At 41.6% G+C, this 72,089-nt stretch overlaps 2 protein-coding genes across 13 annotated transcripts in view; one reads left to right on the top strand and one right to left on the bottom strand.

The window, feature by feature from the left end:
• LOC119021333 (glutamate receptor-interacting protein 2-like) overlaps positions 1 to 12,812 on the top strand; it is a 264,095-nt gene extending 251,283 nt beyond the window's left edge. For 8 of the 12 annotated variants that reach the window (XM_037101558.1, XM_037101555.1, XM_037101565.1 and 5 more), the window contains exons 19-25: positions 252 to 461; positions 680 to 860; positions 2,631 to 2,745; positions 3,518 to 3,731; positions 3,855 to 4,063; positions 5,582 to 5,728; positions 6,997 to 12,812. In XM_037101558.1, the coding sequence (XP_036957453.1) occupies positions 252 to 461; positions 680 to 860; positions 2,631 to 2,745; positions 3,518 to 3,731; positions 3,855 to 4,063; positions 5,582 to 5,728; positions 6,997 to 7,155 (1,235 nt within the window). In that variant the 3' untranslated portion in view covers positions 7,156 to 12,812. Of the gene's footprint in view, positions 1 to 251; positions 462 to 679; positions 861 to 2,630; positions 2,746 to 3,517; positions 3,732 to 3,854; positions 4,064 to 5,581; positions 5,729 to 6,971 lie in introns of all 12 variants that reach the window. The other 4 variants (XM_037101554.1, XM_037101559.1, XR_005075526.1 and 1 more) reach the window with 3 other exon arrangements.
• Positions 12,813 to 20,425: 7,613 nt separating this feature from the next.
• Positions 20,426 to 55,278, bottom strand: LOC119021958 (sodium- and chloride-dependent taurine transporter-like). Its single transcript, XM_037102568.1, has 15 exons — positions 55,049 to 55,278; positions 45,884 to 46,113; positions 45,613 to 45,747; positions 39,540 to 39,628; positions 38,388 to 38,539; positions 37,871 to 38,003; positions 35,822 to 35,956; positions 35,165 to 35,268; positions 34,941 to 35,065; positions 31,918 to 32,030; positions 30,757 to 30,894; positions 28,637 to 28,739; positions 27,874 to 27,974; positions 27,355 to 27,525; positions 20,426 to 26,727 (listed from the first exon to the last, which is right to left on the bottom strand). The coding sequence occupies exons 2-15, from the start codon at positions 46,110 to 46,112 to the stop codon at positions 26,569 to 26,571; spliced, it is 1,887 nt and encodes a 628-aa protein (XP_036958463.1). The 5' UTR covers position 46,113; positions 55,049 to 55,278; the 3' UTR covers positions 20,426 to 26,568.
• Positions 55,279 to 72,089: the final 16,811 nt, after the last annotated feature.

Genomic DNA, 72,089 nt, shown 5'->3' with positions numbered 1-72,089 from the left:
TTGCCTTCTGGAGCATTTTATTCTTAAATACCACTGAGACTTTTCCTTGATGCCTGTAATCTGTTTAGAAATTGAAAACTCAAAAGATTCATGATCTTGTTACCAACATTTGCCTCTGGTGATTACTTGCAATATCTGTATTCAATAAGTTGTCACTCCAGAGAAAATCAACCTTGGCTTATTGTCTCATGATTTCTTTCTTTTTTTTTTTTTCATTTGATGATCGCCTCATTGGACAAACCCAATTCCAGCCTTTTCTCTTCAAGACTTAGAGGAGCGGAAGGCGGCGGAGGTCGAGGACACGACAGAGAATGAGATCAGCGACACTGAGGAGGACGACTTGACGGACAGCCAACAGACAAATAAGCTGTCGGAGCTTTACTCCACAACCATACCCAGCGTCGACTCTGCCATGGAGTCATGGGACGGCTCAGGGATGGACGCCGGCTATGGCAGCCAGGGTAAGATTTGGATTAACACATGTAAGTTGGTGAAAGTCCAGCGTGGCCACACATTGCAGAACACGTTTAAAGGAACTCTTACTTTTGATGAAACCCAATAAATGCAAAACTCTTTTGATTTCAGTTCCAATCTGCAGTACACAGTGATTATATGTCTACTACACAGCAGCTATAAAGAGATTTGAGCATGTCATTCAGTTCCATCACTCCTCCTGCAGGGACATACAGCCACCAGGCAGCTGGTATCGCCCTCCACCCACATGAATGGCGTAGTGCCAAGCAGCAGCAGCAGCAGCAGCAGCAGCAGCAGCGCAGCAACACCCCTCCTCCTGGACGCAGGAAGAACTACCCTTTCAGCGACGGAGGCTTCAGTGAGGATGACTGGGACAAACCACCAGGGTAGGACTGAACGTAGTTTCATCTCTACAATATATCTGCTGAGCATTTCCACAACTGTCAGCTGAGATGTTAAAGATACAACATACCAAACATCTGGTTTAGTCCATGAAGGAGCTACTTTGATTTCAAGTGAAAAATGGCGTGACTGACATGATTCTCTTGACATTTAAGGAAAAAAAAATACATATATATATATATTCAAAAAGCATTAACAGCATTACCATTTATTTAAGGGTGGTCACATTCATATTGAACAAAAGCTTAAATTGGGTTGCCATACTTTCCTGGGCAATGTCCCCACTTTAAACGCAATTTGCTGAAAATAAGACAAATAGATCTCAGTTGTTTCATTAGATTTTTTTAATTTATGTCACATAAGTCCATCTAAAGGATTGAGCATAGCAATACAAAACAATGAAACGTTATCCTATAATGACTGAAATAACTGTATCGTGGTTATAATTTACATATTCAAATAATGTGTTGATCTTTTCTCTTATGAACTCTCATAATTAGTCATAAAAAAAGGTTAACTTCATAAGGCCATGTCTTGTTTTTTGCATGTGCATTTGCAATTGCATATTTTTGTCTGACCAATAGTCCAAAAACAAAGTCATTCACTTTAATAATAAGCACCTACTTATCTTGCACACTGCACCCCATCCTGTACAATTATTCTGTTTAATAACACTATTTTTTTTTTACATATTTATACTCTAACACTGAGTCTGTTTTATTTATTTCAATTTATTTATTTCAATGTATTTACTTAAATGTGTACATTTCTATATTGTATCTTTTCTCTCTTATCTAAACCTTTGTTAGTATTTTTAAGTCGAGTACTAATTATGTCTACATGCTACTGTCACAAGTGAATTTCCCCGATGTGGGATGAATAAAAGTCTAAATAATTCAGGAACTGAATTTATATTAGAGAGGCTAAAATAATTAAATGACGTAGTGTCCACGATTACGTATCCACATTGTTGTAAATTAATCTTCTATTACTCTTAATGACTGACTGATAACTCTGGTGTTGAAACAGGTATTAGCTGGTTGCTGTTGGTTGGCCGTCTGTGCCAGTATCAACACCAAAAGCTTTTGGTGAAGTGGAAATTTTAGTGTGAAGATTGAGGGGTGTCTGTGTGTGTGTGTGTGTGTGTGTGTGTGTGTGTGTGTGTTTTTGTGTCTGTGTGTGCAGCGATGAGTCAGGAGGTTAAGCCTTATGAGGATAGCAACTTTCACTGGGGTTATATAACACTAATGGGGGTGGAGAGCGAGCGAGTAAGGGTGGTGAGAAAAAAATCAGCTGCGCAGTGAAAGTGAATTAATCTTGTCAGTCAGGGACATTCAGTGGTGAAAGATTACTCGTGTTGGATTTAACCAGAGCAAATAGCCTTGCCCTGTTACTGACACTGCTGTGACTTCACATGGGCTTTGTGGGTGATGTGACGCCATCGCTAATGCTTTTATAAAAGAGCACAGGGGAATTTCTGCATTGATGTGCAGACTCAGTTCTGCAGCGGACATTTTACTGACTCTTGACTGGTCAGGTTATCGTTTTAAAGTACAGACAATGTTATAGAAAAAAGCACAGTTAAGATTTATAAATATTTACAAAGATTCAGATAAAAAGACAGTTCAAATGTTGACTCTTTGTCTTGTTTGGTGGCTTAATAAATGATTTTCCTCTTGTAACCAGACGCAGTGCCACTCCATGTGTTTCCAAAGCATCTTAATGTGATTTTAATGTGTGTTTGTGTGTGACAGATTTATTGGCCAACAACCAGACGGTATTCTGTTGGATCCAGACGACAGCTTCTGGTGTCAGGCTCTCGAGGATCTGGAGACCTGTGGCCAATCAGAACTTCTCAGAGAGATTGAGGTAAATAAGCGTGTCAGCCTGTAACCTTAAACCATCATTAGCATTCTTCAACATAACCAGAAACCAATAACCTGTTATTTACAATGGCAAGCTAACATCAGTGTCAAACCTTCCCCAAAGAGTTAACTGCACTTGGGTTTGATTCATAATTCAATGAGGGATTTCATCTGTTGATAAAACCCCCGCAGCTAAAGATGGATCTATTTTGTTTTTTCTCTTTTTAATTTAATAGCACATTACTCCGGGGGAAATACCCATTGTTCAGAAAGCCAAGTGTTTCAAAACCCCAACAGTTCGAAAAATGTCCCATTTGAGCCCGAGCCCTTTGGTCCGACAGCCCATCATCCTGAAAACAAAAGCAGTCTGTTCCGATGGCTATTGTTCTGAAAATACACACTCTCCCTGGGGTTTTAGGGTTTAGGGTATGCTGTTTAGTGTAAGGCAAAGAGTGTATTTTCTGATCAGTGGCTGCTGTTAGGATTGCTTCACAGACAAATGGACTCTTGGTCCAATGAGACATTTTTTTCTGACTATTAGAGTTTTGGAGTAATGGGGCTGTCAGACCAGTGGCGTGGCACGACTACATACCGTACAGCAAATCTATAACAGCTACGTGTGAGGGCTCAGTGGCTACGGCGTAACCTTATAACTGAACACCACATTCACAACAAAAGTATTGTTCATTATTCAGCCAGCATACAGACCAAATCCAGATATACTGTTAGCCTTCGCTGAAGTTTAAGAGTAGGTGTGTGTGTTTTGGTTTGTGCAGGCTTCCATCATGACAGGAACAGCCATCAGTCTGGGTGTCGATGGTGTCAACAAGCCTCAAGCTGAGCCCATGCTGAGCCACAACAGGATGAGCCCGTTGCGGAGAAATTCTCTCCTGCACCAGGGGAACCTGCTCCATCAGGCTGCACACCTCCACCAGGGTGCCCATCTGCACGAGGAGGCCCACCTGCACGAAGAGGCCCAACTCCACCAAGGTAATTCAGTGCCAAATGTGAAAAATGCTAAGGTAGTCTCTTGAAGCTCGTGAAAAATTTAACAGAAGAGCCTCTCACTAAATCTTTGTTGAGATACTGTTTTATTCTCATTTCAAAACCCAGATGCTCACCTGCACCAGGAGGCCCACTTCAACCACGAGGCCCACATGCACCCAGGAGCCCAGTTCCACCAGGACAATCAGTCCCCTCTCCTGCACCACGACCCCAAGCCCAAGGCCTCGTTGAGAGTGTCAGAGAGGACGTGGGAGTCTCGTCGGATCAAAGAGGAGATGCAGGGGATTCTGTCGCCGACGCCTTTGGAGCTGCACAAAGTGAGTTCACACCTCTGTCTGAAGGTGACATGCTGAGAGACTGAGTGAAGGGTAAACAGTTAGTGAGAGTATTATTTTTACATCATCGAGTTCATCCAGGTTTCAGTGCAGGGCCTCAGCTCAGCTTGAAGACCGGTCCTAGTTTGATGTATCTGTGGCAATTATGTAGCTGGAGCCGGAAGGAGATTTACTTTGCTCAGCATGTAGAGTGGAAGCACGGAGCTACACCAATCCCTTCCCGCTGCTAAATCCATACATAATGCACAAATATGAAAAATGGTTCTAATCTTTTCATCTACCTCCCTGCAAGACGGTGAATAACTGAATTTCCAATGATTTCAATGTGTTTCTTTGAGCTCAGTTCACTGTCCAGTTCTCTCTCAAGAGTTTAGTGTCAGCGTTCCCTGATATCATTCTTACACCAAAGTTAGGATGCGGATTTGTATAATAAGGACAACATGCTAAAAACAGGCAAATTAATCCTTTTCTATTGCCATCGAATGAATGTGTGTTGTATTCTTTTCTACTGCAGACAAAAAAAAAAAAAAAACTAAGTGATTCAAAATGGAATCCAGCCAACATTCATTTGTTATGATTTGGAGGTTTTCATGTCTAAAATGTCCTCTGTGAAAAGGCATCTCTACTTGTCAACAAGTTTGAGCTGGTTCAAAGACATTAAGGTGACCTTTTTATGAGTCTGAGAACGTTTACAGTGCAGGGTGTTATGTAAGACGGTATAGAATGTACAGTATAGCAGCACAACTCCCTCGGGCAACTATTATGTTGGCGGTTAGATGTCTCTCCCCCCCCTCCAGTAAATTTACAGTAATGACTTCATGCAGGGGTCTGCTCAGACATGTACAGCCCAGGGCCAGGATGGGAACGCCATTCATCATCCACAGGGCGAAAAATATGTTAAAGTCTGATGGGCTCGTTGGTCATGAGCCAGAATTTTACAGCCTCTAAATGGTGTCTCATTAAAAGACCATGCAATATTCATATATCATCGAATACTGCCTTTTCAGATATATATATATATATTTTTTTAAACCTACAGTTCTCAGCAAAACATCTGGCGTACATTACCAGTTGTAAAATCTTCCATCTTGCATTTATCCTGTGTTCAATCATGCTTCAGTGAAGCATGCAGCACGGGTACAGTATGTCCTGCTGTGTACAGTAGAAGCAGGGGCCTCGAAACAACAAGCCGACATTCATCACCTGCGGTATCTGTGATGAATAGGTGGACGTTGTTGTTTTCGTGGTCTGTTCAACTGCAACCTCATACAGCAACCGTTAGATAACGTGACACCGTCAATAGAGTTAACTGTTTGTGTTCGGCTTGTTGCCTTACAGCCCTTGAAGACACCCTGAACTGACTATTTTGAAGCATTTTGGGGTTTTTAGATTAATACAGGTTTAAATTTTGATTAAACTACACAGAGTTTGCCTGACATCAAACAGAATTATCAACTTATGTCACCAAATCAACAACACATCTGTTGTCATCTTCCGTAGGTGACGGTGATCAAGGACCCAGAGATCGACGACTTTGGCTTCAGTGTGTCGGACGGCTTCTTAGAGAAGGGAGTTTACGTCAACATGATCAGACCAGACGGGCCAGCTGACCGAGCCGGTCTCAGACCCTACGACAGGATCCTGCAGGTAATAATAAGGGTTTTAACATCCATATCTAGGTAACAGTAAAGTTAGCGATCTGATCTCGATCCAACAAAAAGCCCCAAAAACTAGTAAGAGGTGAGACGGCTGGAGTAAAGATTTCTCAAAGTATCACCAGGAAAGATAACGTGTGTCTGTTGGTCTGACACTTGACATTTAGTCACCACAAAGGATCTGGTGCCAAATAATAAATTAGTTTGCTTTTTTCTAGATTTCTTAAAAATTCTGACCCTTGAATTCAGACTGCTGTGTATATAAAGGCCTACAGTTACTGCGTGGTTAACATACTGTGGATGTGAACACCCTCACACTAAAGCTCAGATTTATCACAGTGCTGTCATGATTTCTGGATTTCCACTGATTTGCTTACAAATCTTTCAAATGTATTTTTTGGGGCTTTGCCACAAGTCAAGTTGCATATAATCAAGAGAAGGAAGAAGCCCTGAGGGACAAGTAAGGGGTTTTATTTCTGGGGATCCACTTAGTAAGTCTGATCTAAATTGTTTTCTCTCCCTGTGTGTATGACTTGAACTGGTGGGGGGGAAACGTTTTGCCAAGAAAATCTTTCTAAGTTCCTTCATTTTTCTTTTTACCACTTCTAAAAACATTTTTGGTTTCACGCGACATGGAAAAAATAAATTAATTCTACATTTTTTCTTCATCATATGTTTTCACAGATGGAAACAAACATTTTTTTTTCCACCAGTTATCAAACACAGGAGAGAAAACGATTTACATCAGACTTAGAAAATGGATCGGGTATGGATTTATTTTCAGGGGATCCACTTTCTAAATCTGATCTGAAGCATTTTGTCTACTATGTTCATGACTTGACAACTTGTGGGGGAAAAACATCTTGCCAGGAAACTCTTTCTAAGTTCCTTAATTGTTTTCCTCTCAACTTTCAAGTGTTTTTTTTGTAATACTGGTCCAACTTAACTTGGTGTCACACCAAGACAAATCTTTTTTTTTTTTTTTTTTTGCCACTAGTTCTTGAGTCATAAACACAGGAGAGAAAACAATCTACATCAGACTTAGAAAATGGATCATCAGCCAAAAAAAAAAAAAAAAAATGGTCTCACTTTCTACTCTGTGAGTTTCTCAGAAACTCAGCAACTTACATCAATACAGTCTTTGAATTTTTGGGGTGAAGTGTCCCTTTAGGCAAAAGCCAGTCTCAGTCAATCTTAACTAGCTAATGAACCAACAATACCATTTACTGGAACAGCCACTGTCTGCGTCTCTCTATCCAGGTGAACCACGTGAGGACGCGGGACTTTGACTGCTGCCTGGCGGTGCCTCTGATCACAGAGGCTGGAGACAGACTGGAGCTGGTCATCAGCCGCAACCCGCTGGCCAACGATGACACGGAGGACAATAACAACACTTTGGACCATCCACTAGACCTGTAACACACACACACACACACACACACAAAAAGACAGACTGATGAATCTTCTAGACGTACACATTAGCATTCACTGTCACACTCAGGCAGGAGACATAGAACTGGTGATGAAATGTAAAGTTATATCTACAGAAACTGGCCCAAACACACACACACACACTCCACCGGCGTGCAATAATTCTACTTAAACGGAGACTCCTACATATATACACACACCTGCATGCTCACACAATCGCCCCCCCTCCCATTCACACCAGGTGGAACTGCTGTCATACAGTATATTCCTCTCTGGAAGCACAGCACAGTGCTGAGAAACCACCAGAGACGCACTCCTGATGGCTGACTTGAGTTCTCAGTGTTACTCCAACAAAAACAACCACTAACTTGGCCATTTAACCAGCCATTTAAAATTATTCTGACTCTCTTCATCATGTTTTCACTTCAAACAAATGAATAAAAACCTGCAATTTGGGTTGAGGTAATTTCAGCTGTTTTTAACGCCAGACCGCAGGTTTATAGAAGTTTCTAGTGCCAATGGTACCAGAGGGATCTGCCTTATTATACAATATTGTTATTTTAGGAAATTTCAAATGAAACTGTGTCGATGAAAGAGAGAAACAGCCTCGCTCAGTTTTGAAGATTGAATTTGTTGTAAGAAAGGTAAAGAAGAAAGTGTAGGCAGATGATGGTGATCAAGAAGATGATCTCTATTGATGTAGCCGCTGTAGAAGTCCACATTGCTGCTAAACGTCTGCTGAAACACTGCTGCTCCACTGCAATTTTGAAAAAGTTTCGGCTTCTATTCTGGATATTTCTGCACACTATGAGGTCAGCACAGTGATAAAACTAAATTTGTGCCATCATAACAAGACAATGATCACATCACGACTGCCAAACTGTTTTAGTTAATCTAGTCATCAAAGGGACAAGAAAGAACGGAAGGAACTTTCTTTCCCCTACAGATGAAACATCTTGAAATGGAATTAAATAACACAGGCAACTTTTGCTGCAACACGTTTGGGAAGCTGTGAGATGCCCCGGAAGAAACTGTGTTGCCAACAGAAGAACATCGTCCTGCAACATTACTGGAGATCTTTGAATCTTTTCTGTTTCTTTCTTTCTTTTTTTTCTCTTTTGTTTTTTTTTTGCCAGCTGTTTGGGAGAATTGCCCATCTACATTTCCCAATCGGTCACTGCAGTTGTCTGAGAGCACTGGGTTCATCTCACCTCAGCTCATTGCTGGGTTACAAAGTCAAATAGCAGTCGCTGCTGTGCATGCATTTTAAACAGCAGAAGTCGCGTTTAGGGTCGAGGAGAAGCAAAATCGAAAACGGCACACACTTATGCTATTAAAGGTGCTTTGTGTAGCACTTCTGAAAAATTCATTTCCACTTAAATGTTGAAACATTAGTATAAATCCGATAAACAAAAGAACCTGTCAGCTTTTAGCAGCATCAAGCCACACAGTGTTCTTCTACTTTCTATATCTAGTTTTATACCTCTTCTCTCTACTTGTAAGCTGCTGGAAATCCAATTTCCTTGCGGGAGTCTAAGTCTAAGTCTTCAACGACAAACAGAGCCCAAGTTTATTGGCTGGCAGCAAAACCCTGCAGTGTAACTACTGTAAGCACATAAGAGAAAGTTGGCTGGCTCAACCAGTGACTATGTCAGGAATGAGTACATCAGTGTCAACAGTAGTTCCAACAGAAATGTCACAATCTCTTTTGCTGTAGGAAGAGCCGTGATTCATGGGCAATACGACAAACCTCCAAACATGAACAGCACCACTGTTTTAAAACTCCAGTAATCATCACCACCACAGTCTCATCATCAACAACCATGGCGCCTACTTTGATAACTGATGTTTAAAATGCTCCACATAGCACCTACAGACAGTGAAATGTAACTGCTCTCTGGCTTTGTAGAGAGAACCACTTTGAGGCTCAAAGATCTCAAACAAATCTAACAGCATCATCTGCAAACATGGACATCGAGCTGATCGGGATGCTGAAAACAAATGCCAAGCTGTTCAGACCAGGAACAAGTCGCACACATTCAGACATTGTTACAGGACGGGGGCCAGCATGCAAAGACAACGTAAGGACATGAAACAAAGGGGTTTATATGTGCGTGTCATTATGTGTTTGTTCACGTGTCTGCGTGTTTGGCTACGCTGTATACCTACGTCTGTGTTTATGATATGCATGTACCTTTCTATCTTTGTTGGTACGTCTGAGAGAGTGTATACATGCTGTAGCACACTAGATTCGGCGAGCTGAAACTGCGTAAACCTTTTTTTGTCCATTAGTTGGGCATAGTACTACAATACCCATGAGCCCCGGCTGCTTTTGCTTTGGAGATGAAGTCGATAAGAGGTGCTTGTAACAGCTGTAGCAAATTCATAGCGCTTGAGAGTAAAACAAAACACGGCCGCTTAATTCATCCAGAATTGACAGAAAATGCTAAAGTTACTGCGAGTAACAGGATTTAAACATGCATATGTTCACAGCAACATGCATCGACGCAACGGCTGAATTAAAGAAAACACATCTTTCCTGATGCAAGTGCTTCTCTTGTGCACTCCATAACCAGGAGAATTTCATGCCAATCCAAGCTGTGGAAGTGCACCAAAAATACCTCCACCTACCAACTTACCATGCAACTCCAGCATGTGGGTATTGTAGTAAAACAAGCATGACGAAATTTGAACCTATCATTTAATAACTTCTCTTAACCCGCCCACCTCTCCTCACCTCCTATTTTTGGTCTGTTTGGTCACAGCAAAGATTTCTTCCACTTCCCTCACCTCCTGTTTTTACAATTTTCTCTTACTTCTGCCAAAACACTTCTTGCCCCAATTATCTGTGGATTAACAGAAAAGAGACTGGCTGTCGCTCCCCTCCTACTGTGTGTGTGTGTGTGTGTGTGTGTGTGTGTGTGTGTGTGTGTGTGTGTGTGTGTGTGTGTGTGTGTGGTGTGTTTGAGACAGAGAGAAATCAGTGTAAAACTAAGGAAGGTTACATTTTTATATATGTGCTCCTGCATGTATGTAAGCACAATGAAGATACTTAATAATGTGTTGTGTGTCTGTGTGTGTGTATACAACACATGGACTGGCAGGCAAAATGCGTGTGTGTGTGTGTGTGTGTGTGTGTGTGTGTGTGTGTGTGTGTGTGTGTGTGTGTGTGTGCGCTGGAGAGAGAGAGGACAGAAAATAGCCTTTGTCCACTGAAGGATTGGAATTATTTTTTTTTTCGACAGGAACAATCACAACCTCTGTTCTCTCTCTCTCTCTCTCTTTCACACTGTACGTCTCTCCCTCTCTTTCCTCACGTTGTTACATAATACAGTTAGAATCCAGCTGCCCCCCTGGAGAACACTCGTGTGTGTTAGTCTGTGTGTGTGTGTGTGTGTGTGTGTGTGTGTGAATAAGAGAACGTGTGTGTATAGATCCGTACCGATATGCGTGCCTCCGTGTGTGTCAAGGTTTCTGTGTGAACTATTCACATGTGTTTACATGTTCGTATCCATGGATGTCAGTATTTTTTCCATTTGAGCATGTTTGAACTTTTCAGCTAGTGTGTGTGTGTGTGTGTGTGTGTCACAGAGAGAGAACCAGGTGGTGTACATTTCATTGTACAGTGGTGATATTTTTACGGGGCTGTGGGCCGTTGAAAACCTGATAAGACTGAAAAACTGTATAAAAACTCAGTTTTTGTGAGCAAGCCAGAGGAAGACAAACAAACTTTTTCCATACATAACAAAAAAAAGGGACATTTACTTATCTCCAAGCACTAACTACAAAAGAAGAAGCACACTGTTGAATACCATGCACTGTAAGTATTTTCATGTACAACAGAACAAACTTGTCTGAGTGTTTTTTACGCAATGTCAAGTGGCCAAAAAAAACAAACAAAAAAAAGAAGTTTTGTAAAGCAACAAAAAATGACAAAATGCTGAGAAAAGCCTTCCAAATTGTTCTGTTGGTTTTTATGTATGTATGTATGTGTGTATGTATGTATGTATGTGTGCGTGGTCATCCATACTCCCTATGCATTTCTGGGTCAAAGGTCGGTTTTAAGCCCAATCCGGAACCGCAACAAACCTCCCACAGATGACTGAAGTCTGTAAAGTAACACAATTCCTTCTACTTCTGTAATATAATAAATTTAACAAATTAAAAGTGTTAAAATGAGAAAAACTTTAAACTGCTCTGACAACGTAGAACTGATATTGCAATAATTCTAAACCTCAAATTACAAATTATTAAGGTACTAATGTATAAAACATTGGGGGAGAAATGTTGCAATGTCAGTCTGATGACTTCACGCCTGCGTTTCATTACACTGGCCTGTTTTCATTTCCCCTGACCCCATTAAATGATGCCATTACATTTGATGTGCTATTATATAAGCTGACATTTATTACATCATCGTCTGCAGGATGGCACATTCACATCTCCTCCATGTCTTTTTGCTCCCTTCACACACACTCTTACAAAATGTGTTGTGATTTTTTAGTTTTTGGACCATAAGAATGCTCAAAACCAGGCTGTGGAAGTGGAATGAGTTAAGTTAAGAGTTAACTTGAGAGTTTTGGCAGGAGGTTGCTAGCTACTGTGATAAGTTCCAGTTGGGATTAGAGTTTTGCATTGTTGAATCGTCCATCATTCATTATTTTAAATTGGTGCTTCTGTTTTTGTCAAATTGCATCTTTCTATTTTTTTCCATTTGAGGTGAGTGAAGACTTTCATTCCGTGCATTTATTCGCCCTGCAGTGTCCATATTGAAGCTGCTGTTAGCTAACAGGTGCAAAAGCTGATAATCCAGCTTGGCTGTACACAGCAGTATGTAGCCTAACTACTCAACCATGATGTCTGTATTGGACTGGTTCTGCTAGATTTGGCATGTTTTCTAAGAACTGAAGGCTCACTGGTTGAAAAAATCCAAATAACAATTGATAATGGTTATTGCTACATATTAGCAGTTAACTAGCTAACTGTGATGTCTGCCCAGAAAACTATAATTAATTTCTGGTCAGTTAGCCGTTAGCTTAGCATACTGGCAAGACGTTCAGCACATCTAGCAAAGCATAATGAGCTTACCAGTCAGTTGTTATTATTTTAAACATAAAAACACTATTCCTCAGTAGAATAAACTCAAATTTCACTGTCTCTTATGATCTGTTGCTCATCAGAGTATTTACAATCTTTGCTTCACATTTCTCATATATCACATGAGAATTTTATTCCATTAAAGTTATTAGATTCACACAGGCCTGTAACATTTGTATTATTTTTTTCTGACTTAGTTTAAAAAATAAATCTTTACACAAGTGGCATCGAAGCTTATTGCGATTCCAGATTGGGCCGTTGATAATGTATGTTGATATTGTGTAACTTTTTTTTTTTGTTTTCTTTTTCAAATTGTGTAAAGTTCTATTCTATGTAATATAGTATTTTTATATGACAATATTACTCTTCCAAAACATGGGAGAAAAAACAAAACAAAAGTTATGAAAGGGAAAATAAAATGTATAACTTTGTTGTTGTTGTCGTTTTGTTTTATTCATTTTCTATGAAACAAAGAGTGTACTGCTATACTTCTCTTTTCAAGAAGGACATGAGAAAAGATCAAAAGAAAAATAAAATGTCTAATTTTACGTTTGGTGACTGGTCTGTCGTTATTTTGGTGCATGTTTGTGAACTTTAAAGGGCCAGTAAGTCTGATTTAGCGACATCTAGTGGCAAGGTTGCAAATTGCAACCAGAAAATTGCCTCGCTTTACCCTCCCCGCTATGGTGGCCACTTCACGTGACACAAAATGCAAAAAGGCTCATTCTAGATTCTGTGTTTGGTTTGTCTGTTCTGGGCTACGGTTAAAAAAACATGGTGGTGCAACATGGCGGACGTCACAGAAGAAGACCCGCCTGTACACACAAACCAAACACAACAATTCTTATGCTGCTTTCCAGTCGAAGTTGGAGGTAAGGATCCCTGATCAAACATTTCTAACCTAAGCATTCCAGGTGCACGACGCAAAACTGAAAACACTTGGCTGACTGTAAAAATAAAAAATGCTGTTTCTTTTGCAAGGGTGCACACAAGTGGACCCTCAACACTGAAGCCTCCTTGCATATCGATGAAACAGACGGGGGAAACAACACACTTGGCACTTTTATATTTCATATCTGCATATTCAATTCACTAGCACAATGAAAATCTACCCCAGACACTGTGGTAATGATTATTATATTCAATATCTGCCAATAGATTTTCCTGAGTCCAACTAAATCCTACACACTGGACATTTAATGAAAACCAAATCATTCAGTGCCCATTCCAGTTGTGTGTGACTGATTAAGTGCCTGCAGGATAGACTGTCAATCACAGTCTTTCTATTAAATGGTAAACAGAGTTGGATTGACACGTTCATAAACTAATTACAAAGGTGCGATATAGTGCTTCACAGCCTCCCACGTTATCTCTCCTATGCTCAGCTGCCACTCATCCACTCACACACCGTTCAAACAAACTTTCCGTTTGGTGGACCACACGCCTCAGCTCCTGAGCCACAGCCTTCCTGAAATGCACACTGTATTACCAGTTTTACATCCAGAATTCAGGAACTTTTTCAAAAAATATGTTACAACTAAAGGAAAACCTGGTTTCACATTTGGTTCTTTGCCCATAATACAAGATAAAAAGGCATAAATATTTACATGTTATGCCATCTTACTCAAAGTGTTTATGTTTACATGTGTTTACGTGGAAGAGGGCGTGTTTAAGTCCAAGCACTTGAGCCTCTGTATATGTATTTTCCCGTCTGTGTGTACACGTGATTTTTTTTTTCTCCCACTCACTAAATAACATTATTCATTCTGCGCGTGTATAATGTACTGTACATTCTGCTTCTGCCGACTTAATTATCCCCAAGAGTCTGCTCTTACATAACAGGTCCAACACACACAGACTTAAAAAGGCACAGCAGCAACACATGGAAAAGTAGTTACATTCCCGAAGCCCACTAAATGCACATTTTCTCTCAAAAACTCACAAAAGTATGCATGCACGATCCTGATAGTTATACCAAGGTACATGCAAACAAGCTAACCTTGACACAAGAAATTCTGTCTCTGGACTGTATCACAGCTCTTCAGTCAGGATTTTCCACTTCAACCAGAAGTGCTGGAAAATAACTAAAGCTGCGGAAAGCCCTGAAGACCAGCTAAAGCCTACAGAGACGGCACAAATCACATCCAACAACAGACTTCCACTATCACGAGGGTTTTTTTTCATCTTAGCTGCCAGAACAGAGCTTATACTGAATGAGTAAAAACAGAGCCAACGAACCAGGTGTCAATTAAAGGAGCAATCGTAAGACTTTAATCGCTAGACAACAGCCCATCACAAGAGTTTGAAAGAGAAGTGATGTGGCTGGACTGAGGTGATGTTGGTATAACAAGTCATTATTCCAAAATGATATTCATAATATGCTGGACAACCATGAGAACTAGAGGTGTGAATCTTCACTGGCCTCACAATTCGATCGCAATTCAGCAAAAATCACTCGGTTTCACACACAATTCTTCTTCTGAATTTTACATTTTCACAGACAGAAAAGAAATGTAGGAACTTTTTTTATTTCCCACAATATCTCAAGTCATAAACACAGAAATGAAAAAAAGAAATAGATCAGACTTAGAAAATGAGTCCCATAAAAAGAGATTCACTTCTGTATCATGTACACTGAGCAGCCGCAACATTAAAATGACTAATAACATTGATCTGCTTGTTACAATGCAATGCTCTGCTGGGAAATCTGTGGTCCCGGCTTTCATTTGGATGCCACTTTACACACCACTGCAGACCAGGTACACCCCCTCATGTCATCTGCACTGCCCAGTGGCAGTGGTGCACCCTGCCACACTAAAGAAACTCAGGAAAGGCCCAAAGAACAAGACAAAAATCTCTCGGCCTCGACCTGACATCCAATTCCCCAGATCCCAATCCCATCTAGCATCCATGGGACATGCCGTAACAAGTCCAATGGAGGCCCCTCTTTGCAGCCCACAGGACCAGAGACCACCGGACACCAACACCCCTGTCACAGCCAAATCTAATCCACTGTGGGGCCTCCTTGGATTGGACTTGCTCCAGCATGTCCCACGGATGCTCAATTCTTGGAGGTGAACCATCAGAACTGTCACCTGAACCTGCAGCTTCCCTTGGTTTTACAAATCTTTCTAGCATTCCATAGTTTCATATCATTGGTTAACCCACTGGCCCCTTTACTGTTTTGATTCACTCTCACAGTGGAGTTTTCAGCTGTAGGTAGCCGCTGTTTTCTGCGCCAAAAGCTCAAAAACCCACCGCACCGCATGGCAGTTACAACTACACTGTATTTGGTTAACACAGTGGCGTTGTGGTTTAGCAATGATGGACTGGAGCCTTATTCCCTCAGTAGTTGGTAGAGGCCAAAAACAGAGCTAAAACTGTGTGAATATTGGTCTGACATTCATCTGGTAGACAGAAACTTGACTTTGTGATTTGTCATGAAGTTATTCAGATGCGCAGTATTTTGAGGTTCTCCCTATATTTTCTCAAAATGGAGTGCACCTGTGAGCTGTAAATGATCAGCAGTTCTCAGCGTAGGCGCGAACTACATGACTACAACTACGCCAATGAATCCCACTGGTTAGTTGGTGCATATATAACAGGGGCTGGATAGTGCAAACCTCCCATGTATTATGCTCAGGTGAAGTTCACAGCTGGCAAGGTTTAAAATCTTGTGTGAACGAGGTGGAACGTGACTTTATGCAGCCCCTTCACAGGGAAACAGTGACTGGACTACTGTGTGGGGGGAACTGGATGTGCCAGAGGGGAATAAATCTGGGAAAAATCTGCAAAAACAAATGGGAAAAGTGCATCGATGATGTCCCTGTGGCCTGCACCAAGTTACCACAACATCCTGGGATCAAAACTGGTCACATTTGATTTTCACATCAGTCCTCACTTGCTTTGTCCTTCCATTTCCTATTTCTATATTTAACTGTCGAACAAAAGGCGAAAGTACCATGAAACCCTGATCTTCAAAACATGCAGACTTGTTTTTGCTTTTACGCTTTGTGTGAAAGCCAAAAAACTGTCATGAAGATGAAATGGGAAAAGAAATTCTCAGCAGCAATGTCTATTCTTGGAGCTGGCAGGCAGAGAATGGAAATGTCAGAGTTGTGTTTCTTTCTCTGGAGTGCCAGTTATTTAAAGCCCGGACTGTGGCAACGGCAAAATTAACATTCGTTTTATTAACAGAAGGTTCAAGCCACCAACATCCTCTGTGTTCCTGAGGAAACTGGGGGCCTTTTGTTGGGTCACATGGGAGCAATAATCACAATAATCTTGGTGGTATTTGTGTACTACTTTTTTCTGGGCAAAAATGAAAAATCAAGTCAAAATAAGGATCAAAGACTCGTGATTGGATCTGTGCCTTAAAGAGATTTCTGTCTTTACTAATTACTTGCTTTGAGACAAACAGGAGATTTTAAATTAGTATTTTGTGTAGGCCTCATGTAAATACTTTCATTGAGTCACTTGATTTAAGGAAAAAAAAAGGCCCATGTAACTGCAGCTAGTGAGGGGAAATTACAGTCTGGGAAAATTAGCTATGTTCAGTACCCAGCCTCTATTAATCACTGCATGTCTGAGCCTTTATTACTGTGTTGTGAAATGGATGTTTGGGTAAAAATATTCCATAAACTGAAGCCGCTTCACAGAGCCGCTTACTGCCATTATTTCAGATTGTGCAGCTTAATTTGGGAGGGGCTGGGGGCTGTTTGTACTGGTTTTTCCTGTTTTTAGTGGTTAGGAGATTAGGTAAGTGATTTCTGTTTTGGTGCATTTTTGTTTGGTTAGGTAAGCATAGGTTGGATTGATTTAGCACACTTTCCGTGGGTTGTAGTACCACCGTGAAGCCAACACAAGCGCTTAACTTTTTTTATTTTAAAATACATTTCTTAAAGGGGTGAAAAAGAACAGCTCCCAGGGCTGTAAAGGGAACTTTACAGCTTTACAGTATTAACTACAAAGACGGCACACGTTGAAGAAAAGGTGAACCTGGTCGCAGCCTGCTTTTTACCCTCAACAGCTACCATGAAAGAACCAATCACCTGCCAGTAACCACTTGGGCAATCACTCAGCGTAACCACAGCAGCCCAGCTGCACTTCATCAGACACACAACAGGTCCACAGGAAGAGAGAGATCAAGAAAAAAACATACACAGGAAACACACAAAAGCAGTCTTAACTGCAGTTAACACTCAATAAGTGCTTAAAATGCTGAAATGCCTCACAGATAAATTGTTCTTGTGTGGTCCAGCCAACCTCAGTATCCAGTTGTGACAATGCTGTGCTATGCTCTATATTTACTATCTTTTGGTATATCTGGTTATATCATGACAAACATGGCTGAAAATTGTCCCTTAATCTCATCAAAAATATCAGGTTTTATAGCCACAAACATGACTGGAGAATGTGTCATGTCTCCTAAAAAATATCCATTAGTTTCACATTTTGCACTCACAAATGTTTAAATGCTATCTCTAACTTTTGTCTAAAGTTTGGAAGCCTGTTGTTGTGACATCACCAACCCCTCAGCCTCCTGACAAGAAAGTAAGCTCATTAACATGAAATTTGACGCTGATGGGACACATATTGCTTAAAATCTCGATATGCTATTTATGAAAAACAAACAAATATGAGCATAAACAGAAGAAATTCTCAAGAACAATACCTGAGAGGCATATCAAAGGTACTGTTATACTGACTGTAAATAGAGTGAACACTGCCTCATTGGCCCCTGGATCATATGTCAACATCGCTGCCATATTGAACTGGGCAAGATTTCCCTGCAAGCAATAAGACATACATGGCTGAGCTATTTCCAAAAGTATGACACTGACTTCCCTTCGAAAAGCGAGCTGAGAAAGAGAAAGTTTAATCGGACAACAGTCGTTTTTCACACAGCGGAATTCACAAGCAAAGGCCGTCACCGAAGCATCGTTACGGGTGAGTCACTCTGTCATTACGCATAAGAAGTCCTTCCAAGATGGAGAGATTATAAAAGAGACCTTCGTTGAGGCAGCTGACTCCTTGTTTCGGGATTTTAAAAAACAAACCAGAAGTATTATCATCAGTCAAAGCTCTGACACAGCAGCTTTGGAGGGACATTGCAGACTGTGAGTGTTTCTCACTGCAATTAGACGAGTCAGCAGACACCAGCGATACAGCTGTGTGTTTTTATTCAGATAGTGTTTACAGATACGACTGAAGAGCTATTAACAGTCTTCAAAACCTTTACCGAGAAAATCCAGCTACCAGTGTGTAAGTTCTGTGCAATACTGATGGCAGTTTGTCACCCAGGTGGATTACTGCTGTCACTAGCAAGGGTTTCATTACTCTCTCAAAAAAAAAAGTAGATGTTTAGTATTTTGTATGTAGGTAGATCATTTTGACCTGGTCATATTTAAAAGTAGCTCACAAGCTAATAAAGCGTGGGCACCTCTGGCCTATCTATTGAGATTCAAAGTAACTGGAGACAAACCTTTTTCTACACTACGTAGCTTCATAATAAACCTTAGCATTTAAAAATGACTCACTGAAATCAGTATGGAAATGTAGATGTTACAGTGGTTTTTATTCACCTGCCTCCCATATACAAGTATCTGTTTACAGGGCTGTCTTGCCTGGTCCAATATGGCGGCAGCGCTGACGTGCAAAAGCAGTCAGTGGTGCGGGTTGGTGGACATTTCTGAGAGGGACTGTGTTGTTTCACATTTGTAAACGTGACAGAGAACCAGGGCCAGTTTCTGGCCTGTTTGTGGCAACAAAAAAAAACGTCTGTTTTTGACGAAAAGTACGGCCATCTTGAGAGGTAACGTTAGCTAACCGAAACAGGTTAGCTACCTGTTTAGAGCTTATCTAACCCAAACCACACAGGTTTTTTATGCACTTAAACTTCATTCCTTCTAACAAGAGAGAAACAACATCTTTCTTTAAAGTTAGCTTTTGCAAAAAAAGCGACTTACTATGTTCAGCCAGCCACAAAGGATGCTACACAGACTGCTCATCAAACATTCAAACTGCTGCTGATGTGTGTCAGGTGCATGATTATTGGCGGTGGACCGAACCACTTTGGGGCATACGGAGGGGGGAGGAAAACGTTCAAAAACTTAAATTCACATTGTTTTGCGTATGTAAGTGTCACATTGTTTTTATTGCATATCATTAGATCGTTGGTTTTCACTGATACAGATTATTGATGAGCACAACTCTGTCTTTTTCCTATGAATGCGAAGTCTCATGGTGCATTCTATTGCAAATCGGAAGTAGGAATTTCCGTTTCCAATCTAACACTGCCCCAGTGCATAGTAAAAAAAGAATGGACACAGTGATGGAGGCAAATCTTTTCTTCTGCTCCACTAAATATATTTGATAACTTAAGTAACTAGTTACAGCAGCATGCGTTTTTTTGATTGATTGATTGATTGATAACTATATCAATCAATCAAATATCATATTTATTCTATAACTGAATAGAAATAAGCCTTTTTTAAGGGAAAAATAAGGTCCAGACTACTGGTTGAGAAGCTAGAAAGGTGGCAGGGTCCGCCACATATCAACACAAATTACTGACATTTAAGGTAGTTTGTTTTTTTCAGTTTATTCAGTCATGAAAACAAAGAGTTTGGTTTGTTTTTGCTCCTTTGAGTACAGTAAATATTGGATTCTTAAAGACTTTTACTCAAGTACTATTCAAATGAGTGGCTTGTACAAGATATCTTTACTTTTACCAGGTATGACTTTTGGGCACTTTATACAAAACTGATGATAATTCAAAGCAGTGGCAATATAACCAGGTACCAGATGACAGACTTATCAATATAGACCAGTTACAGTTGTCCTGTTAATGTATTTGCCACAGAGCAGTCTTCAACCCATTTGACTTTTACTTATTTAAGGAGTACTGGCAGCAGTGAATGTGCTGGAATGCGGCCGCCTGTGTTAGCTTGAATACCATAAATCTTGTATTACAGGCTTTGTAGGATTAGAGTTCATTATGTTGTCACGGGGATTTAGGTAGATAAGTCCATCTGAGGTGGGGAATTGAACTTAAAATGATCCACTTTTGTGTCTGTGTGTAAATGTAGTCCCCAGCAGCGAGTGTCTATGCACTATGTTCAATAATCAAACGCGACACAGGAACTCAGACCACATTTTCTGAAGACAAATTTTTTATTAAGAAATAAAAAAAAGGTTTACACCATAGTAAAACCTGTTCAAACACATATTTTTTTTCGTCTTTTTTTTTCAGTTTTTTATTCTAGCTTACAGGTTGGCCATAGAAATAAAAAATAAAAGCTTTCAAATTCTTTTTAAAAATGTTTTTTTTTTCCTTCACCAAGAATTAAAAAACATTTTCCCCATGTACATTCTCAAAAAAGGAAGGGCTGGTATACAGTATAATGCAGGAAAGACAGAGGCATTGTCATTGGAGACCATGATCAGAATGAGTCGGATGACGGGGAGGATGGGGAGGACGAGCGGGACTCCATTTCCCAGAGGACTTAGCAGCAAGATCGCCATTGTTTTTTTGGAAGTGACAGGAGTAGAGATGATTTTACGGCCTTTTCACTTCCCTGAATGTTAAAATGCAATAAGACGACACCATGACTATAAATCTCTGACTGAGAACGACATCTTTGTCGCGCTTCGAACCAAATAGTGAAGATGATCTTTGCGTTAAGGTTGCTGCCGGGAAATGGAGCCCCGTTTATCTTCCATCGCAGCCAGGCAGAGTCACAGATCGACTTCAGTGATAAAAACAAGATTTTGTGTGAGCTCTACATCGCTCCAAGATCACATCTGTATGGTCTAATGTTGCATCTGTAGCACGGAAACGGACAAGTGGATTCTGAATCGTGCGGATATGATGCTGTTTGTATTGTTTTATTTTTTATTTTTCTCACAACGAACACGATGGAGGCGACATGGAATTCAAAATCAGGTTATCCGTTTCTGTGTAGACGCGGTTTGGTTCCTTTGATAAAGCACTAAGGTTGCAGGGTTTGGCAGAGTGGATTTCAAAATGAAATGTCTGAGTAAGCAGAATGTAGGAATTGCACAGAAAGTTTTTTTTTTTTTTTTTTTTTTTTTAAAGAAGCCCACATATGATATGGTGTAAACTGTGTTTTTTTTTTTTGGATTTACTGTGGGTTCCCAAAAGCAGCTGGAATTACTTCAAGGTATTTGTTTTTGTTCCATCACAGGTGAATTAGGCTTACGAGCCTTATAAGGTCAGATTTTTTGCAGATACGGCTGATGTGTTTGTAAAATGGTGAACTTTGGAAGGCCGTCTTATTTATTTATTTATTTATTTATTTACTTATTAGCAACACGGTGGTACAGAGATAAATATAGGCAGGTAGAAAGATGGTGGGCTTAGTGGCAGTGTTACTGTTTCATACCTCTCACAAACTCACAACTTTAGCAGTCTGTCACAAACATAAAAAATAGTATTTTCTGCAAAGAAATTCAGTTTGATGTTGAAGTTCAGTAATCATTTTTTTTTTATTCTCAGTGCATTTCAAAACCACAAGATCTTTGATGGAATAGTGGTTTAGTTTGGTTTTTAGTTCCACACTGCAGAGCATTTTGTGGCAGGTTATTTTTATTTTTTTTAATTTAACTGGACCCTGAAGATTCAGATTCTTTCCTCAAGAATTCACAGGCTATAGTCTTACTTCAAAAGGTTAGTACCACCTATTGGAAAAACAGCATGAAAAATAAAAGTCTTCTACAAAGTATTGCACATAACAAATTGTAGCTTTTTTTGTCGTTCTTTTTTTTTTTTTTGATTGATAGTTGTACATGTTACTCCAATGACAGAGGTTCAAATACACTATATATTTGGAATACAAAAGGCAAATGTGACAGACATACAATCAAAAACCAAAAAAATAATAAGACAAGAAAAAAAAACTGCTGAATTCAAAATAAAACAAAATCAATGAAAATTCAAAAAAAAAAAAAAAAGAAATTAATTCTCTTATTTTTTTTTTTTCACCCTAAAAAATAAATCTTCAGAAACTTTTACATCCACCCGCGGGTGACTTTCACATTTCAACATTCGGCGGTAAAAACTTGTGCATCGCTAATGCTTCGATTCTCTTGCAAAATTCATTACCTCTGAGAAAAAGAAAAAAATAATAATAATAATAAAAACTGGTTAGCTTAGGTTAACGGAAGGTTTACGTAGGCTAACTGACGGGGAGTGTAAGAAGGCAGAGGGACTGGTACATACTGTAAATATACACAGAGAGGCAGTATAAACCAATAAATGACTGCATTAGCTATTATTTTTTCTGGTCCGCGTTTCCACAAAGGAAAAGAAGGATCTTTGGACTCTGGAGAGAGTCGACTCAGTACACGCTGCCAGAAAACATTCTTCCTCTGTGTTTTTTATTCTATAGATGTTTGACTTTAAACTCTGAAGTCCATTTTTGCAGTTTTATGCATTTTCCGAGTAGAAACCTGAGTAGACGAAACTAAAAAGGTACGACAGATCTTTCCAGCGCTCTGTGCAATTTTGTGTTTTCAAAATCATTTTGTGCTGTTGTTCTTCCCCAAAGGTTCTGACCAATGTTTTTTTTTTTTTTCTCCTTTCAGCATTATTTATTCATGTTTTTCTCTCTCTCTCCTTAGTGCAAAGATCCTTCAGGTAAGGGGCGAATCGAGAACCAGATCTGTACAAAAGTTCCAAGATTAAAATGAAGCTTTGTATCTGTATTAAAATGGGAGGTCTGCAATGGGAGCTTAAACTGTACAAAGACGACTTATATAGGAAAAAAGTTTGTTACTGTATGAAAATAGATGTCTGCTGTGGATTTGGTGTCACAAATCCCTTTTAATGATATGAACTACTTTTTTTTTTTAATTTCTATTCGAGTAAAATGAAACAAACGGACACAAACACACACACACAAGATGAAAGCGTAGATGAAACATGAAGCTGAGGCCCCGGTCTCAACATCACGTCTGTGATGTGATGCTGTAGGTCGAATTTCCTGCAACGCATGCGTATAACTGTATAACTGTATAACTGGATGTGAATGAAGAGTTTTGATCTATTTTAATATGTCTGCTTTTGGGAGAGAGAAAAAAAAAAGAAAGTGCTCGGAGCTAAAATCTTGAGCACTTTGACAATATTTAGATGTTTTGGGGTTTTTTTCTCTATGATTGAGGCAGATAAGGAACCTGAATAAGAAGATGGCAGTGTTATTTCAGCCTCATCATTTGATATGAAGTCCAAATCGTACAAATAAGGTGCAATAAGAACTCGCGTCGGCTCGCTCTCTCTGTATTTTTGTCTCTGTGGATAAAACAGGCAGTTAAAGGCGTGTGATTTTCCGTTCTGTGCAGCGAAGGATCGGATCTCGTGCCTTCCAAGCTGCTCCTAAACATCCATTTTTGATTTGCTACCGTTAAATATTCGCAGCGTTGTCGCCCACAGTTTCAAGTCTAATTGTGTCTTGTTGTTTTTTTTTTTTGGATGCTGGGTTGATGCAGCTTTACAGCAGATAATAGCACTACAGAGAAGGTCCTGAGTGGATGGTCACCGGTGACAATTACACAGAGGATTACCCTGTGTTACACAGACATATTAAAATGAATGTAACAGTTGTCGTACTCCTCAGATAGTCTGCCTTCGGTTGGTAGTATCATGGCCCTCTATTGTCGTGAAGAATGTGATGTAGTTTTACTCGATGCGTTCGATGAGACGACAAATCAGCCAGAGTTCAAATACGGTGGTCATTAAACGCATCACAGAGCTCATTTCTTTCTCACCAAATGATTCACAGAGTTCGGACGTTTTCATCCTCGTAACACGATGCTGTGACGCATTTTTTTTTTACAATGTGTGGCAACAAATATTCGAGCTCTGATCCAAAAAAAAGTAAACACTAATTAAGAAATGAGAGTTAGTGTGGGATTAAATCTCAAATGTGCAAGTTCAGACAAAGGTTCGACTTCAGGGTAACTGCAGGTCAGTGAGCTGAAGATGTTAAAAACATGCTTTGAGGGTGTCGGACACAATTTTTTAAGTGTCCAATTTCACAGCTTTAATCAAATATGGCATTAAAGGTTCAGAATTGACATTTAGAGCTGTTTATGTAGTATTTTTTTATTATCAGATGTTTCAAATTACGTTTTCTTTGCTGCTACAAAACTCTGACAGGCACCCACTCTCTGCTAACTTACAGGAAACTTAATTGTTAATGTGTAGCAATCTGAACACTTGCGCCATGAATCATTACATTTTCAACACTTCGAAACGAAGCTGGTCAGCTCTCCTCTCGAGCGAGGCGACACCCCCAGTAGAACAAAACGTGACCAAACTCTGTGGTTGAGCGGCTCTGATGATCCTGCTGCCACATTTCACAGTGTCTGGAAAAAAAAAAGAGCGTGACACTCGTAACGATTCGACGGCGTCTGGCTGATTTGTCGTCACCAAAACCACCGGTTTGCTTTGAGTTACAGAGCCGGTGACATGTTCTTTAACCATTGGCTACAAATTTTATCCAAATGAAATACTGTCCCCTGGTATTTACAGAAGAGGAAAAGCTATAAACCCCCAACACCTACAAACTTACAGATGGAGCCATTGTAGAATTCCCATTTTTTTTTTTTTTGCTGTACACTGAACTGCTCACTACGACCCACAACCCCCCCACTCGAGAAGATATTTGGGAAAAAAAAGACAGTTGCATTGTTTGTTTGTGTGCAATGATAAAGAGACGGAATTTTTTTTTTTTTTGCCGGAGAGAAACGCGTGATGAAGACTGTAACTACAATGGCTGCCGCTGTAAATGTATATGATTTGTATAATAGCTTAGTATTTTCACCAGATGAAAGAAGTGTTCCTTCTTCTATGTAAAACTACAGCAATTATCATCAATAGTGAATACCAATAACATTATAGTCTTAATAAAAAAAAAAAAAACAACAAAAAAAATCTAAACATTGACAGAGGAAAAAACTAATAATAATAATGTAACTTCCTCTGCAGAAAACAAAATAAATCCAAATTCAAAAAATTGTAAGCCAAGAGTGCCTAGTGCAGTCACTAATGTACTGTAAACTGGTCTAGGACAGAGAAAGATAGATAGAGAGATAGATATAGATAGACTGATTAGCTACTACTGTACAGTACGCCACAGACAACACACTCAAGGGTTCAACCTCCACACTTCAAATCCTTTCAGATACCTCTGTCTTTGTGCGGGAAGCGGGTTTTTCCCCCCCGACACGGTCTCAGTGCTAGTTTTCTCTTTGACCCATAGTTTGTAGCTATGGAAGATGGGCTTATGTGTGCTAAGGTGCATTTAAGTACCAGGAAACTGGTCTGATAAGGGTCATCGGCTATCATGGCTGTGTCAAATTATATATTCACCTGATTTTTTTTTTTTTTTTTTTTTTTTCAGCATGCAAAAGTGGGAAAAAAAATGTAATTTTGTTGGCTGCAACAGAAAGTAAACCATCTAATTCCATCTTTAACAGTGGAATCAATACATTTCTCATCAATGTTAAGTGCAGCCGACAGATCATCAGGATGATTTTCAGAATTTCTGATTAGTGAAGTGGGACATTCATTTATAAGTGTCAACTTCTAACTGGGACGTGGGTAATAATGCTCTACCTACAGTGCCTCGATCATTTGCCTCAACCGGGCCTCTACCTGAACCGAGAGGAACAGAATAAGCCAAAGTTGAACCCTATGGCACATTTCCTTAGATAAGTGCACCCTGTTCATTGTGATAAAGAGCTGTTATAAATTCCATCAACAGCCCAAAGCGATGTTAAAAACCTGTTTTCGTATCGTGGCTACACAAGGCTGTTTGATTCCAAGACTCAATAAACCATTTTCTTCTTTTCTTTTTCTGCAGAAAGAAGCTGGTGGAGTAGAAATCCACCAGCGTCCAACCACAAGCTGGTGCTGGTAGGTTGTTTTTTTTTTTTTTTTTTCTGCCACTCTGTCTTTGAACAAGACAGCAGTGGGATGTGTAGTCACATGAATATTAAAAACGAAAGCAAAACAAAAACAACTCGTGAGTAATTCAGAAATAGATTTGAAATGTGATTGCTACCCTCGTAAGAAAAACCACTAAGAGCAAACTACTTCCAAAGTATTCCTAAAAGATTTGAAACGGGAACATCTTTTCTTCTTTTTTTTTTTTATATATCCTTAAAACCCTTATCAGTCCACCAGACAGACAGATAGACAGATAGACAAGAAAGCTAGCTAGCTTTAGAAGCAGGAGAGGAGAGGAGAGCGATCTCATGGAGAGCCTCCGCCTCACTCCTTTACATCATGGTTTCTACGATGGTGTGGGTCGGGGCCTTCATCAGCAGACCCTTGTTCCCGTTGGGGTCCAGCGGGTAGGTCAGCTCCTTGGGGCTACGATGGTCTGCGGGACGGGAGCTGGCCCCGCCACGAACCGGGGCGGCCACTGCCTTAATCCTCTGCAGGGAGGGAGGGAGGGAGGGACCGGGGAAGTGATGGGAGAAAGACAACGAGGGTTAGAACAGTTTATCTCAGCAAAACCTACAAATATCTGCATTTCCAGAGATAAAAATAATTTTTATTTAAACATTTTTCTTTATCTGTGTCATTTAGAGGATTTTATAGTGTGTTCCTAAAGAAAGCAAAGTACGTTTTTCACGTATGACACGATCAAAATGACACAAATCCGCACAATATGTCAAATTTGGGTACATTTGCTAATTTGCATGAGTAAAAATATTCAGCTTTGGTGTGTCGTGGGCCTTTTCCCGAGCACTGTGTAAGTTAAGGGTATCTTCACTCCCATTTATCAACCTGACTCTAGCAGCGAATGGTGGTGTTGACTGCTGTGAAATGTACTTGAAAATGAAGAGAGAGAACCAAAGTCTCTGATGAGTGCTGATTTCAGTGAAAGGCTCAACTGAATTCAAACACACAGACACACACCTTCAGTATGTGCTGCTGCTCGCTAGCATACAGCTAACGTATAGTAAACCAATCTGAATGTTTTGGGTAGTGAGACACTTGCACGAGTGACGCAGATAAACTGAAGTCACAGCTAAGTAGCAGACGGCGATCCAACCCACCTCAATGAGCGGCCCGTCAGATCGGATGATCTTGATGACGACCACCATGGGGATGCAGATCATGGAGGTCAGGGCCAGAGTCCAACCAATTCCGACAGCCCAGTCCGGATACTCGTAGACCTTGTTGTACGTCAATGGCTTGTATTTGACCAAGGAGAAGATAAAGCAGCCCTGGAGAGGAAGACGCACAAGCGCTTGAATACAAACTTTTGCTAGAGGGACAGTGTTACAGTTTTCACATGCTGTGAGGAAGATCTTTAACACATCATCCATAAAATACCTGATAAAAATATTGTATATTAAACTTAAAAATGGTGACATGTCTCTTTAAGGAACTTGTGAAGCTAAAAAATGCATTAAGGCAAAGATGATGGATCATAATATCCTCCAGGAAGCAGAAGATGTTTTTTTGTAATAAAAGGAGGAAGAAGAGGTCAAACTCTTGCCTCGGGTCAACATCTGTGCACTTAACGGACGATTATGGTTTCCTGTTTATTACAATAAAAAGCAGGCTCTCACCATGCACAGTAAAGGAGTGATAACAGTCCAGCTCCATTTCATCCAAGCATTTGGTCTGTAGCCCATCATGTCCTCAAGCGCATCGTAGAAATTATCAACGCCTGTGGAGAGATTCAGACACCTCCTGTTAGCCAGACTTACTTCACACCAGTCATTTGCTTATTCTCAAAAGCAGAGGCAGTTGTGCTTTACATAATGCAAAGAACACAACATGGTCATTGTTATTTAGTTTCAGTTCAGTTACATATCCCCACGTTCAGTGTTCTGGATACATGAAGACATCACAAGACAATACATTTAACTCAGCTGAATCATCAGTAAAACATGTTCATCAACAACCTTTTTTTCCCATGCCTAATAAAGACCAACGTCGTCGAACACAAGACGAGAATAACGTCAAGTTTAAGGAATAAACACTGTCCAAAATCTTTCTTGTTTTTGTTGACAAATAGGAGATTTAAATATCATTTCATTCATCACAGACTGTTTTCTGTTTCCTGTGCTGTATGTAACATATCAGGACCACACAAGCCAGGTCTCCGAGTATTACTTCCATTGTTCAGATGGTAACTTTAGACAATCTAAAATAATTGTGTTTTATCTACAGCTCTCACTGTTTTATCGTGGCCTTAAAGAGAGTATTGGGACTGTTCAAAATAAATTACATGTGCAGCTGTATCACAAATAACATTCCACCAAAGTCAGCTAGAAAGTCCATTCAGAACATGTTATGCTCTTGTTGTTTTTAAAGGATTATACTCACCATAAACCCAGGCAACAGCTATACATTCAAAGAATGCCACCCACAGAAGGCACACACCGCTAGCTGCATAGTAATCAAACAGCTGGAAAACATACATGCCACCCTGCAGAGAGACAGACAGAAGAGACAATCAGCTTTTATTTCCCACGTACATGCCAGATAATATCTTCTTTTGTGAGAAATCTCATTTTCATTCAGTACAAAAAGGTGATTTTTTTTTTTTTTCCTTCTCAAATGCACCGAGCACAGGAACAGAATTAAGCCGCAAAAGGAGTGTAAATTATTCAAGTAATCCTTCTAAGCTCATGAAATTATTATTATGATCGTGAAAAGATATTACGGATAGACGAAATATCAACAGATGTGAGCGCTACGTGTCCACACATGCCACTGCCGGCTGCGTCCGAGCATGTGCGTACATGCCCGCGGTGTGTGTGTACGTGTGTGTGTCCTCACGTGCGTCATTGTCCGGTGTGAAAAAGTGTTTTAACGATCATGGGAATCCTTAACTTGAACCAGGCCACGGCAGCCATAAAAAGATGTTGTCATGGGAACGAGAGAGGGAGGGAGGGAGGCAGAAAATAGAATGACAGTGAGAAGGTTGGATGTTGTGTGAGAACGGGAGGAGGAGCAGGAGGAGGGTGGAGGATGGGGAGGAAGGAGAGGATGAGGATGGATGACGAACGAGTTCAGAGTGTGAGAATAAGGGGAGAAATGGGAAATACTGGAGGGACACGAACGCTCCAAGTCAACATATAGAAATATAAAGGACTCATTTGCTTATTTGAGTCCATCTACAGATATCTAATTTCTCATTTCCTGTTTAAGGTTGATTTTTAGGGGGGAAAAATGCTGGTAGCTCTGAGGAAATTAGACATTTTATATCTATATTTTGTTTGACACAAGTAGAGCAACTGGTTATGCAACATACAAATACAAGTGAAATTAACCATCTTCAAACAACAAGGAGGAAGTTGTAGATAGTATCTGCTATTCATGCTACATAAACAACCTTTATCTGATACGTCTGTTGGTGCTCAGTGCACGGACACAGACGGTGCTATGAATCTCATAACACTGGTTTCAGTTCTGATCAAATCAAAACCGCAGAGGTTTCCCGAAATGGAATTTCACTGGAACTCAAGGCGGCATGACGACTCACACTTGTCTCGCATGCAGAAGTTAAGTCCAGTGGCGTAATGAGTGACAAAATATTGTTTGTCTCTGATCTTGAAGATTTCTGGAGAAACATTTTGCAACAGGTTTCAAATGTATGAAAAAACTCCACTTATTCAACTAATAGAGCTTTTACTGAAGGTCAAAAGTCAAACTTTGAGGAGGCTCAATAGTCACAGGCGAAGCATTAAGCTTTTAAGATTCGTCATATCGAGACGCATGACATAAAAACCCTGGGACATTATGACTGTTACGCTTGGATTTGACAAAATGTCCGCAGTGAGAAGGGTTTATTGGTAAAGGGCAAGTGTTTGGAGGACGACACAGCTCAATCATGTGTCTGTATAATTGTAGGGAGAGAGAGAAATGTCAATAGCTTAATTTCCGAGTTAGAGAAAAGGTCGAGGAGGAGAAGAGAGAATCAACATGGCCGACGCAAACAGGAAGAAGGTGTGAGAAACAAAATGAGTTCAGAGGAGAAGAGGGGGAAAAGTGTGAGGATGGATCACACGGGAGAATTAAAGAGAAAGGACATGAAGAAGAAATGATGAAGACGGGCAGAAAACAGACGAGGGACAGAAATAGGAGGAGGAGGAGGAAAACGAGAAAGATTTGGAAAAGCTAAGTCAGGTCTACTGTATCTATTATTACCAGGGGAAGGGAAGTTCTCATGACTTGACAGTATAAATAGCCCCCTGTCATCTCCCCGCGGACTGACACTAATAGCCGTCTGAACGTATTGAGCTGCGGGCTCGAGTCATGAAACGAGGTCAGCGGCTACAGTATACGTACAGAGTTAGTGACGTTGGGTAAATACTGTGATTGTGGTCATTTTCGACCATGAAAGAGAACGATGTCTGACGTCCACTATGTTCTTTTCTGACGTCAGCACTGTTCCTGTAAATGTTCCGGTCACGATCTTTGCTTACAGTTACATTTCGTACCTTGGTAACCATGGTGAGTCCAAGCAGGTAGCTGATGCAGCAGAGGATAGCGATGAAGACCTCTCTGCGGTAACCCTTCCTTAGGAAGGACGGATACAGATCCACCAGTGATGTGATCTGCCCTTCCACCTCCACAAACTGCAAGCGGGGACACAGACACACAAAAAGTTTTGGTTGATGATGTCGCATAACTGAAGTCAGACTTCTCTCGCTGTTGATTGGAACCACTTGCTTGTGAATTTGGCTAAAGCAGCTTTAATCTGATCCATATATTCACAATCCATTACATGAGGGTCAATGGCCATGCTAATGTATGTCATGTATAGCCCATTAAAGAATTACTCTTCCCAAACAAATCAATAAATGATCTCTTATAAAGAAAATAAACATCCGGTAACCAGTGAGCTGATCGTTTCCTTGCACAAAAGGATAAGAAGTGCAGCTGAAGGCTACCAGTAAGCTCGTCTGCTGTTTTCAAAGTTTTGTTTACTTCCTTTGGATGCGCATGAGGCGGGAATAAAACACTGGGAGAATCATTGATCCTACATTTGACATCAATGATTAAATTTTGATCAATTTTAAAATCGCTCACATCGTCCCTGAGAGGTTATCAAGTGTTAGCTTGAAATGCTACCAGACCTCCTTAAAATGTTCGACATGTAAGAATTAGCGTTCTCAAAAAAATCCTGCATATTACCACACTAACCGCTAACTGCTACCAAGTTTAGATGCTGTTAGCAACTTAGCTCGATTAGCCATGCAGCTGGCAGCCGGGGCTAGCTGATTAGCATGCTAACTCCAGCAGATATTTCTGCAACTCAACACATAGATGTCTTTAATATAACGTCAACACAGTTATATTTCTTCTCATTCTGTGGATCATGTTTGTTCCTTTTTGAACATTTCGAACCAAATTTCTTTGGATTTAGTCTTTTTCTTTTCTTTTCCCCTAATTTCTCTTAATCAGCACTTTCTATGTACTTTTTGGTTTGGCTGAAAACTGAACAATGTACACAGGCACACATATCAAGTTTGTGCACAGGCTGCCTCTGTTGACGGACAAGCAGTTAGAAGCAGCGGTTTGGCAGTTAATCTGATGTTATCACCACTTCCTTAACGTCTCCAACAGCTGCTGTGAATGTGTTCGGCGTTTGTGCTAACCTGACTGTCGAGGCCAAGCAGCAGCAGCATAATGAAGAAGAGAATTGCCCAGAGTGTAGGAAAAGGCATCATGGTTACAGCCTTGGGGTAGGCAATGAATGCCAGGCCTGGACCTGCAGAGGAGGGGGAGTTTTTTTTTTGGGGGGGTGGGGGGGAGAGGAAGAGCAGACAGAGGGGGGGGAGGGGGGAGAGGCGACATTAGTACCGTCATTAGCTCATCGGATCTGCATCCCTGTGGGAAGAAAAGGCCCCAAACACTGGAGACGCAGAACCAGAAACGAATACATGGTCAAACCTCAACTGTACTGCGAGTAGTTGTTTCCTGTGAGTGTGTTGTGTGTTTGCAGAACTGCTATGTGTTGTCAATACACGACTATTCAGTGCGTCTAATCCTTACTTACCTGCTGATTATGACATTTTGTTTACTAACTGTCTGGACTTGACACATGACACAATTTCATAACATTTCAGATGCTATATTACAAGGAAGTAATGCAAAAAAACAAAGGACAACTGAACAATGAAGAACATCTATGTAATGTGAATTATTCTGAGTATCGTGTAACAGCATCTCTGTGGAAGCAAGACATGAGAGACATTGTAAAGCATCCCATAAATAGAAGTGTGTACAGTGTGTAGTGGAATCGTAACTAGAGCGCGTGTTGTGATGAGTTTAAACAGACCAGTGGTAACATTGCAGCACTTATAATCAGAATTTACCTGCTTTAAACGTTTGCTTGGTTCACCTTCCCGGGCAGCTGTAAGCCTTCAAGATGGAGGCAATCAGCTGCTAGGAATGGTGAGTCAAGTGCATCCTGATTTTCTCAAATAATCTGAGTTTGACAGCAGCTACGTCACTCAAGCCATTTTGCATCCCCGCCTTGAATTAAGCATGATCCTTTCCATGAAGAATGCAAAATGGCCGATGCAAAACAGCAGCAGATGCAAACTGGGGTGTCAAATAAAAAAGCAAAGGCTTTCTTTGTTTTTTTTTGTTTTGTTTTTTTTTGTTTTGTTTTTTTCCTGAAGAGTAATTTGACATTGGGAACTGTAAAACAGAAGTCAAGAAACAACGAAGCAGTCGAAACAGCAAAACAGCACTGCAGTTGATAGCGAGGTACATAAATATGTTCAGTTTTTTGTTGAGAAATTATGACAAGGCATCCAACCAAACACCGCGTTGACTCCGAAAAATAGCAACATCTTCCATTCCCCGAGAGGGGAAATGCTAGCAAAACAGTCATGAGATAGGAATTCACATCAAACAGTGTGAGAAGTCGTTGCTCGACTGTACAAAACATAAAAAACACTACATTTTAAAAAAGCTTTTCAAAGATATATATATATGTTTTCTTTTTTCTTGAGTCAACAGAAGCTGAAGCATGTGTGCTTACTTACACTGCACTGTGAAAACCACACTGTGTTCTGTGTGTATTCAGTCAGCATAATCTTTAATGCTGAGAGCATGAATTATCATATTGCTGGTTCTTCAAAGTCAAGCAGTCACAGTTAAAGCAGACTTACTTGTTCCTAGCTGGGGCAGTAGAACTATTTGTGGGCCTGCTGACCTGCTGGACTCTGCGGTTCTCAGCACATATACACACTTTTTTCTTCAGGCTTCATTAGAGTTTCATGCTCTGTCTGACTTCTAATCTTTGGTCAGCCCGCCCAGCATCAACACACTTGCCAAACACAACATTGATACAGCACATTTCTGCAAAAATAAATTTGGCACTGGAGCTAGATTAAAGAGTACATTGTCCAATATCGACTGAGCCGGCAGCATGAAAAGTGTTTGCTAAACTTGCTTTTGTAACACTGGATGATCTCGGGGGGGCCAGAGAATGAAGCCTGGGTCTCACAAAAGCACTTGATGCTAATCACTTTCACTGAAAAAATGACAGCACATCTTGTTTGTCATCAAAGGAGGCACAAACGTGAAACTTAATCTCTTAAGGACGTAATTGAAGCATGTTTAAAATCCAGGGGGAGAAAAAAAAAAGAGGAGATTTTCAAACAAGCCCTCCAAAAACTTTCAGATCTCTGTCGGTGTATTAACACCTTTCTTTAGGTGTAACAGGTACTTCTAAAGAATGAGTCAACAGTCAACTTTAAGCTGCTTTGGGAACAAGCATTAATGAAATCCTTGTGTGAATCTATCAGAAAATCACGCTTAATCCCACCTTAAACTGGGCTTAACTTTGTCTCCGCATGTAAACAGCGTTGCTTACGCAGCCTTGTAGAGTAACTGTAAACTATCATAAGGTGAGGCTGTATGCTGTGTAGTCCATCAACAAGACGTTGGCACTAAAGAGTTGCATGAAAGCTGTTTTTTCCAGAGCACTTCAGTCTCGTGTGAGCATGAATACACATCTTAAAACTGAGATACAGTCTTCTCTGGCTCTATCATAAATCACAAGAAAAGATAGAAGCTGCCAGTGACCGATGCTGGAGTTTTAATATAAAATACATTTTTGTAGAAACCCCATGAGCCAGTAAATCACTCAGATAGACAGGAGCCACAACAATGGTGACGTCAGTTTGTCACGTGCGGACGAAAAGAAATCTCTCAGAGGTAAAACTCTGGTAGCGTGTTCAAGCTAGGACGCTGGCACAAGATTCACTGTGTATCACAAACCTAGTCGTAAGAGTAAATTCATCAATTAGTCTCTGCCTAAAAAAAAATAAAAGTCAAACATCTCTAACTCGGCTCTAATCCATCCAACTTTACTCAAAATGATGCGCTAACCAGCCGATCAAATATGTCCATATTCCCTCACAGTCTGTGTTCGTCAAGGAGTGTTTGATTGCGGAAACTTCCATATTCCGATGCCGTCATTTGTAATTAATCAAAGGAGTCAATGAATGAATGAAACGTAATTGGCCAATTTCTCTCTTGGGTTTCGTTGCTGTTTTTCTTTGTGATAACTGTTTTTATTTTAAGTTTTTTTATTTATTTATTTTTTTTTGTTAACCAGGAAGCAGCGCCCACCATCACTGCCGCCTTTACAGAACCCTCGTACCTGACTCTGCCACATCAGCAATGTCCACCCCTTGCTCTTGTGCCATGAAGCCCAGGACGGAAAATATTGCGAAGCCAGACACAAAACTGGTACCACTGTTGAGGGCTCCCAGCAGCAAACAGTCCCTATGTCACACATATGTCATGAGGAGGATTTGTTAATGAACACACAAGGATCCCGCTCTCCCCTACAGCTAACCCCCTCACTGAAAACTGAGGCCTCACCTGTAGCAGTTGTATTTGTACTTGTTGTAGCTCCCCAAGGACGTCATGGCGCCCAAACAGATGGCATAGGAGAAGAAGATCTGTGTGCCGGCGTCAATCCACACCTGCCAAGGGGGGTGAGAAAATGGGGACAGAAAGGCTGAGGCCTGCTGATGAGGGGGACCACATGAGACGCTAGGAGAGGAATTAAATCCGCGGGTAACACCAATATGGACGCGTTGAGTCGGGTCTGCGCAAGTCGAGCAGAATCTAGGCCTAGCAGAGATGCGTTGATAAAGGTTTGGCTTGGAACGACAGCCTGAAGGGTCGATCGGACTGAACACAAGTTAAGTCTGGCTTGATTTGCTCGTCTCAAACACCCGACGAACTACTTGTGCAAACTGAAGCTGTAACGACTATCTACGCAACGACTATGTTTGTCTACTGTGTGTTAAGGTTCGGTCAGTTTCTGGTTTGGTGAACCAAAGACTTAGCATCGTGCTGATAGTTAGAATGAGCCAGGGTTAGCTGTCATCAACCGATTAAACACTGAAATTGTAAAAAAGTCGCATACATTTCTGACGCTTTCTGTGCAGACAAACATTTTGACTGGTTCAACTGGGTGTGGTTCACAATGAGGCCCCACTGGTTGGGTTGAGGCAGCACAGGGGCACCTACCTCTGGGTCCTTCAGGCGAGCGAGGTCAGGGTAAAGGTAGAACTTGATTCCCTGGCTAGCACCCGGCAGTGTCACGCCACGAATCAACAGCACGATGAGCATGACAAATGGGAACGTGGCTGTGAAGTAGACCACCTGGAGAGAGATCACAATACAGAGAAGCAAAGTTCACACATCATGGCAAACACTGCAGTTTGTGATATTCTTCGAGGACAGTCCATTATCTAGCTGTTGATGCTTCAGTTTTAAATATGGTCTGCCTTGGCCATGACGCGGATGTTAACTTGTGATCGGCTAATATCTTTGGTGTTTGAGAAATGTGCACACGCTGGAAGTTGTTTTTGGATTATGGCAAACAGACCACAGGCTGTCACTTAAATCAATAGCAGTGTATCAGTATCTGTTATTTGGAAAGCGGTGACCACACTTGGCCTCGTAGGAGTGACTTTATTGCCAGAGTTACAACATGGAGCAACCAGAGAGCATAAATCAGGCCGGACCAATCAATACAGAGTGTTGAGGCTATAAAAAGAGTAGTCTGGGATTGATTGAGCTGCTTCTGGTCTCGGGTGAGTTGTTGTTGTTGTTGTTGTTGTTGTTGTTGTTGTTGTTGCTGTAGCGGCAGCGGCAACTGAACAAGGTCGGAAAATGTTCACATTTCATCCGAGGCTACATCCATCCTGTAATAATCCACGAAGGGGGATTCATGTCCCGGAACCTCTTCAATGTTCAGCTGTTAAACTTACAGTTTGAATACTGAATTGTACAATTCAGTAGAAAAAACTGAAGGCGAAAAAAAAAAAGCTGTTATTTTGCAAGATTTTGATCTTAAACCTTTGTGATATTTTATGAAAAGCACATCTTCCATATATTGTGCGGAGTCCTTCCAGGACTCTGGGATCCATACTGGCCACAACAGTATGTTCAGGCTTTACTTGATAGAACATGTGTTAATAGCTCAGGTAAGCTAGTTAGCCTAGCCAACAGAGCTGATGCCACATTTGGAGTTGGACAGTAAAGTAAGGTAATTAAGCTAGTTAGCCTTCTGACGTTAATAAGATGTTGACATAAATGTTGTTGGAACTATAATCATGAAAGCAATGCTGCACATTTTTATTTCCATTTTCGTCTTGCTTCAATACCAATTCTTCCCATTAGCCAACTTTTTCCCCTCAAAATATGGATAGCATTGGATTGTAGCTAGAGTTTGACTCTGACATACTGAATGCAAAAAGTCTCAATAAAAGACATGTGACAGGTTTTCTGCCCAGCAAGGAATGGATTCAGCCAACAGACAGAAAAACTCGTCCCAGTTTAAACATACTACTATGTACTTTCTTCTTCATAGGAAGCTCAATAAACCTCTTGAGTGTAACTTAGGTTAGCAAGCTACTGTTTAACTTCCAAATATAGAAGTATATTAAACCCTTTGCTTGGACGAATATCAGCTGATATATTTGTCTGCAGAAAAGCTGTCTATCTTTGGGAGGACTCACAACAGCAAAGTAAAACCAGATGTTGCCCTGACAGTATTCTCTTCTTCCCTCTCTCACATGTCGTTAGCAGACCAGACTCTTAAAGTAAATTAACTAAATTCAAGTCATGCCTCAATCATAATCTGAGACCCCCCCCCCCCCCAAAGTTATCAGTTATGGCACATGATCCACAATGGTGCAGATTTTTTCGCGTCTTTCAATTATTGTGATGTATGAGCTGAAAAACTGATTCTTCCAGTGCCGTTATGTTGAAACAGAGGAAGTTATTTAGACCCAAACATTGCAAGCACACGCACTTGCTACCACCTTAGCCCACCCAGGCCTGCGCTCAGTTTGAACACAGCTCCTATTGTTCTCTTGGCCAGACCGCAGTGAGAAAAAAAAAAATCATATGAGTGTCATCCAGTTGGGGTTTTCTGTCAGACACTTCGAGATAAAAGTGGACAAGTCAGCTCTTGTACTCTTTTTTTCTTTTTTTTTTTTGAGTTCAGCAAGTTCAACAGTGTAAAACACAGCCCCAAAAAAAACCCAAAACACTGAAACACGTGTTTACCTTGCCGGTGGACTTGACCCCCTTCCAGATGCAGAAGAAGCAGACGACCCAGACGACCAGTAAACACAGAGCCAAGTCCCATTTAACAGGGCCGATGTCCTCGATACCATTGGTGATACCCAGCACATTATGTCTGCAACACAAGAGGAAATCCTTATGAGTGTGTGTGTTCATCCGGGACAAAAATCACGGCAATTTTTTTTTTTACTTATTTCAAGTTAATCTCTGTTCTGTTTGCAGGGAAGACCAAATAACTGATATGTAAGAGATTTCCTGTGAACTTGGGACAGTTCAACAGGTTCTTCTTTGGTGGGTACTAAATTTTAAGCTTAAGCATATAAAACTTGTCTTCCAAATGTGTCCAGCCAATCAAAATCAGAGTGAACAAAGACTCTGTGTTTAACTTCTGCACTGGCCTACACAAAGTGGTAGGTTACCATCCAAAATGCAGAACACATGCACATTTTTCTGTTTGGTTATGCAAGTGAGCAGGTACGTGCGGCCTTATGTAACTCACTCCCAGAACTCGGTGACGGGGGAGGTGAAGTTTAGGTTGGAGGCGTTGGCAGCCATCCAAAGGGATTTGTTCTTGCGGATGGTGTCCTCGATGCAGCGATCGGTGTTCCAGGGCTGATTGCACTTGGCCCAGGGCAGCTCCGTCCGAAAACACTGAAACGAAAAAAAACCCGTAAACCTTACATCTTTTCTGTGACGTTGATTTCTGTGTCAAACAAGTTCGGGCAACAAAAATTCCCCAGGGGAACAGGTTCTGTAGTAACAGGTGATTAGTGTCGTGAAAGGTGCAACTTCGAAAGGCTCAGTTCACAAGCGACGGCCTAGTGAGGTTCAACACTTTGCCGCTGCACCTCTTTGCACAGGCTCGGGAACACTTCGGAAAACTATTGTTGCCAAAAGACAGTTTGCTCGTTCTGATCTAACTGATATTTTCCCAGTGTCCGAACTTTTACTGGATCATGGTTGCCGGTGGTGACGGGACAAGTATGATTATTAGCTGGCAATTTTTATTCCCGAGTAGCAGAGAGAGTGCAGGGACAGGTGGCTTGTTTATTTTGATGTTAGTCTAGTCCGCCGGAATCATTGATCCTTTCTCTGACCGACGGTTGTGCAACTTCAAATCTATAGCCCGGACCTCTGACACCAAGAGTGGCAAATAATGAGTTTGCTAGTCATGTGTGAGTTAAACAAACTGTGTCTGCACTGAGATGTTTGCTTCAAATCTTGGTGGCCTCAAGCCTTTTTGAGGAGCCAGAGAAGAAGACCATGACGTATCGCCATGTCACAGTGTGACGGGTATTTGGGACATTAGATAGGTTAACATTGACCTGATAGAAAACTGCCTTTACATTTGTCATCAAAGATTGTTCCAAGGTTGTACTGTCTGTTCTGAGGTCCAGACATTTCTTAACAAACTGACTGGAGTTTACACTGTGTGTTATGCTGTTGGCAGGAAGTTGTGACTTCCATTTCATCATCTCTTCATTTGGCTGATCCAACCTTGAGTTTCTGCAACACTGACATTCCAGCCAGCCAGCACTAAGTAGAGCCAAGAATCAGAAGTCACACTGCCCTGATGAAAATCCGGAGGCATCTCTAAAATGTGAGTCATTTGTGAAGGAGAGAGAAGGGACTTTTCTTTCTAAAAACCTACCTGGCACAGGTAGTAGAGACCCCAGGCCAGGATGACGATGTAGTAGATATTCAGCAGGGACACGATCACAATGGAGGCGTAACCAATACCTGGAGAGAGGAGAGAGGAGACAGGAGAGAGGAGACAGGAGACAGGAGAGAGGAGACAGGAGACAGGAGAGAGGAGACAGGAGAGAGGAGAGAGGAGAGGTCAAGGTGATGATACATAAACAGTTCGGCAAAGTGGCGAAGCAGCTGAAAGTCAGAATGTGATCAAACTCTGCTGACAGCTGAGACACAATAATGTCCAAAAAACCTATTTAAAACAAGAAATACAATTTTTAATGTTGAAATAACATCAAACATCTAAATATCAACTCTGGGCCGTACGGAAGCCACAATGTTTCCCCTTTTTCCACATGTGACTGACTGACCTCGTCAACTTCCTCCCATACTCTTCACCATATTAGTCCATGTGGTGTCTCAACATTTTTACAAGAGGAAGGGGTTTTTTTTTCTTTCAGTACTGCCTTGTGATTGGCTAAAAAAAAAAAGGATGTAGAAGGAGTCGAGTCATAATGAAACGTTCATGTCACGTCTCATGAAGTGAGAGCAGATGTCGATGGAGGTGGAAAAGTTTGCAGTACATAGTCTGTGAGAGTCAGACGATAATCCATTTTCTTTTTCACAGTTTCTTCTATCTGCTGGATGATTTATTTTGAGAATACACGCCTCTCAAACAGACAAAAGTTTCCAAAGATAACCACCTCAGAGTGAATTACTAGAAAAAGGTGTACGAAATTATTCAAATTGCTTCTCCTCGGATTGTGAACTGAAACAGGGTCACGAAAGGTAGAAGATAAATCCACCCGACTGAGATCCCGTCCTTCATTTTACCTTTCAGACACGACTTTCCGTTGTGGGGGAATTTCTCTTTTTTTCCTTCCATGTTGAACAAACACTGTGTTCTTCGTCTGCGCCGAAGTAACACCGTGTTAACTCATGGGCTGACATTCAGAAGAGCGAGTTATCATCCATGTTGATATTTCAGCGATCATAAATACCCTCAGTTTGTTTATCCTACTGAAAGCTTTACAGCAATCATGTTTTAATTCCTTTAACCTTCACTGACGTTGACCCGCACTTAAACTCAGTTTGACATGTTTAGAAGACGGATGAGCCGACTTTCATTGCGTCGACGCCGGCCTTGAGACGGAGCTGCTGGTAAACACAGGATCAAGAATGTGTGTCTCTGTCTGTGTGCGTGTGTGTGTGTGTGTTTTGACTACACAAGGTTATAAAGATAAGATAATCCCCCAAAATGGGAACAGGTGTAGCAGCTGGGATTTGGGTCAAGATTTGAACATGGATTAGGGTTTTAGGTCAAAGGTTAAGTAACAATTGTGTTTGCAGGGTGCCCTTATAAGTATATAAATACATTGTGTGTGTGCGTACGTGTGTGTGTGTGTGTGTGTGTGTGTGTGTGTGTACTTTCTGTCCACACACACAGCCAACAGAGGCCACTCATCCAAATTAATGTCCTTCAACGTCATTGGCCATCTGTGTGTGTGTGTGTGTGTGTGTGTTTGTGTTTGTGTTTGTGTTTGTGTGTCGGTCTGCCCAAATCTGAGTGTGTCTTAAAGTGTGTGTGTGTATGAATGTGTCAATTATTCCAACACCGCATCATGTCCTTTTAATTACTCAGCTAATTAGCAGCTGCCAAGCCTCTGCATGTCTGAACACACACACACACACACACACACACACACACACACACACACAGTCTCGCGCGGATCACATGGAACAGTGCTGATCAAACAAACAGATGCGTCCTCCTCCTCCATGATGTCACTTCTCGTGGTCATCTGCTGACCTCGGCTGACCTCGCTCGCTCTTGTTTACATTAACAATCGATTCCCTTTTTTTTTTTCAAACGCACAGATTTACTGTGAGCACGAATCTCTTCGCTGCACATGTGATGATCCGCAGAGGAGGGACATAAAAGTCTCTTTGAGGGGACGAGACTGATGAAAGAACCGTCTGTGATATCTTTCAGTATCATGGTGATACAAGTTGCTGTTTTTTGGGCCTTTTTCTAACATGTTTCATGTCATATCTATAACAAGTGTCACTATGCTCTGAAATACTGGTTTGCAGATATTAAATGATGATTACATAATGTTAAAGACACTGCTGAGCACACTGAAATAAGAACTGGGTCTTAACGACTGACCCTGTAACGTTGGACTGACCCTGTTGTAGCCTGCTTGGATGTCTTTGAGTGTTTTGTGTTGGATTCTAATCCAGCCCAACAGTAGAGGTACTGTACTTGAATTGATTTTAAGATGCTTTCAAAGAATACGTTGATGTTGTAAAAGTCACGTGAAGTCCACAAAATATTTCTGGAGCTTCACAGCAGAACAGTGTTGCAAAAATCTCCGAAAAAAACCCAAAGAAAACAACATAAAATGGCTCCATATTGCTGCATGTTGTTCATGTTTCACTCCCTGTTTTTTTGTGTATTTGTGACTGACACTGTAAAACTCGCTTCTCCTTGTGACTCTTCTATTGAGTAGTCTATGTTGTATGTACAGTATTTTGCAAATCTGTTTTAAGTGCTAAATAAATAATGTTTCTCTCATTATTATGATTATAATCCAGGGCTCGACTCAGATGTTCTCTTTGCATCGAGTGTATTTTGGGTACATTCACATCATTTGTGCATTTGGGAGGAGTAATAATAAAAAACAGAACTGGGCGAAGAAACCACGAGCAACACGTTAAGCTGTGGTAAAAAAAAAAAATCTGACTGAGAGAGCAGCAATTACTCTATAATCCACCTCATCGGGTTTAAATACCGCAGCTCTCCACGCACCATCTCATCCAAATCTAGCGTTTCTTCTACCATCTTTTATTTTCCCCCCGTGTGGATCGCAGCGTTAAGCGGCGAGACAAACTGTTCCTTCACCGAGCAGCCGCTTCCTGTTTTGGTGTAAGAAAATGTCAGGGGTAGTTTGGCGGTTGCCGAGCTGCAGGACTCTTAATAACAGTCTAGCGAGTATTTTTGATGCTTTTTTGCTCAGTCGGTCAATACGTGCAGTTATTTGTGGTGTTGGTACATTTCAAAAATCTTTAGATTTGTTCCAAACTGGAGCGACAAGGAAAATCACATGTTGCCTGATAATTGACGATATTTGTTGTGTTGTTTGACACTTCCAGTCCAGTTCCAGGTTTTTTATTTTGTTTTAAGCCCGTGCACATCTTTGTTTTTCCTCTACAGAGTTGATAGAAGCAGTTAACTCACAGTTTTATCACATTAATCATCGTGTACGGCCACTTGATCTTTTTTCAGTCTGTCTTTTTTCCCGACACAGACTCGACTGACTCTGTTGTTTTTCAGCGAACATTTTTTTTTTTTTTTTTTGATCCCTGAAAAATCAGAGATGTGGGCAGCAATTCAGATGTCTGGAAGCGGACTAATCACATGTCTGGATCCCTCCTTCTGTCTCCCTCCTTCGCTCTGTCATCTCTGATCAAATCCGTAATGCTCGCACAACAAAGCTTCACATTGATGTCTCCCAATCATGTGCACTCAAAAAGGTTTTAAATAACATAAATAAGGTATGGAGGGAGCTCTCTTTCTTCTCCTCCCTCCTCCTTCTATCTCTGTTCTCTCTGTTCTCTCCCTCTCTCTCCATTTCTCGGTCCTCCACGACTGACTCATCTTTTCTGTTTCTCTTTTCCCCCTCGGTGTTGTCGTCCCCTCCCTTCCTTCGTTCCCTCCATCACCATCTTTTCTTTGCTTCCCCCCCCCACGTTATCTTTTCTCTCCCTCCACCTTTTAATCAATCCATCTCTCGGGCTCCCTCAGATCTCGCTGCTCTGCTTTCCTTTTTCTTTTTCCCCTCCCCTCCCTCCCTCCTTCCATCTCTCTGATGTGTTGCCGCGCTGTTGCCGTGGCAACGTGTGATTTGGGACACTCTGTACACCGTCTCGTTTTTGTGTGTGCGTGAGAGAGAGAGAGAGAGAGAGAGACGAGCGGGGGCGGCAGGGGGGTTAATGTGTCTCAAAAGAAAGACTGAACATGTTTATATGTGAAAGTGAGAAGAGAAGCATCGTCAAATAATCAAAATGAAGAGAAAAAAAAAAACGAAAAGCGACGAGCGAGTAGCGGTGAAATTACAGAACTGAAAAAAAGAGGTTTGTGTGTGTTTGCTCGAGACGATTCGCCTGCGTGAAACGCGAAGAGGTAAAAAAGTCAGAGCGAAGAAGACAGCGATGAATACATTAACCTTATTCAGCTGTTGTCGAGCAGCAGGAGAGGGGGAGGTGAGAAGAAACCGATGGAGGGGGAATACGGAGAAATAGGAAGCTCGGGATGGAAGAAAATCAAAAAGGAGGGATGGGATGGGTGAAGAAAGAAAAAAACAAAAACAAGATACGTCTTGATCTGATACGAGACATTAGAGCTGAGGAGACATCTCAGAAGTCTGGATTTTCTTGGAAGAGCGTAAAGGTTGTTGTTTTCTTTTCTTTTTTTTTCTTTTTTTTCACGGGGAGACGAGGTGAGAGCCAGAGAGGGTTACAGCAGAAGAGAGGCCTCAGTGTGTTGGTGTACCAGAGCAGGCCCGGTTGCCTGGTAACGCCTCAGCAGTCTGATTGGAGGGAGCGTGGCGTGACTCAGCCTTATGTTGCACAGCCATTCCTCTGTGAAAAGCAACAGAGGTCTGGAAAAATTTAAAGCCAGTAGTTGAACAAGAAAAAAAAAAAAAAAAAAAAAAAAAAAGGGCCGGGGACAATCATCGGTCACACCGGTGAGATGTAGCGAGGCTGACGGAGATACAGTCAGAGATTCAGGTGGAGGTGTTTGTTGTTGAGTTTTACATCTGCTGGATGTCATGTGATTGTAATATATGTGTTTCGTTTGACCAGGACTTCACCAAGGCTTTAGATTTTGGTGTGAACAGAAAAATATTTATTTTTTTTGCCACTTGTTGGCAGCAAACACAAGGTGTGAACGAACACTGACATATTATCACCTTATTTACACGGTTCTCCGTTAAGTATTTTTTCTTCTTTCTAATCTCTCCGAACTCCCAAAGGAAAGAGGCTCGTTAGCTGTTAGCAAGTCGAGGTCGGCTACGGATTCAGGTGACAAATCTCTCAGCGTTCATTAATGGCAACGTCACATCTCATTGTTTTAACACAAACATACTGATTATAACCCCTCTAAGGAAAAAAAAAACTCTAAAACTCATATATTAGCTAATCTGAAGCGCTGTATGCATTGTTTTAGGAACCGCTGGGAACTGTTAAATAGTTGGCAGTTGATTTGGACGGACAAAAAATCAGATCCACAGCAGGACCACTAGCGTAGCCTGATGGTAAATCAGTTGAGAGAGGAGCAAAAACATCTTTTCTCCATGGAGAAAAGCCTGCAGTTCTTTTTCTTTGCTGCTCTTTCAGTGAAGAAATACTTACCGAACCGTTGTTGTTTTCATTTGACTGCGTGTCTCTCACTGGTCGTCACACCTAAACTACGCCCTGTAGCCACCAGTAGCTCGACGCCTGTGCGTTCGGCCAGAAGTGCTGGCAAAATGGATTTGTGGAGTCACATGATCAGTTGATTTTTGCTAACTCAGCTGCTTTGCAAGGTCACAAAATGTGCAAGATTTTTAACAACCGTGCATCTTGATCAAGTAATTCAAACTTTAAAAGCAATCTGAGAAGCGTAAACAACATTCATGGCTTCGATTTTTTTTTTTTGTTCTATTTGGAGGATCAAATTCTATTTTTTTTATAGCCCGTGAAACTCACAAACACTTCCAGCTAAATCTTAATGTGTTTAAGTTGTTCTGCTCCCTTGTGATTGTGGACCACATTTTTTAAAAAATAGAAAAAAAAAAACAAAAAAACCTCTGTCTCCACGGTGCTAAGTGAGGGGGTTTCCAGGAGCGGAGTCTAAAGAGTCCCCCCCCCCACCCACCACTCCAGCCTCCACACCAACTCTCTTTGCTCCCTTTTGACAACCCTTGTTTTTTCTGAAATTAAATTTGCCTAAAAGGTCGTCAATTCAGCACGGCAGGTTTACGTACCAGTAAAGATGGGGCAGAGCTTCTCCCAGCAGGTGATGCCACCCTCAGAGGTGAACTGACCCAGGGCGACCTCCAGGAAGAAGACTGGCAGACCTCCGCCAAACAGGAAGATGAAGTAGGGGATGAGAAATGCACCTGGGTGGAGGGAACGAAGGGCGGAGCAACAGCAGATGGACAGAGATAGAAAAAAAACACGATCAGGATGAATTCAGAGACCAAAAGCATCGCTACGTGTTTATAACTAGTGTTGATGATGTTTTTGAAGGCTTACCTCCACCATTCTTATAGCAGAGGTACGGGAAACGCCACACGTTCCCTAAACCAACAAAACCTCCAGCCACAGACAGAACAAAGTCCAACTTGCTGGCCCACTTCTCCCGCTGAGGGTGTTTGCCCTCCGCCTCGTCTTCAGGCCGGGTGCCAGGGCTCTTTCCAGGAGACGGCTTCAGAGTGTCCTTGTGGAAATCTTTCAGGCACTGAAGTTTCTCTTTTTGAGCCATTCTGTGGAAACAGGAGACGGGGGAGGGGAAGAATCGGCTGTAATTAATCCACTGACATCAGCCTTTAATTAGTCGATACATTTTAAAAGCTAAATAGACTTTCAGAGTTTAACAGGACCACTTGACGGCGTCTGGCTTCCTGCCAAAGTGGCTGTTAGACCAACACAACACATGCACACTTTGGAATAATAAAGACGAGGAGGTTAGCTCAGAAAATTAGGGATATGTGACCGACCATTTCAGCATTTCCAGCATTTATTTTTTTTCTAGTACATATAAAAACAATAACTGTAATCTGTATCAAACTTGTGATCTTAAACAAGCCACAAGAGAAACATCTGTAACTGATGAACGTCTGTTGCACGAGAAATATCTCCTGACCGATCAGCTGATGTGGCAGAGGAATAAATGTACATTATTGTAGCTTGAATCCCAAGTATGGAGCGTAATGCTCCATGACTTCCAAGAATATAAACGGTTTGTTTTCCACTACACTTGACAGAATCTGGGATGTTTAGTTCAATTTGTTTAATCTAATAACAAACTATTTAACTCCACTTCTACTTTTAGCTTCCCCTTAACAACCTCTTGTTTGACTATGTTGTCACGTTTTATGTTCCTCACTCCAAGGCATTCATTAAAGTGATTCATCGGAGAGGTTTGAGTGTCAGCAGACCGATAAATTAAAACTTCCCTCAGTTATGCTCACTGTTTGTGCAAGACAACACAGTGTCATCCATCGCCTCACCAACAAGCATCACTCTTGGGTTCCAACAGCAGATTCTAATTTTGATTTACATCCAAGCTGGTTTCTTTTTTATCTCAAGAAAAAAAAGACTTTTATCAAAGGGTTTATTCATCGGGAATGTTCAAAACAAAAAACCCATGATTTTAAGGATGTTCTGTGAAGCATATCCCAACTCCAAACAACTACATTAAGGCACCTAACCCTAACCCCAACAACATGAAAGTCATAAAAGTGATACTATAAGCTTGAAAATGTCAACTTAAATGAGACCTATTATACTTTTTATTTGATTTCTTGCTCTTATGGATGGAAAAAATTTTGAAAGTTAAAGAAGATCAACACCCAAACTCAGCCAAACAACCAAACTCCTTTCTCCCACAGAAAACACGGCTCCTTAAATGCCTCATCTGAAGTCCCGCCTTTAATTTGTGACTTTATGACATCACACTACGTCACCATATTAAACGTTCACAATCGTTTATGCCTAGCAGCTAGTTTAGCACATAAGAAACTGATTTAGCACAACTGCTCTGTTGCTAGCGGTGCTGGCTCAGGCATGTGTGAGAGGACCAATCAGAGCAGACTGGGCATTCAGGAGGGGGGAGGGGCCTCAAAAAGACAGGAGCTACAACAGAGTTTTTCTGCATTAAAATCTATTCTATAAGTATCTCAAATTAAAACTAGGAACCTGAAAATGAGCATCATACGTCTCCTTTAATTGTTTAAGTGAGGGCTCTTCGGACTCCTTTCTGCATAAGCATAAGATATTCTAATACTAATTCCCCACCGCCTCCCTCCCTTCCTCATTAAAGTTATTAAATACGACTCCTGCGATTGGCCGGATGTCTAATCGGCGTGATCGGGGCCACAATGACTCAAGCAGAGCTGTAAATTTCCACCTGACAATGGCCATGAGCGAGCGAGAGAGGGAGAGACAGACATACTTAGTAGTCAGCAGATGTCTGTCACTGTGGAAAATGTCATGTCTTTATCTCCTTCCATCTGCCAGGCTGCTGTGCCCTCAACTTCTCTCTTTGTCTCTCTAATTAATTCACTCTCTGTCTGACTTTGTGGAGAGATATTTGCACAGGGTGGGGTCGAGGACAAGATTACGTTTTATATAAAATCCCATACGCCGTTTTCTGTTGCTGCATGTTTAGTTTTTCTTTGTGTGTCGTTTCCAAAATAGTGTTTTCATCGTGAACGTTTTGTTGGAACTTTCGAAAAATTAACTGAAATGAAAATTTAAAAAAAAAGGATTAAAGAAAGCACACATTGATTTACCCTCATGACTCTCTTCAACAGGTAATTAATATCACTTAGGGGAAACTGAGAGCACTTGCTTTGTTTGCATGTGTGTGTGGAGGTATTTCCTGTTTGGACAGACACCAGACTCTGATATGCCAGCGACAAACTGTTAGCAGCAGTAGATATTAATGGCCATGAGTGATAGTTATATTACTTCCAGTACGGAAGTGGACTGACATATTAATGTGACTCACATAACAAGGTATGAAAGATAAGGAGGAAATCCTGCGACACTGGCTAACGCTCTTTGACCACCGAGAGAAGGGAATACTAAAGACTCTGTTATTATCTGGGTGGAAATGAATGAATAACACCCGGTTAAAACACTAAACTCTGCTCGGATTCAGTGTGGTTTTATCGCCTCAGAGATTACATTCGTACTTCTGGAGTTTAAGACATTGATTAACTTCCTGTGTATCAGCACAACTGTGGCAGTGATCAAGATGTGACCTTCAAAGTCAGGTGTAAGTATTGGCGGTTATTCCCTAGCATACAGCTAATACGCTATAAAGTCAACAACCGCAATTGATCCACATTTAGCCTCAACTGCCATATAGTGACATAACAAAAAACCCTAATAATCTTTATTTCTAATGAAAATAAACATATCCAATGGATGCCGCTTTAGAGTGGAGTGTCATCAGTAAATATATTCAAAAGAAAAATAAACCACAACCCTTTCAGGTAACGACCCCAGAATGGGCATGTAAATATCAGAAAGAAAAGGACAGAGAATTGAGCCTTGTGGCACTCCTCCTCATTTGGAACAACAACAAAATACCCCTAATGATCTCTGCTTCTAATGAAAATGGACATATCCAATGGATGCCACTTTGGAGTCGAGTGTCATCACAAAATAAATGAAAGTCAAAAAGAAAAATAAACCACAACCCTTTCAGGTAACAACCCCAGAATGGACATGTAAATATTGAAAAGAAGAGGACCGAGAATTGAGCCTTGTGGCACTCCTTGGAAGTTTTTTTGTGAACTTCCCATCTTCTTGGCGAAGCAGCAAAGAATCAAAGGTACCAAGTCATGAGCGAGCGAGAAGGTGCTGCTGCCGTGGGTCACCGTCCAAAGAAAAGAATTCCTCAAAATGAAAGCGATGGAATATTAGGAGGAAATGTCGAGTACAAAGCGAACTCCAGAGAGAGGGACTTTGGCCGTGGGAACCCAGATGAACTGTGGGACGATTTACATCTCGGGCCAAAACCTTGGAGTAAAACATAGAGACCCATTGTCTGGTTTTGTGTGTGTGAGTGTGTGTGTGTGTGTGTGTTTGCTGGATCCAGACGTATGTAGTGACTTCAGCCAGCATCACACACACACACACACACACACACACACACACACACACACACACTAACCACTTACATAACACACTCTCCTATTTTAAGACCATGTACATTTCCACTGGGCTGACCGCCTATTAGATCCCCTCCTCTCCTCACATCTCCTCACATCTCCTCCCTCTTCCTCCCTCCTCCTCCTCCTCCTGCTCTGCTCCACATTTCTTTCACTCCCTCTCCTTCACCTTTCCTTCTCCCTCCCCAGTTTCCTCACATCCAGTTTCCCCGTTTACTCCTCCACCTCCCATTTATGTATCTTTCCTTGCCAGTCCTCCTCTTTCTGCCTTCTGCTCACTTACCCCGTTTCTCCCGTGTCACTTACTTTTTAATCAGCTCTTCGTCATCTCAATTACTCGCTCTTTTGCACATCCTTGTTTCATCTTCCCTCTTCCCCGCCCGTTTCTATGCTGTTCCCAGCCTTTTCCGTCCATCCTCCCCCCTCCTCTTTATTTTCCTTCACTGACTTCATATATATTCATACCCTCCCTCCTTCCACACATCTCCACGTCCCTCTTGTTTTTCATTTTAGAGACATGGAAGAAGACAGTTAGGGTTGTCGCGCATGTTATCTTGTGAGAGAAAAGAAAAGAGGGAAATGAAGAGAGGGAGCGAGGCAGAGAGGGGAGGGGGGGAAACAGGGGATGAAACTGAGGGGAGACAGGAAGTGCTGTTTTAAGTGTGAGAGAGAGATGAGAGGGAGTCAGGCATGAAAAAACTTAAAATTAAACATGTCAGAGAAAGTCGCAGACGGAGAGAGTGACAACGAAAAGCGAGTCACACGCAAACACGAAAATAGATGCTCACTGTTTTTAAAAAAAGATCGGTATAAGTCACAAGATTAAGAGATGGAACCGTGACTTCAGCAAGAGTTCTGAGAATGACTTTCCATGTGAGGTGCCAGGAAGTATAAAAACGGTGAGACAACACCGGTCAGAGACACCTAAAGTGTTCATATTCTCTTAGAGTATTGATCTCTGTTAAGTTTCTGTTTCTTTTCTTCAGGTTCAAGGAGTTCAAAAGGTTTCAGATCTGTTAATATCCACTTTATAATAAAAGATCCAGGCCTGTTTTTAGTGACCTATCATCATCATTACTATCTGTTACCAGCTGTCCATAAAAAAAAACAAAAAAAAACATCATGCGTCATTTTGGTTGTTGGCCCCGTCAGTTTGGCCCCCCCGCTCTTATCCCGCTTGTCTCAGTTTAGCTCTAAGCCGGAGCTTATCATGAATTACGTGCTTGCTGATAGAAAAAATGCCAGCTTTTATCATTTCAACCCCGCATTTGTGTTTTATCAGATATGTCGGGAGCACAAACTGCCAACTTGCAGATTCCACACGGACGCTGTGGAGTCAGAGCACAAAATATTCTGCGGCCAGAAGGTCTAAGTGACACAAGTACAGACAAGAAAGACGTCAATATCGTCACCACGAGTCGTGACACAGTCGGTCAGGCCATTCAGCATGACATCCTGTATGAGGCGAATATTTTCATAGCATATCCGCAAACAATGCACAGCTTCTATTCCTTTAAACCTGCAATATCAGGCTGTTGGCCACTAGGGGGCGACTTAATAAGAGTTAGAAAGTGTGAACAATTTCAAAAGTTAATAAACTGTCTTTAAGGTTTTGTTTTGCTCTTCAAGAACTCCTCTGAAAGAAAAAAAAAGTCTCTTTAGCTGCTGAATTTTTCATTAAGTTCACCAGCTGGTCGCTAACTTCATCCGCTCTTGCCATCTGGTGTTGAGCAGAAGCTTTTCACTGAATAAAAGCTGCGTGTTGTGGCTGAAAAAGATGCTTTAAGAGCGATGCAAGGAACTAGAAAATGTTGCGCTGCAGGCTGGAAAACAAAAACGGTGAGCTGAATTGGATTGTTGGGAGAGTTCATCCCAGTGAGCAGTCCCACCTTCAATATTTTAGGTTTTACAAAGCTGGGATAGAAACTATTTAGTATCTTCTGTCAATTTATAAAATTTGTAAACCCTTGTGGTAACGTGAGCTCCCTCTAGTGGCACCCGACGTAATCAAACAAATATATATAGGTAGGTAGATATCAAAATGCTGCAAAATATCAAATTAACGCATCTCTGTTACGAAAATACAATTCAAAATAAGTTTTGTCTTTCTACCCGCTGGGTAGTCACATCGAAGTACGTCACTTTTTAACGACATCATCCAAGACTGTTTATGAGCTGAACTCATGCTGTGATGGCGAGATTGTAACCGGAGCCAAATATCTTTTTAGATGGTGCACAATAAAAGAAATGATTAACAATGTTGTAGGCGACAGGATAAACCCAATAAATTATCAACAGGTTTATTGATTATGAAAGTAATCATTACGTTTGATTCCTACTTTAAGTGCGTTTAGCAAAAATGCTCCCGCAGTCTGGTGCCATCTGGTGGCAGAAAGGAGGATGAAACTTGGACAAACAGCGTTAGGTGCTGATTATTGTCTCACAAATATTCAGCACATAACAACTTTAAGATCAGGGTGCACAGTTTAAATAGAACATTATGCATCATGAACATCTCTCCAATTTTCCTAATGTCCCGTGATTCTCAGCACCTTTACAAATTTCTTTGCTCAGGCTGCCAGAACGGCCGCTGGTCTGTCACCGACTGTCATTCACCTTGAAACAGAATGATTGGCTTCCATCATCCCGACAGTGTGTGTGAAGATGTGCACTTGGCACCAGGCAGCTGAAATAACCGTCATCCGTTTTAATAACATTAAGCCGCGATCCGTCCCGAGAGAGCTGGCTGTAAATCAGCATCTTTACCGCTTTCACCTTCAGCTTTGAATTAAACCCTCCGAAGCTTCTGACCACAATTGTTTGCTACAGCTGCAGCACAATGCTGACAGATGACAGGGACAGAGTTGTGTACTAACATCAGTGGGTGAGAATATATATATATATAAATATACATATATATATATATATATATATATGGGTCAGTGGTTCATGCTGGTTAATATGTACAGTGAGTGTGAAGGTCCAGGAGGAGCTGAAGTCAAGGACACGAGCTCATAAAAGTTTGACAGCAGCTCCTGCAGCATAAAACCAGGTGATGCTTCTATTTCACTCTAGACTCGCTCTCGCCCTCTCTTAGATTTCAAAGAAACTAGACTGGGAAGGTGCACACACACACACACACACACACACACACACACACACACACACACACACACACACACACCACTAACCTCGGGTTACTGACTTGATAAATGATTGAACAGCAAACAAGCCTGGAGTTAAAACAGTAACTTTCAGTGTTTACGACTCGTCTTTTCGAAATTCCAGAAACATTTTTTACTCAAGTTAATCTCCACCTGGGCCAACGAGGGTCGAAAGGTGCTACTGCAAACATGCAACTATGTTTGTTTTTTCCTTGGAATTCCCCCGGGGCACAGAGGTGATGTGATGCCTTTCGTGTGTTCAAGTGAATCTCAAGAACTGGGAACTTGTCGTGAGCAGCGACTTTGCAGAGCAGCAAGAGAGAAGTCCATCCATAAAACAAACCAAAGAACCTGGAGGATGACTACCTTCATGCAAACCCTTTAATGCAATCAGAGTGTTTCAAGGTGTCAACACACTGCAAGAATCATGATCCTGAATCATCCCGCTCCTCCAGTCGATGCCCGTCAGCTTCTGCTCTGATGTGTCGAGACACGGCGTGCAGACGTGAGTGCAAGTGTGCGGGAAGCTCACATTGATCACAGGCTGACTCATGGAACGGGACACAAACGCATGAAACAAAGACAAGCCGACCCCGAGGTGCGTCTCCGATGCCACGCCGAGCTCACAGCGGTCGATTCCGAAGTGTCACGTATCAGTTAAACGAGGACTCTACAGGAGAACCAGCTTGGAAACAATGGTGGCTCCACTCCTACAACGCAAAGCTTCTCCACTCAGGGGTTCAGAAGAGAGTTTTGTTGTGTTCAGGGCCTTTTCCATCCTGACAGCGATGCAAAACGCTGAATACTCTCACCTCTCAGCACATGTACCGCAAAACACCAAACATGGTCATGGGGTTGGAGTTCGAAAGCAGTGCGTTCACCCAGACTTAACTTTCACCGCTTTTAACCTCAAATGCCAAAACTGACTTAATATGTGTACTTTAAGAAGTGCGATGTTTAAACAGCCTTGAGGGGTTGTTAGTTCAACTCTGAGGGTTAACAACTCGTGGCAATTTTCTTGTGTTGGCCCAAAACAAGCTGCAAACCCTGATAATGACACAAGACATGTCCTCCGGGGTGTCTGAGAAAAAAAACATTCGACAATTCTATATATACACACATTTTGTAACTTGAAAAAACTGGCCTCACTCTCAACATTTATCCAACACAAAGAGAGAAAAAAAAACAAAAAAACACACAATGCCTTCCTCATTGTCACAGCAGGTTGTTAATCATAAAAAAAGGGGTTGATCACCAAAAAAAAAGACAAATTAGAGAGGCAGAAGGTGAAAGAGGAAACGAGGGAGAGAAAAAAAAAGGTAGAGAGACTATGAAGGAGAGAGAGAGAGAGAGAGAGAGAGAGAGAGAGAGAGAGAGAGAGAGAGAGAGAGAGAGAGCTCGTGGTGAGGAGAAGCAGCGCGCGGTGATCAACGTGCGCCTGACGAGCATCTCCGCCTCCTCAGCGCTCCGAGCGCTTCACTTCCCCTTTCAAACCCTCCAGAGCAAAAACGGAATTAAACGAGATCGGCTTAAAAATGAAGCACCAAGCAGAAAAAAATATAATGAATCACACGAGTGTGTTTTTTTTTGGGGGGGGGATGTTCTACAAATAAACAAGAGATGGCCACCAAAAACAGACAGAAAATGGGGAAATAGAAGACAGAATTTATGGAAAATTGAATTGAATACTTAAAGATTTAACTGGATCAATGAAATGAAAGAGAGAAAATACCGAGAAAGCGAACAGAAAACGTAAATATCACGCATGTGGGAGACAATCAGCATCTCACACATGTAAAACACATGGAGGAAGAAAATAATACACGATTTCTTTTATATATATATATATATATATATATATATATATATATACACACACGCATCAGCCGTGTTGCATTAAAAGGCAATTAAAAAATGGAGAATCCAGCATCCAGAGCGCACGGACAGAGAAAGAGAGACAAACAGCCTTTATCCAAATGTGCATCGCAGCTTCCTCACCAGGAAACACATCCATGCTCACACACGGACACACACGGACACACACACACACTGCCTTCAATAAAAAAAACACCTCTAAATGCAACAAAAATCAATAACACATCAGTATGTCTCACACGTCAAACTCTCTTCAATTGCATCGCCTTTAACCAAAAAAGCAAAAATAATAATAATAATTAAAAAAAGCTTCATTCATTCAAAACGCAGATCTAATAAGAAACATGAAATCATGATTCTAATTAAAACATCTTTAAATAAAAGAAGAAGAGCAGCACAGTCATCCCTCTGTGGGGTTTTTGCTTTGTAGGTGTGCAATGAAGATGAAGATTTTTTATTTTTTTTTATCCTCTTACCTGTTCTGTTGATGTGATGTATATTATTTTGTCCTTTTAATGTCCTTTGAGCGCGGTCCCTTCTCCCTATGTCGTCTTGTCCGTGTCCTCCTGTGTCCGTGAGAGCGACTGAGGCTTGGACGCGTCGTTGCCTATATTTTAGCCTGCTTATAAGCCCCTCTTTCTGACCTTTGTCTCTTAAAACAGGGGGACCAGAGACATCAGCGGCAGTGGAAAATCACCGGCCTGCCTCCTCTCAGAGCAACAGGAGAGCTGTGTGTGTCGGACGCCTTCAGGGCCCGCGGAAACCTCGGAATTTTCGCAAAGTGCGGCGTTACACGAAGGAGTAGCAGATGGCTGCGATCTTCGTCTTTTCCAAAATCCACTGGATGAACCCCAAAAATGGATTGTGTGGTGAGGGCTAGTATTTGTCTCACCTCAAGAGGGGTTTAATGTTATTTTTTTCTGTTTTTTATGACAGTCTCTGTGCTGTCTGCCTGCCACAGTCTCACGAGTGGGAATTACTGTTGTTGTATAATCCGGATAATTATTGTTTTTATTTTTTTTTCTCCAAAGGCTGAGGCGAACAAAAAAATGGCAAATATGGCAATAAAACACGATATAAAGATCGCAACCAGGATGGATAACTCTGTCTGGTGCTCGCCTGCCTCTTTATGACACGTTAAACATCAACAGACCCCGAGATAAAACTTGAAATAAAGCCAAAACATCTTTCTGCCACACAAACAAAATTGTCTCAAGCCCCGTTTTTCTTTTTCTTTTTATCATCGACAGCCGACCATAAGCACTCAAAGCTTCGGTGTGATACGGTGATGTTTTCCAGTTGTCAAACCAGGAAGGGGAGATTTACGAGCAGCACCTGAACGCAGCATTAAGGAGCATTAAAGTGGCAGCCCCCCTCCACCTCTCCACCAACCCATTTCACGAGCTGGTTGGTTGGTATCTTAACGAGCACACGCTCAGATTCTCAAGCGCGCCCCCGGCTACACACACACACACACACACACACACACACACACACACACACACACACACACACACACCTTACGCGCGTGACGTTGAGCAGTCGCTGGAGTGCACGCGCTGATGGAAATAAAGGAACAGTGTGAGGAGTCCTGTGCAGCTGATTTCTGCATGTGGAGCAACAGCAGCAGCTCAGATTCCTGTTTAAACATGATGATTGTTTTGTATTTGCGATGTTCGTCTACATGAAATCATCAGGACTCATTAAAAAATTATTAAAAATAATATTTTTTCAGCAGCTTAAATCCTTTTACATCTTCAATGTGGATGCATAATTAAAACATCAACGTAATCCGGATAACACTGCTCGTACCTTCTCATTCATATTTTCTGCAAGAAACTCAAATGCTCACAACACTTTGACGTACCATTCATCACAGCCACAGTTTTAAGTGTTCATGTAATTTTGATTAGAGCGAATGGAGTCGGATGTTACGGGTCAGACCAGGTGGTATCATCTTCAGAGCGGAGAGCAGCTCTAAACTCTTCTTGAGAAATCTCTCTTGAACATGCTCATACTCCTACGGAAATATTTATTGATTAAAGCCCAGTGGCACAATGGCAGGGAAGTGCAGCCAACATTTCCAAATATTTACATGCTAGCATTGACTTCTAACAACAACCATGTTTGTTGTTTAACATTTATTAGAAAAATGTTAGGTGTGTTCTGCTATGAGTGAGACATGAGACGGATACAGTTTGTGATGACAACAAAGTGCTGTGCTGACAGTACACCGCACCTGAACCTGTCGTTTAGCAGCTAACTCAGTAGTACAAAGCACACACTCCTTGAGCCTGTCATCCAGCAGCTAACTCAGTAGCACAAAGCACACAGCTTGTAAGTCTTCTGTTTAGCAGCTAACTCAGTAGCACAAAGCACATAGTCCCTGAGCCTGCAGTCCAGCAGGTAACTCAATAGCACAAAGCACACAGTCTGTAAGTCTTTGTTCAGCTGCAAACTCAATAGCACAAAGCACACAGCCCCCAAATCTGTTGTTCAGCAGCTAACTCAGCAGCACAAAGCACACAGTCCCTGAGCCTGCAGTCCAGCAGCAACACAGCAGCCATAGCACACAGCATGTAAGTCTTTCATTCAGCTGCGAACTATGTAGCACAAAGCACACAAGCCTGTGGTTCAGCAGGTAACTCAAGAACTCGAGCGCACTTGTCCACACCTGAAGTACCACTTTATCTATATATTCTACAGAATGAAGTGATCTATTGTATAAATATCCCTCTAAAGCTGTAGCACCTTTAACACTTCCAAAGTGAAACCCATGATAATTTAAATATGATGCCACAAATTAAGCTTAAATTCAAAACTCAGTTCTGCAGGAATATCATTTTATTGGAGGTTGGATGTTCTTGTACATTCTGTATGTTTAGGATATTAATGGGCCTTGCTGTTCTCTATTACAGCCTTTATGTCAATATAATGTTCCTCTACAGATGCTGATCACAGTGCTTAATGAGTTTAATTGTCTTTAATGGTGACTTCTATAATATATTCCAATGGTCTCTCCAACACTATTTGACATTATTACTATAATTGCTTTAGGTACTCTATAATGTGAGGTTTTTAGTATGTCCCAACATACATTGTGATATTTTTCTCTGGTGGATTTGTAGTTTTGCAGTCATCTTTGTTTACAACCTTAATGTTTATTGCAACAAATGGTCCACAGAGGATGCTTTTGTTCAACTTTTCTCCAGGATTTTCACGTAACAGGAACAATAACGATCCTCGGATGCTAAATGTAATGTTTTGGAAATTTACTAGCTCCGCAGCAGGGCCAAATGGGCAGTTTGCCATAGAAATTAGTCAGCACATTCATACTCAACACCAAATTTGGTGAAAGCGATGCAGCGACTCCTAATCTTATCTACTTCAAGAAAACTTTTCTTTAGTAATGCAAACTGGTGTTTATGATAACACATAGTGGCTGGTTATCCAATAGTTTAGCTTCAAGCTGTTCTATTCAAAAACTTTAAAAGAAAATTTTTAAAAAAAGTGTCCCTTTATATAACAAGTTTGATGCATCGAAGAGCACTCTAAAGAAACAGTCGGCGTGCAGAAGGTCATGTTAGAAACAGTCTTTGAGCTGAAAGCGTTCGTCTGTTCCCCCTGCTGCATCTTTTTCTTTCTCCGGCTGAATATTTCAGTGTTGCCAAGGAAATAACCATCAGAAAAGAGCTGATAAATGATTTGAATACTTAGACAGACATGGTAATGCCGAGGCTGGCAAAAATGTCTGACGAGGAAAAAGAACTAGCACAATAACAGAGGCTTGTTTACATATCAGGCACTAAATTCAAATATCAAGGAAAGGGGCATAAAAATTATTAACCAAGCCGCCTGCTAGCTGCTGCAGATGTAGAACCTCGCAGAGCTGACCGACTTTTATTGAGTCTATGTACATTTTACATGTTCAACATTGACTACTGCGATCTTTCAGCTCTACCGTTCTGCAGCTTTTACGAATATATGTCTGCTTATTCTCTTTTTAGAAAAGGTTTCCAAGCATCTCCCTGCAGCTGCGATGGAAAATTACTCCCACTTGACCAGTGAAGCCGATTTAAACCCTCGGAGCGAGGTGTTGACAGCTTGTGTTAACCTGTGTCCTAAAAACTCTTTGTATCCACGTCTTATCTCGAGCCCTCGACTGGGAGTTAATGTCCCCCCCGACACTGTTTTTCAAACACTATCTCACTACTTTGTTTACACTGGCTTTATGTAATGGCCGACTACACCCTCCCAGATCTGAGTTCTGGCTGTGGGAGGCACAGATGAGGAAATGAGGTTAATGCAAATGTAAGAACGACAGATTGAAAGGTATACAAGTGGCGGCCAAAATGGACGTGTGTTTGAGTGTGAGTGCAGAGGGTCCAACTGGTTTGCAGGACCGTATTTGTGCCCCTGCACTGGCTTTTTTTGTAGGCTACTCGTGTTTTGAAGCTTCTTAAATACTTTAAAAGAGCAAAAGGAAAAGCTCTGCTGCCTGTTCGGTTCAATAACGTTCTGTCATCAGCGAACAGAAGTCATTTTTAAAGGCAGGACAATACAACAAACGCTCAACGGTTCAAGCAAACGATGAGACAGCAATGCAAAAAACATGTTTAAGAATGAATCAACAACCACTCAGGAGTATTGTGCAACACTGAATATGATTACACATGGAATGAAAATGATTGTTACTGCAATTTTCCTCTGAATTTTGTCTTTGGCAGGGGAGTCTGTGTCACTGTGGAGGGTTCAGATTCCCATGACCGAATTTAACTATTATTCTTGCGGTCAGAACGAAAACTGAGTGACATAAATGCTTGAATATAGATTTACAGCTGAAGTTTATTATTGTGAGCACTTTATTTTCCTGGGCTGCCGCATGCACTTTGTGTCAGGTCACCCCACAGTAGAGCTTTATCTATTGAGAGCAACTGTGGAGCGTCCATGTGTCGCCAAAGTTAACCGGGGCAAACTGGCACGGCGGCGCTCGCCGACCAAGGCAGCGCGGCGAAGATAAGGTGGGTTTCAGTTTTAATGTTTGGCAACAATCGAACAGCATTTCACAAAAGAAAAGGAACCTGAAGTGGTTCGATAAAATGTTATTTTACTTGAAATGAAGCGTTCTCCAGCGAATCCTAGACATCAGCACCCTCGCTCCATCCGGCTCTGTGATAGGACGGCAGCATGTGTCAGCCAATCGGTGGGCAGGGACGGTTTATTTCCACCATGTCATGATGAACTCAGTGACCTCCTGTGAACTAATTAGAACACAATTATACAGCACCGTGTAGAATGATTCTCTTATGATTTAATACTGTTATGGATTTTTTTTTCCAGACTCTCACTGCTCCTCTGAGTATCATCTATAAAACATAGTTAGAAAGCATCTAGACTTTCCATGCATGTCTTGTCGCTCATTAGTTTAGCTTCCCTGCCTGTGTTTGTCAGATTGTGCCTGTGTTGGTTTGTATCTATGTGCCTTCAGTTTTGAGATGTGATCACGTGTTCTGAAGTGTTAAACCACATAAAGGCACGGCTCCGTCCTGCCTCGTATCACCGGCTCAGGCTGCTGCTGCTGCTGCTGCTGCTGCTGTTGTTGTGATGGTGTGGGTGATATTTTTCTAGCAATGATGACATATTCATGACCCAGGAGGATCCACTGTAAGTGGAGGAAAATAACAAAACAAACTGGAGAACAGGTTTTGTAAATCGATGCGCCGCTCGGTGTTCTGAGAGCACCGTCAGGTTTAAAATACGAAAGGATGAGTTTAAATCCAGTTATTATCTATTCACCTCTCTGCTGAAGGACAGTGAAAGAAAAGAGGTTTTGTAGTCCACAAGACTTTCCTTGAGCTCTGCATCAAGTAAACAGTAAACAGTGATGTATTCTCCTGAACAGCTGAAGAAGTCTTGACAAAAAAAAAAAAAATACTCGGCATTTATTGTCCGACATAAACCGTGTTACTTACACCCGCATGTATTTTTTTAAGCTGAAATCTTCACTATAACATCTGAGCATCAGAGGAACTGAACACAACCTGGTGCCAGATGAAACTGACTTACTGGACAAATATATTGGCTGCACTGCGATGCGTCACACTCTTGGACCTGAAGTATTAAAACACACTCGATGTTGGCACCAGTAACCACAGGTGTCTATTCATGTAAACTGGCCATTGTCTTTGTGTTTATATATGTTTTTTTGTTGTTAATACCGCACATACCAACTACTACTGTTAAAACATTAAGTGTCCTGTTTAAAAGGATTACTGTAACTTGGTATGTGGTGTTGTGAAGAGTACCAAAAAGTAATACTTGAATAAAATTATTTTGGTAAAAGTGAGAGTCAACTAGATGACTAGTAGTTGAGTAAAAGTCTTAAAGTGTCTGATATTATATGTAGTTATGTGTCAAAAGTAATTTTCTGTCAATAAATGTGTGTATAAACTGTATACTACTGATTATCCAATTGGATATTCAGCATCAGTCTGATAATCAGAATCAGTGTTTTGATTTAGTGAAAGTGTTACAAATACAAGTACCTTAAAAAACAAGTACAGTTCTCATATTATGTATAAAATATACTTTGATGTTGAAGATACAAACACTGCATTTGTGTCATGGGATACAAATGTTGACGGAATGTAACTTAACTATTATTATTTTGTATTTGTTAAGCTGCCATACAATCCATTCTATTGTTGGAAATGATTTCTCTTCAGGATGAGACAGACAGAGAAGCTAACCCACACGTGCACACACACACACTCACACACACACACACACACACACACACACCAGCGCATCAGTTTCTATGCTGCTCCGCCTGTTACATAATCTCAGGACCAGATTTGTTTAGGATCTCCATAAACACACACGAAAAAACACACACGCATGCAAACACACGGACACACCGCCCTTTACACGCCGAAAAAATACATCGCTTCGCTCGGATAAATCACACAAACACGCACAGACTCGCTCCTAAAGGCGCTTTGCATCATCCAAATGACTCACGGCCACCGAAATCTGCTCCGAGGAGCCAAACATCCTGCCTACTTTCCTATCAAATGAAGTGGTCTGGTCTGGGTAATGAAGTAGCACTCAAGGATTTCAGCATTCTGCCCTGATGTAGTTGTGTTGACTTTCACCCAGGCGATGAAAACGAGACCTTCTGAAGCAGTTCTGCATCATGCATCTTCTGTTGTCATTCACAGGTTGTCTGCAGCTCTTCATCTAAAAAGGCCCTGACACACCAAAGTGACATCAAAGCTCAACTGTTGCCTCATGTGTCCCGTGTTCCAGCCAAGAAGCTGCACCTGAACACATCGCAAAGACTCCAGCTGACGGCCACTGTGCTGCTACGTTCTGCGCCTGGGTGAAAGGAAATGCCTCTCTGCAGGTGTACAAACCGTTGTTGTGATTAAGAAGCTATTTTTTGACACCACTCTCACTCTTCTAATTGAGAATGTGTGGAGAAGTGGAGATGAAAAATAAAGAGAAAATAGGTGAAATCATGGATGGATCATGCATTTTCTCTTCTCGTGCACTGATCCGCTTCCCTGAACAGCTTATCAGCGTGATTTCTCTCACTGTTGAGCTGATTCTAAACGCTCAATCAGCCAAAAAGCTACAGACAAGCGCCCACAATGCATCGGTTAGAGCCACAGATGCTCGCCGATGGCCCTGACAGTGGGCGAAAAAACAACCTCCATGCCGTGTTTTGCAGTTTCTCAGCCCGGTCTCATCACAGAATCAACCAGGTCGACCATGAAAGCAGCTCATTACCACACATATTGACGTGTGTTGGGAGGCAGTGACGTCTAGTGGCAGGTAGTAATTATTACAGCAGCAAAGGAGGAAGTCAGGTGAAGAAGTATGAAGAACCACCAAGTGTGCACAGGGAGGAGAACAGGTGTGAAACCAACAGTCAACAGTGAGTTTTTTCACTCTGGTGAAGTTACATCATGCACATAAATGACATGACTGAATTTGTGTACGTATTTGTATTTAAGTGGCATAACTAATGTAGTTACTGTAACCTAAACCACAATGTCTTCCTAAACCTAACCAAAGTACAGGTGTATAACAGAGGCCTGGTACACCTGTCGCTGGTACATTGGTTTTTGTGCCGACTGAAACTGAAGGTAATCGTATCAAGATCAACAACCATTCAGATTAATTTTTAACTTTCTCTTTAACTTCCTCCTCCCAGCCTTGTGTTTTCTACATGGAGCACTACACTCACCTTGCTGGTTAAAAGCTAACCCTTGTTCATTACGCTTGTCTTTAACCTTTTTATTGTCTCATTTGATTGCGGGGCACACCAATCTAAAATATCAGATCCTTCTGGCCGCGAGCAGCAGGGAAGTTAACGCTTTATGATGGGAAGACACTAAAGATCAGACTGTAAGAGTCACTGTGACTGTGGTAAATGTTCCATTAAATTGCAAACGAGAGCTTTAAACTTCACTTCAAGGTCTTGAAAAGTGTTAAACGTTAACGTGTGCTCTGTAAGAAAGGAACTAAAATAGGACCTTGACACAGTTTTGGTCAATAACCAGAAACTGAAGAGTGAGGAAGCAGTCTGACCTTCATTCTCAACCCTTTTCTTTAAATCATCAGCCCAAATAACGTTTTTTATTCTTTCTTATGCCCCTCACCCATTGTTTTTTTTATTCTGACCTCATGCAGAGAATGTTTTTTTCATCTTTGCACAATCTTGGGGGGATAATTGATATTATAATGATGTTTTGGTGAGTAATTTCTAACACGGGCCCAGGTAAGTTTATTAATTCCAGTATTTTGTATAAAAAATTCCACTGGCCGTGTCCTACTGAAACAAAACAAAACAAAACAAAACAAAAAAGGTTGAAGTTTAATATGACATGATTCTACTCCAAGTAGAAAACAATCTGTGTACTCTGCATTCTCGGGACATCCCTCACAAAATCGAAGCGATTCACTCATGGATGTGAGGAACAGTCAGCGCTCGTTCGCTTGATGATGGTCCAATCGCAAGACCTGGATGCAAACTAACAAGGCACTCTACCGCATGATTTACCCTCATGTAAATCATGACACGATGAAGGCCGGGAAACTTCTTGATTTTGAGGTGACACTTCAAAAAGTCAGTAAGTCAGAATTAGTTGACCAGTCGCCTCCTCTCTGCAGTGGACAACTTGTTTTTTTAATATTTTGAGTTCAGGTGTTGTTGTCTGCTGTCCGATCTAATGATTGACTGCAGTGACTACAGGTTATCTCAGCTTTCTTTCCTGGTGTCTTTTTTTTACCATCCATCACTGCTGTCAGTAGTAATTAGGGTCTTCTTTGAAATTATTGCCTGGAATGAGGCCTTGAACTGGTGTGACAGCTCTAAAAATAAGTCAAACAGGGGTGAATGTTCAGTGTAAACATCCATCTCAGCCTACAGACGGATTTCTTGGTTTAAATTTGAAGTTCTTCTGGCATAATTGTGCTCTGTGACGATTGGTCATTGGGGGGATTATTTGTGACATTACAGGTTTATCAAATTTAGATTTTACTTCCAATTAAAGTGGTTTAGATAATCTGCTTAACATGCTGGCTGCTTTACAACGTGTTTCACCTGACCGTTCACGTTTGTTGCCCGGTTGGGTTTATTTTTTTGGGATGTTGCCACATTGCGAGGTCTTAGCAATTATCTTTTTGAGCATAGTTTTCCTTTAAGGTGCACAGGATCTTATTTTAAGTACATTTAAATGGTTCAAAAAGAATAACTTATAGACTTTGGCTGTTCACAAGCATCCGCAGCACAAATCATTTATGTAGTAGATCAATTTAAAGGTGTAATCTGTAAGAATTGGCCACCTGTTGAATTCATACCAACTGCCAACTGCATTCTCTTCATACATCCATAACTGCAGCTGCTGTTAGCTGGTTAGCTCGGTTAGCCGTGCAGCTAGCCAGGCTGCCAAGGCAGTGTTGGTGTTTAATACAACCTGGGAAGGCTGAGGTATACTATTTAACTATTGCCTTGGTATTATGTGGTATTATGAAACAAAACAGGCCTAGCTGATGAGCAGGCAGACTTTCAGTAGGTATCTCTGCAACATAACACAAATATGTCTTTAATAAAACTAAGGCAGGAACCTTGATATGGACACTAACCACTGGAGAAATATAAAATATGTCAGGACTCTCCGGTGAGTGCTGACGTGGCTCAGACGCCATCAGTGCCTGCTGTTGCTCGCTTTGTTACGGCTCATGTAGCGTTCTGGCTGTTTTGGGCCAAAAATGATAATTGTGGCACAACAAATTATCTCGCAATCACCCGCACGTAGATAACGTGATGCAAAATTTCCTTCTCTTCCTCTGCTGAGACTTTATTGCTGACGACAGCCAACTACATATCTTTTGTAACCTTTTCTGACTTCTTCCTCTTGCAGAGATGTAACCGATTTCATCCAGCCGCTCCTCTGTGTTAGTTCTGCGTCGTTTTGTAAAACTTATTTGATATGCTGATGACATGATGGCACGGGCGTTTAAAAACTCCTTCAGATGGTTGAAAAGAGGAGAAATGCACTGATACATATCTGATCCTTTTATCATTGTTTACTTCAGTTTAACAGTAGCTTTGTTATTTTAGGGCCAGAAACAGAATTCAAAGCCACAAGTCATTCTAACCTGTGGTGCATATTAGCACGCAAGAAAGTCAAACAGACGGCGACAGAAAGTCTTCCAGTCTCTCATTCCGTCTAGAAAACAGCAGTCTGCAGAGAAGGATTCAAGCTCTCTGTGCAGACTGCAGGCTGTAACACCAAGAATGGTGTTGTGTTTGCACACCCACTGTCGGTGTCGCTGGATGAGGAGGTCACGTGACAGGAAAAGTGACAAACATCTAGATAGTACGCTTCCTGAGAGAGGCAGAGCGAGAGGGCGAGCAAATGCGAGGCTGTGTTTAATGTCAGAGAATCTAATTTGTGTTTGTTTCCTGCTGTTTATAACTCTCATCCAAATCCCTTTTTCTTTCTGCCTTTAGACAAAACCACACAGCTGGGCCAGTGGCCATTTTCACTGCTGTACATGTATATGCAAACTGTGGATCGATATCAAACCAAGTCTTTGTTTGCTTTGTTCCCATATGCCATGATTCTTTTTTTGCTTTTTTTTTAATTGCCGTGGTAAAATAACTTCTGATAACAGTCAAATAAAAGATGAAGCTGAGCAAAATGGGAGAGAGATGGACGGACAGCGAGAGAGAGAGAAGAGACAACAAGTGTGTGTTTCCCCAGAGGAGAGAGAGAGAGAGAGGGAGGCAGATTGTGACAGTCTGAAGATACAGAGAGCAGCAGAGTGAGAAAGAGGAAGACAGGCCGGGAGCTTCAACTCCCACTGAAACTACAGCTCACACAGCAGCCGCGTCAATGTCAAGAATTTCCAGTCACAACAAAACATTTGTATGAAGCGATAGGAAATCATTTAGAGAAAGGAGTTTGGTCTGATGGGAGGTGCAGGTTTGCTCGAAGGTCTGTGATGGATCTTAAATGAGGTCTGCAGCACAGTTTCCTACAACTCTGCAGGTTGTTGTTCTTTAAGTATACAGGAAGTGAAGGTGCACTTCTCAGTTTGTCTTCAGTTCCTCAAAATGTGCAATGTGATCTCACCTCATACAGCTTAACATTTTAATCAGAACAAGAGGATTCATTTATGTGAAACAAACCTAAGAAAACACGACTGAACTGAATGTGACACGGCACCTTTATCAAGTCTTGTTTTTTGATCACAGTAACAAAGGTTTCCTCATAATCTATACGATTTATGGTTTGCGTGTTTGTTCTTACGGTGGCTGCGGCTGGTGATCGAATCTCCACAGCAAATATCAATCCCTCCAAAAAGCTGCCGAGATATATCACTCAAAGCCGTAAATGTAAACCTCTTGGTGGTGCCTCTGGGGGATCATGATTAACTGTACAATATGAAATGCCATATGTTGTTATATTTCTGGTTGGACTGATCTGGTGGAGCATCCAACTGAAAAACCAAAAACTGCCACTTATATGGAATATCTTGTCACCAGAAAGGTGTTAAATAAAAGGTACTGAAGCATCAGAATCTACTGTTTATGATTTCTACCACCAAAGATGTGATGTATTGACGATGCTGACTCTCTTGATACCTACTGGCCCTGCAGGGTATTCAAGGTATTGATAACAGGTATAATTCCTGAGGAGATGGACCTGTTTGTTAAAGAGTACAATCCTCTATGTCACCAAAAACAACAGGTTCTTCTTCAAGGAGAATTCTCGCTCTGACATCTTATTTGAGGTGAGCTGGTACAAGTGTCGCCTGAGGAAATAAAGTCTCGCTGGCAGTTCCTCGAGGAAAAACTCCAAGCTCGTCTCTCCGACTCTGACTCATTTTCACCGTAAAGATTTTCACAGAAAGACTTTCTCCTGAGTAGGAGAACACTGGGTTAGGGTTAGTGCATCTCTGCCGCCAGCTGAGGGGATCTACTGGACCGATTCCAGAACTTTGGTTAAGTATAAATAATTTAGACTACAACGCGCAAATAGAGGCCCCAGGAATTCATCTTTAAAGGGATATTTCGGTGTAAGTTTAATCCACGGTTTTACACACCGTGACACCGAGTAAGACTGCCCTCGAGAGATCAAGTTTTATGACCGCTAGCTTGCGTAGTTTTAGCCACCTCAGAAATGACCACACGATAACAATACGCTGCAGAATAAGCCTCCACCAAGAAACTGCCATCAAAAAGCCACAAATAATGCTGAGAACAGCACCAAACTTCAGCAACAGTACAAACAGGGTCCCAGCACATTGTTCGAGGCATCAAACATCTGCTAGCTTTGCTGGATTTCTACTGAAAAGTGAACACAGCTCACCACTCTCCTGCAGCAGCTTCCTGTTGTGGGAAGCCCTGACGAGTCGATAACAGAGTGCGGTTAGAAATGCTCAATTCTGTTCTTTTCCCTGTCCGCTCTTGATAATAACTGTTATAAACTGGTAGGCAGGACACATATGAACTTTGATTGCATTTCCATAAAGTAATAATCATATATTTTCATCCTTAAGCTGCGGAACTCTACTGCACTCAGTAATCGACTCGTCAGGCTTCCCCACAACAAGCTAGCTGCTGCAGGAGAGTGGTGAGCTGTGTTCACTTTTCAGTAGAAATCTGGCTAAGCTAGCAGATGTTTGACGCCTCGAACTATGTGCTGGGACCCTGTTTGTACTGTTGATGAAGTTTGGTGCTGTTTTGAGAATTATTTGTCTTTTTAATGGCAGTTTCTTATTGGAGCCGTATACTGCAGTGTATTGTTATCGTGTGGTCTTTTCTGAGGTTGCTAAAACTACAAAAGCTAGCGGTTGGAAAACTTGATCTCTCGAGGGCGGTCTTACTCGGTGTCACGGCGTGGTAGATCATGGATTAAATTTACACCAGAATATCCCTTTAAGTTGTTGCTCTGGCAGCAGCCAAAAACAACTTCAAGATAGGAGACAAATCCAACACAGATTGCAGGTGATGGGTCAAGAAGACCCGGGGTAAAGTGGTCCATATACATACTGCGGAGCTGCTGATAATAGCTATGACAGAACTGTCGGATGTTTCTAGTCCCGTTGGGTTGATTTAGCACACAATGGTGGAAAGAAACAGAACGCAAACAAACAAAGAAAGCAGGTTTAGAGAGAATTAAAGGGTTAAACGGTTAAAGGAAAGGGGTGACACAGGTCTTCATCAGCTTTGCACCAGTTCATCAGGGTCATCATCTCCATTCACCCCCCTACTTGTTGGGTCCAGAGCTACGTGAGGGAGGCGTGCTAGGTTTTAATCCCATATTAGTACGCAGGCAGTCAGTCAGGCAGGCAGTCCAGAGATTAGCGGCTGTCATCTGACCGCTCCGGCCGGCCAACAGAGACGGATTAAAACTGAAATAAATGCACCACTTCCTAGTAAACACCAGCATTACAGTCAAAAAGGAGGAGGGGGGGTCGGAAAAAAATGTTTTATAATTAGACGGGTTCTGGGCGGAGATATTAATATATTAGTTAGAGAAGGAAACTGCTTCTACGCATTCACATGTGGCAGTGAGAAGAATTTACAGCGATGGTGACGATAATAAAACCTCATCGAAGGTAGTTCTAATTTTACGATTGATCCGATGTCATGATGAAGCATCCATAGATAGATAGATTGATTGAATACCACAGGTGCAGACGTGACAGAAATAGAAGTGTCGGCTGTTCGGTTCCTGGAACAAAGCGTGGGAACCGTCGTTGGGCTCGTGCTCTTTAACACAAACAGTAGCTGGACTTTTTCTTGCTCCAACCTTTTGACATTGCTTGATAAGATTCGGAGCCTTGATCCCCGATGGAGCTAAAGCCATCCCTCTCTTCCTCCCCCCCACACAACCTCATTAGACAGCCTATTTCTCCGTCTCCATTCATGCGTGGTTTCATGCAGCTTTGAGCGGTCAGACAGCCACCTCTGGTCATGACATCAGGATTATTTAAAGGACCATACCACTGTTTTCATCTTGTTTTTATCCTAGATCTTAAACTAAAAGTCACGAGTCACCAGCCGTTTTCATATTGCCGTCCGCTGCTCCAAGCAGCCATCGGTTTCCATCAATTGTAGTGACGCCCTTTTTTTTTCCCACACTGTGAAGTACACCGTGCAGAGAGCAGGGTAAAGACAGGGCTGATAATACTGCGACCAAACGGGTCCAGGTCCAACCAAATATCGCTGATGAGACTTTCCGAAACAAAACTGAGGAACAAACAAGGTGTCAATTAAAGAAAAAATAGCAGCTGTTAACCTCTCTGAAGTGTGTTTCTGGAGGCGTTTCTTCATCGGAAGTCATACGATGTATGTGTTGTTTGTTTCACCAAGAGCCTCCCGTTGGCTTCAACACAGCTGTCCCCACAGTCTGGCACCAAAGCAAGATTCAGTGACATTCTTTTAGGTTCCTCCTATACATGTGATTGCCCTAATACTGGTCACCTGTTCCTTGTTAGTGTTCTCTCCCTGGTGTGTAGCCTTTGTTCCCACTCCCTTACTTCAGTCATTTGTCTTTGTACCGTCGTATAATATGGTCAAACATATGCCAATGAAGGGTAATGGACGTTGTGTGCGAGGCCTGAATGTGGGCAGTGCAGGATGTGAGGCAAGACAGAACTCAGTTTGCTGCTTTGTAGTCCAAACACACGTCTTTGCTGTTGGTTGTGGCTGTGAATATGCTGGGAAGAGTTTACCCATGTTGATCTCCACGTGAAGCCCAGATGCGAGTTTGCTTTGCCGGTGGATGATGTTTTATTTGCCCCTTTCCCTTCCACAGAAGGGAAGCGAACAGATGATTTCATGTACATGTGACCATGCCTTCACTGTTGCCAGCATCTTTTGGACTTCTTCCACGTCTTGTCATCCCTGAGGTCATGATCTGGGTCAGAGCCGCCTTACCGCCTCCACCCAGTATCCCCTGTTGTCAAACTGACCTCCATCGGACTTTGACGCTGTTTTCAGCCTGAGGTCGGTGTCCAGTTGTGTTCACTCTCATCAGGCACCTAAATCCAATCGAGCTGAGTCCTGTTTTACATGGTGACACCCGCCCGGGATCTGAGTTCCCAGTCCAGGCAAACTGTTGTCTCCACTGTCTCCGTGGCTAACTCAGCCATGAGCTGATTAGCGAGCTAAATGGTAGCTAGGTACAGCTAAGGACAGCTAGCAGCTAGCAGCAGATGCTGGTTACTTGATTTTGGAGCTACTTTTGAATTATGACCATGGTTCTCCGAGTTCAGACGCTGTCAATTAAGCCTCTCTCAGCCAGATTAATCTCTCACTGTATTTTCCCAGTATATCTGAGATTTTAAATATGGAGCCTGTGACAAGTTTCTGGCTCTGTTGCACTGGTGGCGTTCTGTTTTACATCAACCAGCAACGATTGGTTTGCCAGAGCTCAAAGCGGGAGAAGAACCAGGGAACAGGAGTATGATGAAGCTTTGGCGTCTTAAGCTCCTCAACACTGTAATTACAGCCAGAGGGAGAAGACAAGAGAAACAAAAACAGCGCCGAAGGTTCAACTTTTTTCCTGTTGAAATTTGTATGAATGCCAAGTGCGGCCAAGTGAGCTGATAATGGCGACACTATACTGTTATAAACCAAACTGAAATGTGTAAAGTGGCACAGTTGGCCGTGGCGCCTGAGACAGTTTTATGGTTGATCAAACAGGATGTCCTGTCTTGTTATTGCTGCTGTGTTTTTTATGATCTAAATCCAACGCGTGCAGCAAAAAGTCTCCTACGAGTTATTTTCCCCGTAATGTCACCACATAACGCTGATGCTTCAGCGCGAATGCATCAATCTAAAGGCAAAGACATGACTTCATTACCGCCTCTGCTTCCTCCATCTCTGGTCTCTTTCACATGCAAATCAATTAATCAATCAAGCTTGTATAGTACGTTTCACAACAGCCTGCAAGTTAAATAGGCTTTAGCCGTAACAATAAAGAAGCAATATGAGCAGAAAGGATGTGGGGATATATGAGGCTGAACCGAGGCATTATCATTTCTCCTTGCACGAGAGGAAGATGATGAGAGCGGGATAGGAAAGGCATTACTGTTCAGATCAGGCTGGCACGCTTACCATTGTTGCCATGCAACTTTTGATAATGTTGCCATGGTAATAATCATCGCTGCAGACAGAAAGTCGATCCGTTACCATGGCAGGGCCAGTGTTTTTGCAGAGCGTTACAGGAGTGAGGTGTGCTCTCCCAAGAGCCTGTTGCTCTATGAAACCATGTTTTTTCCATACATTCTCATCACTGATCCATCACAACAGTGTCAAGGTGTGTGACATGCTGCGTTTAATGCAATTCAATTCTCATCTTCATTTTCCTGTGAGGAATCTTAGTGCAGTGGCAAGTCCTGCAAAGCACACGCAGCAGGGCGGAGGATCAGACGTCAGAGGGGGAACGTAAATACGATGGGAAACAACATTCAGCACAATAAAGTCTGTAAAGTTCTGCCAATTTCAAATCTTTACACACGAGAGGCTCCTCGAGCTTGTGAAGTGTCTCTTGCACTCTAGAAACTCTTGTTGTTACTGAGTAAAAGGTTTTTTTGTTTTTTTTTACCAGTACTTGTAGCGTATATAGCAGTGTTCTTCATTCCATGACCAACCTGCACACACGAGGGTTAATGAGCCATCAGGGACGTCATGTGGAAGGATTTGTCATGCAGCTTGGTACAATTCATTTTTTATTAGACAGATAGAGATAATTTGTTGTTTTGTCCTTGAAGTTGAAAAAGAAGACTCATATAAGAAACAATACTAAAAGCAAAAGCCAGAAAAGTCACGTGAGATCTCTCGTGGACAGTTGTTGCTGTAAGACAGTAGTTCCACCTTAACTGTCCTCCAGGTTACGTCACATTCAGAGATCGACACTTCTCAGCTAACGGAACAAGCTACTGCTAACATGAGTTGTCTAAAAACTTTCCTTTTAAACTCTGTGTGCA

Source organism: Acanthopagrus latus, chromosome 6 (assembly GCF_904848185.1).
Source record: "Acanthopagrus latus isolate v.2019 chromosome 6, fAcaLat1.1, whole genome shotgun sequence".
Lineage (NCBI taxonomy): Eukaryota > Metazoa > Chordata > Actinopteri > Spariformes > Sparidae > Acanthopagrus > Acanthopagrus latus.
The sequence above is the reverse complement of the archived record's forward strand: the minus strand, read 5'-3'. Positions and strand labels throughout refer to the sequence as shown.

Excerpts from the sequence above, each read along its gene's own strand:
- LOC119021958 (XM_037102568.1), bottom strand. The coding sequence starts at position 46,112 with ATGGCTCAAAAAGAGAAACTTCAGTGCCTGAAAGATTTCCACAAGGAC. Across the intron at positions 38,540-39,539 it reads GTCTCTACTACCTGTGCCAG|TGTTTTCGGACGGAGCTGCC; the intron begins GTAGGTTTTTAG and ends TTTTCGTTTCAG. Across the intron at positions 35,957-37,870 it reads GGGTCAAGTCCACCGGCAAG|GTGGTCTACTTCACAGCCAC; the intron begins GTAAACACGTGT and ends ATCTCTCTCCAG.